The sequence below is a fragment of the Martes martes genome (genome assembly GCF_963455335.1).
Source record: "Martes martes genome assembly, chromosome: 6".
NCBI lineage: Eukaryota > Metazoa > Chordata > Mammalia > Carnivora > Mustelidae > Martes > Martes martes.
Window position 1 is genome coordinate 133,179,124 of NC_137893.1, and position 72,089 is coordinate 133,251,212.

General features: G+C 41.8%; 1 protein-coding gene across 1 annotated transcript; it reads left to right on the forward strand.

Annotated features, from left to right (window-relative positions):
* Positions 1 to 10,637: 10,637 nt before the first annotated feature.
* On the forward strand, positions 10,638 to 46,387 carry TMEM170B (transmembrane protein 170B). Its single transcript, XM_080806118.1, has 3 exons — positions 10,638 to 10,994; positions 28,092 to 28,262; positions 38,731 to 46,387. The coding sequence occupies exons 1-3, from the start codon at positions 10,676 to 10,678 to the stop codon at positions 38,859 to 38,861; spliced, it is 621 nt and encodes a 206-aa protein (XP_080662244.1). The 5' UTR covers positions 10,638 to 10,675; the 3' UTR covers positions 38,862 to 46,387.
* The last annotated feature ends 25,702 nt before the right edge of the window (positions 46,388 to 72,089 follow it).

Below are 72,089 nucleotides of genomic sequence, written 5' to 3' on the forward strand. Positions count from 1 at the left end.
TTAAGGGTCTGCCTTCAGCTCAAGTCATGATCCCCAAGTCCTGGGATCGAACCCCATGTCAGGCTCCCTGCTTAGCAGGGAGTCTGCTTCCCCCTCTCCCTCTGCCCCTCCACCTGATTTGTGTGCAGTCTTTCTCAAATAAACAAATGAAATCTTAAAAAAAAAAAAAAAAGAGGAGATGAGGAGAAACAGAGGTAGATGCTTTCCCATCCAGACTATTCCTTGCAAGTCCTTTTTGTATATTCTTTAGAAGAACTATTGTTCAGAAAATTGACACTTCTGTATAGTTTTATAAAAATCCATTAATATTTAAATAAAACAATAATAAAAGCTAGCTTTAATTAAATGTTTATAGCTCCCAGATTCCATTCTGAGTACTTGTCTGACCCTCACATTAGCTCTAGGAAATGTTAAAAGAAAATACATAATATACAAATGAATAATAGAAACATATATATATACACACACATACATATATGTATGTATATATATATGAGGAAATTAGAGATTAGACAGGTTAAGTAATTTGCCTAACATTAAGTGTTCATATCTGGAGGAACAGTTAAACTAGGATTAGACTGATGTAGTTTAGCAGTAGAAGTAAAGAGTAGAAAAAATATATAATCTACTATAATCTGATGGGGATGAGGAGGAAAAACAGATGTGAGGAAGTGGAAGAAAGCAATTTTAGGATTGCTTAGAGTGGGTCAGGAGTCACATTCTAAACAGAGGATGATATGTCTATTAGCGGTGGTGATGGAGATTATAATAAGAAATAAAAACAGAATCTACTCTTTTAAATGATAAGAAATGCATAAAGGACGTACAAACCACATTAATTAAATACCTCTTTTAAAAAAGCAACACAAACAGAATAATATAACTATGATACAACTAATACCACATACCTATTATATCAGCAAATGGAAATGGTTTCAAATTTTCCATAAAATAGTCTAATGGTGCATCACAAAGTCAAATTCAACAACAGAACTGCTAGAACAAACTTATTCAGAAACGTTGAAAAAGAATGGACAAAATTATGCTTGGCAAATACAAACAAGAATATTTCCTTTAAAGTCATGATCTTAACATTAGACGAGATTAAATTAATGTTGAAAGCCTCTATAATACAAATGACATTTTATTATTATTATTATTATTATTATTATTATTGTTTAAGATTTTGTTTATTTGACAGAGGAGCACAGGCAGGCAGAGCAACAAACAGAGAGGAAGGGAGAAGCAGACTCCCCACTGAGCAGAGAGCCCAATGTGGGGCTCAATCCCAGGACCCTGGGACCATGACCTGCCTTCAGCTGAAGGCAGACACTTAACCAACTGAGCCACCCAGGTGCCCCAAATGAAGACATTTTAAACAGCAAGGCATTAACCTTAAAAAATAAAACCAGTTATTTTACCAGGCAAAAATGGGTTTATTTGGGAATAGCAGAGAATTGCAATCCTGGACAAGCAAACTAAGGCAAAAACCAAAGGCAAGTCCACTGAACAAAGCAGAGGAGTGCTCTTTACAGAGGTGAGGGGGAAGTTGGGAGGCTGATACAAACAAAAGTCCGCTGGAGTGAACTGGGAGTTAGAAGCATAGTGGCCCCTCATTGGCTGAGGTGCGACCAGCTCTCATTGGCTGGGCTGCTGCTGGGAAAGGAGGAAAACTTTTCTTCCTCCTGCTGGGGTAGTAAAGTTGTATCCATGAATAAGGTCTGTCTCTTCCTGTCAGATTTGCAACGATAACAAGTGGTAGGGCCCGAGAGCTCCTGTCGCCCAACCTCCGGACTCCGTTTTTAGTGAGGTTTCCCTTTCTTAGTTTTCACAAAAGTAAAAGTCATAAATAAACTCTAATATACTAGAAAATCTGCTCGCTGAAAAGTATACAGTCAAAATTCATAAAACCCAAACTACAGAAATAGGAGAAATAGACAGACATATTGAAAGGGTCCTATTCAAAGTCCCCTCCCCAGCCAAGCTTACAGACAAATCTCACAGGTGTCTGTAGTTGGCCTCAACTCTTAAATTTCTAGGTCATGGTGCTCCACATTCTCAGAAAGTAGACCACAACTACCAAACATATTCTTCTCCAGCTGGACCACAACCCTGGACAAGCCCTGGACAGAGCCCTTTGTGAAACCTGTCACCTCCTGCTCTACCAGGCCAAGGGTTGACCTCCACCCCCCATATGCTCCCCCATAGGCACAGCTACAACCCTCTCACATCCTTAAATTCCCTAACTTGGGGTTGTCAGCTCTCTTAATATCTGGCCGCTCTCTTCCCTTGGAGAATGAATAAGCTCTGTTCTGCTTGTTGCTCTATTCTTGGTGCCATTCTTTGCCGCCCACATCACTGGCCACCCTAACACGTATATTGTTTGTAGGAGACTGACCTCACACAGCCTGTTTGGGACTGTATTATTTGTTCAAATTATTTGTTGCCTCCATGCACCCATGCTTCCCTTCCTTCCTTCTTTTCCTTCTTTTTCCTATCCCTTTTGGTCTTTTTTTTTTTTTTTTTAAGATTTTATTTATTTATTTGACAGACAGAGATCACAAGTAGGCAGAGAGGCAGGCAGAGAGAGAGGAGGAAGCAGGCTCCCTCCTGAGCAGAGAGCCCGATTCGGGGCTCGATCCAGGACCCTGGGATCAAGACCTGAACCGAAGGCAGAGGCTTTAACACATTGAGCCACCCAGGCACCCCTCCCTTTTGGTCTTAATCATGTAACCTGCTTTGGCCAAAAGAACGTGAGTCTATGTGACAGGGATCATATCTGTTCGTAAACTTTGAATGCACCGGTTTAGTTTGGCGCTCCTCTCTTGTTCTTGCCAGCACTGGGACCGGGGGTGAGGTGGGCAAGGTAGGATTATGCAAGTGCAGGATCAGATTCTGCTTTTATTTAAAACTTTTGATATTGTGATCATCGTGGATTTTTGTATTAATATTGAATTTTGAAACTATTGCATGAGAACATTATTTATATCGATTGCTGAGTTTTTGGAGTCCTTTTGAAATTTGCAGGCAAGGCCGGAGCTTTTGCTGTGACCCTACTTCCAGCCCTAGACCATGAGGACAGCATGAACCTTCAGACAGTACCTGATGTGAATAGACATGGACCTGGACTGAGCCCGAGCAAGCGGATACCAGGAGAACAAAAACTTATCTGTAGTCCTCATGCTCCAAGCAAGAAATGAGATGTGTTGTTTAAACCAATGAAATTTTGAGTTTCTTCGTTGTGTAGCACGAGCTAGTGAAACCTAACGTACAGCCTATGGAGATCTAGCAGGTAAAAATAAGTAAGATTTGGAAGATTGTTGGTAACAGAGTAAATACGGTAGATCTTCATGGATATGGCAATTTCCTAAAAATAGACTACACATTTTTTCTTTGTGTATTCTCACTTACCAAAGTTAACCGTTTACTGGGCCACAAAGAAAATGTTAATAAATCTCCCAAAGTAGGAATCGTATAGATAACACTCTTTGGCCAGACTGTAATTGCATGATGAATGGCTAATCCATAGAAACCTCCTCTCCCAAAAGCCAAATATTAAATTATCTCTTTGAAATAATTTTAAAGTAGAAATCAAAACTACAATGGCAGAATTTCTGGAAGGTAATAATAGAAAATGTTAATGGAACAGTATGCTTCAAAAGCTCCAGGACATGGGGTGCTTGGGTGGCTCAGTGGGTTAAAGCCTCTGCCTTCGGCTCAGGTCATGATCCTAGGACTGTGGGATTGAGCCCCACATCGGGCTCTCTGCTCAGTAGGGAGCCTGCTTCCCTTCTTCTCTCCCTGCTTGCCTCTCTGCCTACTTGTGATCTCTGTTTGTCAAATAAATAAATAAAATCTTTAAAAAAAAAAAAAAAGCTCTAGGACAGAAGTACCGCTCAGTGAACACTCAAACTTATGTACTTATTAAGAAACAAGAACAGAAGTAAATGAATCAAACAGCTAAAGTAAAACTAATAGAAAATAACAAAATGATACAAAGGAAAGCAGAAGAAAACTGATCATGAAAGAAGTAAAAAAGTGAATGAATAAATAGACCCATGGAGAACTGATAAATATCTCTAAGACCTGGTTAATTGGGAGAGATATAAAATCATCAGCAAATATAATTAAGATAAAATGAAGGAATATGTAGATTCACAAACTCAGCAATGTGTTGGAGAAGTTAAAAGAATTACAAGAGGCATTGGTTAACAATGAAAATTATTTTTTAGGGGTGCCTGGGTGGCTCAGTCAGTTAAGCGTCTGCCTTCGGCTCAGGTCATGATCCCAGGGTCCTGGTATCCAGCCCCACATTGGGCTCTCTGTTCAGTGGGAAGCCTGCTTCTCCCTCTCCCACTCCCCTTAGTTGTGTTCCCTCTCTCTCTGTGTCTCCTTCTCTCTGTCAAATAAATAAATAAAATCTTTTAAAAAAAAAGAAAATTATTTTTTAAAATGGTGGAAAACATTATAAAAAGGAATCAAGAAGAGAAAAACATATCCACATGGATTGATTGCCCAGGGGGGAAAATAGTAAATACAAAAAGCTGATGAAGAACTGCTTCCCCAAAGCATCAACAGCAGTTTAACAGTAGAATTCCTCCAAACCTTTAAGGAAGAGAGGAAACCCAAATGAGAACAATCCCTAATTATTTTATATAAAGCCAATACAAATTAATTAGGAAAAAGCCCCTAAATTAAACATGTTTTTAGGGGCGCCTGGGTGGCTCAGTTGGTTAAGCGACTGCCTTCGGCTCAGGTCATGATCGCGGAGTCTCCGGATCAAATCCCACATCGGACTCCCAGCTCCATGGGGAGTCTGCCTCTCTCTGACCTTCTCCCCCCTTCATGTTCTCTCTCACATTCTCTCTCAAATAAACATGTTTTTAAACAGAGAACTGCAGATCAATCTCACTTGTAATATTAATGGCACAACTCTTTTTGTTCAATTTTTAAAGTGTTTTATTTTTTAATTTTTTAGAGACAGGGAAAGAAAGAGCACAGGAGTGGGGGTTGAGGAGCAGAGGGAGAGGGAAAGAATCCTAGCTCCACACCCAGCACAGAGTCAGATGTGGGCCCAGATCTCATGACCCTATGACCATGACCTCGGCCAAAATCAAGAGTCGGATGCTTACCCAACTGAGCTACACAGGTGCTGTCACCCCCTCTTTTTTTGAGGATTTTGTTTTTAAGTAATCTCTACCCCTAATGTGGGACTTGAACTTACAACCCGTAATCCAGAGTCGCTTGGTCTACTGATCACCCTCGATGGCACAATTTTAGTAAAAACTTAAGATGCAGAATTGAGTATCATATTAAAAGAATGAGAGATCATGACCAAGTAGCATTAATCGTAAGAATTCAAAGAGAATGCATTAGGAAATGTATTAATACAATTCACCATGTGTGGAGAACCAAAGGAAGAATCACATGGTCTTATCTGCAGATATTAAACAGACATTTTCAATAACTTTTCAAAATTAAAATTCTTAAAATAAGGGGAAGGTTTCTCAATTTCCCCTAAACTTATTTATAAATTTAACATGATTCCACTAAAAATATAACCAGTAGTAGTTTTAGAATTAAGAAGCTGATTTTAAAGTTCCTCTGGGATAATACGCATTCAAGATTAATTTTGAAAAAATTGAAAATGAAGAATAAGCAAGACAGAATTTAGATATTAAAGCATATTTTACAGTTAAAATAAAAACAGTGTAATACTGATACATGAATAGATAGATGGAACAGAAATGAAAGCCTGAAAATAGATCCAAGTATATAAGGAATTTTGTACATGAAGTAGCTGGTATTTTAGGTGGTTAGATATTTTAAGCATTTAGGTGAGAAAATGATGGATTATTCAATAAATGTTTTAGGACAACTGAGTGGCCATCTTAAAAAAAAATTGGATCTCTGCCAATCTCCTTACATTTAAAAAATTAAAAAGTGGACCAAAGTTGTAAACAAAAACTCTCATCAAATATTCAGGAAACATATACGAGACTTTAAAAATCAAACCTGAGAGAAAGGAAGACTTTCTAAAGCATGGATGAAGACTCAGATACCATAAAAGGAAAGCCTGACAACGTAAATATCAGAAATTCTGTATGACAAAAGAATTTTATTAAAGTAAAAAGGCAATGGACAAAGGTTATGGATATGATAAATGCAATGCATGTCACAAATGGTGCGTTGTTAAATATCTAAAAGGTCCTACACGTTATTTTTAAAAGATAAAATACCCCAAGGAAAAAATGGGTAAAATTCCCTAGAAAAGGTAATCCAAATGTTCCTATACACATGAAAAAATGTAACTTCAGTCGAGATCAGAAAAACATTAATTAAGATATGGTGAAATATGACTTTCTCCATTTTATTCTTGGCATATAATGTTTGCTGATGTTTAGCTCAACAGTGAAATAATTTAAGAACTGAATGCAGTGAGAATTAGGTATCACAAATCTATAGGTGCTGTTCAGTCAACAGACTATTTTATGTTTTATATTTGGCCTTCCATCTATAATATGAGCAGGGTGGATGCAGGGTAATTTGTAAACATTGGTTTTAGGGTGAAAACGAAGTCTTGTATGCTGCTAATGCAGGATTTTGTGTGCATGTGATTTTAGCAATATTTTTCTTCTTATGCTCACATTTAGCCTTCAGTATATGAATTTTTAGAGTCCAAACATCATTATGTATTCTCTCTTTTTAAGACTTGGGATGATAAATAAGGTGGTTTGAATACACAGGTATAGGGAAGGCACAAAAATGAGATGGAAAATGGAGCTGCAGGCGCTGGCGGTTATCTGTCTGTCCTCCCATCTCAAACATGGCCTTGACTCTTGATGACTGGATGGATGGCCCACTGCCAATGTGGAGAAACTCTTTCTTTTCTGGGCAGCTCCATAATGGTAGTTTGGCATCCTAAGTGTGCCATATTGGGGAGATACAATAGGACATACCTTTGTATTTTCCGGTCACAGAAATTTCAACTTTTTAAATTCCCAAAGTGGGCAAAATGGAATGATTCTAATTGTGGTAGCTAGGCCATATTTAGGGTGTGAATTTCCACAGTGTCATCTTGCAACATTGTTTTTAGAATTACAGCTTTTAGAGAAGGAAATACTATTTACCTTGTTTCTCTGATTTACTGTGCTAGAAATGTCTCTTGACTTAATAGGTGTTCTGAGAAACACTGCAACATGTAAATTTCGGTGCTGTAGCATATATATATATATATATATATATATATATATATATATATAACACGGCTCTTTCTTCTTTCTTCTGTCATTTCTTTCAACTGAATTTTATTTTCTTCAGAAAACAACCAACAATGATCTCACTGTGTGTGTGTGTGTGTGTGCGCAAAGATTTGGACAGCTTTTTGTATGGGTTTTGAAAACAAAATAGTTTAAAAGTGTTGTGAAATTTTAACTCATCCTTGTGAAAATTAAATCTATAGTATTTGACACAAGGCCTGACATAAGGAAGGAGGTTACGTTCATTATTACTATTTCTCAAAGGACATCAAATATTTGAAGACAGACATAATATTATTATTCCCATTTTAAAGCTAGTAAGTGTTGCAGGCGGTATTCAAACCGTATTTTTCAGATAATCAATCTATTAAACCCATTCCACCACTCAGGGTTTAGAACCACTACGATGTGCAAGAAGATGAAATTAGATTGTCTACACAATGTGACATTATGCTGTAGTACTGTAGACCAAGAGAGGAAGATAATAAAGTGAAGGAAAAAATTCTCAATTGTCAATGTTTTTCTCAAAGGATCAGTATCATTTTATATTCCAGTTGATTTTGAAAGATTTCTTCCGGGCCCTCTCTGGACAATTAATAAGATGCCTAAGACTTAGGGGTGTCCCTTCACTTGCAAGCAAAAAATAAACCAGGAACTGTTTGTAGATTGGGCACAAGGGCACAAGATTGAAAGACACCTCAAGGATTCATTTGAGGCATTCCCTGACTTCTGCAGTGTGACTAAGCCATTCCGTGATTGCTACATTAATTCAGTATCAAAAATCTGCAAGGAAAGAAGTTATGCATGCGACTTCTTTTTGCATTAACTCAGTTTGGAGTTTCATAACTCTGGCTATTGGGAAAATGTTCAGTTCTCTTAAGACTATAGGCTTCCACATGGTGGGTATCATTAGCTTTATCAAAGCAAAGACAAATTACATGCAATACATTAGCCTAGAGAATAGGGACCTTATTCATCTTCAAAACCTATAGATGAGGCCTCACATAGAACATTATGGATAGTAGGAGCCAAATAAATACTTAGTAAAGAGAACTGAAAAGAAGGGAGAAAATTGTCAGGTTATCGAAGTGCAGATCAACTTGAGGCTTCATTGCTGTGTTTTACTTTCTCATTTCCTGAAGTTGTTTAGATTTAGTTTAAAAAAATATGCAAAACAAGAAAAATGCCAACTTTTCTATGAAGTTCATTCAATTATTCATTCAGCTAATATTTATTGAATATCACGTGCTAGGCACTGCCCCAACTCCTGAATGTTTTAAATATATGCTACCATGTTTAAATAGTGTGTAACCAGAAGAACCCCAATTGATTCTATGTAAACTGACTAAGAGTTCTTGATGTGAGAGTTTAATGCAACTGTTCCTATAAACCCTTCATCATGGGATGTGCTCACGTACTCTAATACCACTAACCAAATAATACCAAGTCTCTTCATGCTGCCATAAGGTAACCTGCACTTCCCCATTCAGAATCTTAAATTATGGAGTTAATTACTGAGGTGAGAAAGATAGTGTCATTTGCAGGAAAGAATTCATAGACGAGGAATTCAGAAACTGGGCTTTCGAGCGGTGTCACCTCTGTTCAATCACTTAATTCTGCAGGATTAGTTTTCTACCTGTAAAATAAAATGAATTAGAAAATTACTAATGCCTCTTTTAAGTCTGATAGCATATAATCTTAAATTAATTAAGATCTAATACTTCTAAACTGTAGGAAGAAGATAAACTCTACATTGTGAGTTTTGGCTCAATTCCTATTAATGTCGCAAAAATTTCCCTTTCCTGTGTTGTAATATCAAACAGATAATACATACATATACACAACAGACAATTACATACATGTAAAATTATTTTTAAAGTGGTCACCAAGACCACTGTCTTACAGGTGATTCAATCCCTCTGTGCTTTGGCCAAATATACTCGGTGATTTAGCTAACACATGAACTTCTTTACTTCTCTTTGTCAATTTTCTTTTCCAGAAAGCAGAGCAGTTGAAAAAGGCCGGAGAGGAGGAGGGGGCTGCCTAATGTATATTTATGTTATCGCCAAAATTTAGCTTTTATTTTTCAAGTTAAAAGGTTTCATCCTTCAAGGAGGAGTTAACAAATGAATTTGCCGTAGTTGTAAATGAGACAGCTCCTCGGGCTCAGGTCGGACACAGAGAAAGGCAGCAAGCCATGGGAAGAGAGTATAGTTTCAGTCGTAGGGGTTAAAAAAAAAAACAACAACAACGAGACTCTGACAATTTAGATAAAAAGAATATTGCAACGAAAAGAGAGCGAGACTAGAGGACAGCATTCAGGAGTAGGACACCTCCAGATCGCTGGGTCAATAGGTGATTTCAGATACTAGCGCCACGGGAGGCCCAAATTCTTGAAGCGGGAAGGACTGGGTGAATGATACAGCGGGTCTATTTCTGTTTTAGCGGCTTAGAAATACATTCTGCAGGTAGTGACCTAGCCAGATCAGCTGACTTACTTAAGAAAAAAAAAAAAAAACACGCAAATTTTAATACATCTAAAACGTTGAGATATTTACCCTTAAAAGGAAAAAAAAAAAAACTTGTACGCAAACATCTTTATTAAAAACATTTTGAGGCCAAAAAGCTGTAATGCCACAGAACCCATCGCACGTGCTTGAGCACCCCGGCTCCCCACAAGGTGGGTCAGGGCTGCCCCTCACGCTTCGGGTCCAGCCTCTCCGCCCCCAGCTCCGCCCCGGGGCAAGACTCCAGCTCACACCAGGCGCGCGCCCGGGGTCTGGGGGCGGGGAGGGAGTGGAGGTGGTTCCCTCTGAGCACCCAATCAGCGGCGGGGCCTGGCGGTGGCGCTAGTGACGTAGGCCGCGCTTCCCTCCGCCCCACTGCGGGCCGACGCTCGGCGCAGTCAGCCACCCGAGCTCGCGCGCGCGGGGAGGGGGAGGAGGAGGGCTTTGGGGGCCGGCAGGCAGTCGGAGGGCGGCGGGTCGAGGGGAGGGGGAGAGTGAGCATGCGCAGCGGCTCCGGGGACGGCGGGGGAGGTGGGGACCTGTGCGCGCGCGCACGAGCGGCCCGCCGGCGGCCGCGGGTGGAGGGGGCGGTTCCTCGAGTGTCCGCGGCCGGAGGGTGGGCAGGCTGGCGGCAGGTGCCGCTGCGGCCGCCGCCGCAGCCTCCTCCGGGTCCCGGGTCTCCTCGTCCTCCGGCGGTGATGAGCTGGGCCCCGTCGGGGGCTGCACCTGCCGTCTGCCCATCACCCCGGGCCTCCCTGCGTGACCTCGGCCTCCTCGCGTGCCCGGCCCCCGCGGCGCGGGGCTGCCCCTGAGAGGGAGCGGCAGCGGCCTCTTCCGCCCCGAGTCCTCGCTCGGGGGCCGCGCGGGGAGAGCGCCCGGCCCCCTCCCCTCCCCCGTCCGCCGTCCTCAATGTCTCCCCGGCGGGGAGGGGGCTGCCTGGGAGACGCGCTGAGCTGCCCCCCCCGGAGGCCCGTCGGCGGCAGCAGCAGCGCCCGGCCCGGCGCCCCGCAGCCTTCCCCGGCGGCGGCGGCGGCCTGGAGGAGCCCTGCACCCGCCGCCGCCCCCGGAGCCTCGCAGCCGCCGCCGCCACCCGGCGCCCGAGGAGAGGGCGGCGGGCGCCCCCCGGGGAAGATGAAGGCGGAGGGGGGCGACCACTCCATGATCAACCTGTCGGTGCAGCAGGTCCTGAGCCTCTGGGCCCACGGGACGGTGCTGAGGAACCTCACGGGTAATTGATGCGCCCGGGGTGGGGACGGGGATGCGGTGCCGCCCCCTGCCTCCCTTCTCCCTCCCGAGGAGGGGCCGCGCTCCTGCCGCCCCACCCCCGTGCGCGCCGGCGGGCTGGCAGGCGGTCCCACGTCCTGGCCTGGAAGGTGTTAACTGGGGGGCACTCCACGCGGGTCCCCGGGGCCAGACGCTCGACCCACTCCGAGGGGCCTGATCGCGGTTGGAAAATCCACGACCCCCTCCTCCTACCCGGCGCGGGGAGTGCTGCCGACGGTGCTGCCTTGTGTAGTACGCGCGGAATAGCGTTAGTGCTGAGACTCGGGCGCAGTTAGCGTTGGTTTCCCCCCCCCCACCCCCCGCCCGGCAAGCGCGCACACACACCCCGCTTCTTGCTGCTAAAATCCTCTTCTTTCTGGCAAATCTCAAACCGGGTGCAGGACTTAAATTCTCTGTTCACCATGATCATTTTGCTTCACCTGTTAAATTGTTGTTGCCCTAGATGACTGATGAAGTAGGTTATAGGGGGTCAGGGGCTTGGGCCAAGATCTAGTGCATTTCAAGCATTTCAGCTTAACCATTTTCTCCCTCTTGTCTCTCTGGCCTCAAGCTGCCGCTTCTGTGACATTTGATTTTTTTTTTTTTTTTTTTTTTTTTTTTTGCATTTCCCTTCATTCGTCAAGGCTGTCAAGAGGGAATTGGACTTAACTACATTATAATAATTAACCTCAATTTTGGTTGTAAAAGTTAGCAGTAATACTCATTTTTTATCGAATTTGTAGGTTTGGTTTGTGAAGAAACTTCTGCATTAATGTGGAAATTCTTACACACTGATTTCTGAATTTAAAAAATACTCTTTAAGATTAGTGGTTAGAAGAAAGAGATTCACTTGTAATTTGGTGTCTCCTCGGTCTCTGCTTCCCAGGGAAAAAACTTAAAAACATACTCAGGATTTAATTCTTGCAAATGTATAAAGCTAAATTTGGTAGGAACATTTAAAATACTTTATGTCAAACTTGTTAAGTGTGAGGAGTATTTTACAAATATAACCTGTCCTGACATTATATACACATGTGTATTTTATACATGATAAATATAGAATATCATTTATAATATAGTAACATATGTATATATTTATTATAAAATCTGGCATGATATGGAATTCAGATATCTGTAGAGAAAAATTTTATGGAATTTTATACCATAGAATGAATTTAAAGACACTGATTTTCTTGAATGCGGCAACTATAAAATTAACATAGATTCTGGATTGATTCATGGTGTCCTCACTTTTAGTCCATGGTTTTTTAACTTGATGCAAACTGACCTTACATGATGGTTGAGGGTCAGGAACATATTTTTATTTCTAAAAAAAATACACTGACAGGAAGACCATTTCATGATTGAATTGAATTTGGAGATAGTCTACGTTATCTTACTGCTGGCTTTGCTTGTATTTATCTACTGTTCATATTTCAAATGTTGTATCAATAGTGTTTGTAAGATTGAAGTGAAAAGTAAGAACTTAAATATATATTTGTATTTGATAAGGACTGGCTTAGCTCATCATTTATTTAGAGAAAATTAGTTTGGGGAGCTATCGAGTAGTATAAATGTAACTTACCACTTGGCTAGATTTAACAGTATTTCTAAAATACTGACGTTAGGATTCCAATCATTATAGTGGCTTCCAGTTCTATGAGTCAACCAGTAGGTTGATAATAGTTTCAACCCAGGGTTAGCTCTCATTATCGCTTAATATAATCTTAATAATCGTCAATTGCTCATTAGACTTCGCCATTTCGTAAAGGATATGCTGAACATCCAAAACTAGTTCCTCAGGTGGGACTGAGGAACACGGGGTCCGCTTCTAGGAAATATCGAGCCTGACTATGCAAAATGCTGTTTGTCTCGGTAGAAACAGAGGAAGATGTAGGTTAGAAATACGCTTCACCAGCAGTTGAGTGGACCACATGTTAGGAATCCACTTCTAAAAAAAAGTGGATTCTGGAAGTGGTAACATTTGATGTGATGTGATTCACTGTGGCCCTCTCATGCTGGTGACCTTAGTAATCCCATATGTAGCTTGGTCATTAGTCAAGAGATGCTTGCCATAGTGCCATTTAGGATTTGGTCTATTCGAAATAAACACATACGTCCTGAGACAAGACTCGACCGCCACTTACTTTGTGAGTGCCTGCTATGTAGCAGACACTTTACATATATTATTTCTGACCTTAAGAATAAATTTCCAAAGTAGAATTGCAGAGAAGAGAGGTGAAGTTGCCCCAAATCATATCACCAGTAAATGGCCGAGCAGGACTTTCAACCCCAGTCTTTGCCCGCAAATGTACTCTTTCCCCTTTCCCACCTGCATCCGCTCCTCCTCTTTCTTTTGGCAGAATGAGTTACTTACCTCACCCTGCTGCTTCTGCTCCATGTACATGCTTTTATTATTATACTGTTCAATTATAATTTTTATTTGTCTCTTCCAGACTGAGCTTTTTTTGGGGGGGGGGTGTCATTGTCATAATCATGGAATTCTAGAGTGTTAGCATTAGTCTACCTGCACATATCTCAATATTTGTTTATTGAATTGCATTTCTAAAATAACACTTAACAATTGCATTAAACATTCTACTTGCATTAGTTGGCGTGAATATACTGTTAACTAGGGGATGAGTTGTTTAAGCAAATTTTATGGCTAGATGTCGAACCTTTAAACTACTTAATCCTAAAACTACTTAAAATACTTATTAAATATACTTTTCTGTGCTTGTTATCATGCCTTCATGTATTTGATCTTTTTGATAATCTTGAAAGAGATTATTGTTTATCTTTATGGATTCAGACATGGAAGTTGAGAGTAACTTGCTCAGCTCTGATACTAATAAGTGAAAATTTATTACCTTTTTTTCAGACTATGATAACACATTAACTCAGAAGACATGTTTGTCATCACGATAAACTTAGAAATGAAACAGGTAGAAAGGAGCATAGTGTAGAACCAAATTAATTTGGATTTAAGAAATGACTGTGTGAAGGATTACAGAAATCTGGTTAATAAGAACTCTGGTTAATTAAGCAAAATGAGAGTGTGTTCTCATCTCTATTTTTTCTTTACACTGACATAAATAACAGGTGTTATTTATTCTTCTCTTTGTATTTTATCCTAAACAAAGGTGAAATAGGGAAGTTTTTATATTGACTTTTTTTTTCCTTAGACAGTTATCTTTAGGAAACAGTCTTGTGTATGTATTACTTCCATAGAAATGCATTTTCAAAAAAATGAAAATAAGAGCTAGAAATTAGAACAGGCTTTAGAACTAGAACTTACATAGTTTGACTGCTTCATTTTAGAAATACTGATGTATCACATCATTAAAGTAACATGGCTGGGATCAGTTACTCAGGGACAGAGGCAGGCCTAGAAATGATGTTCACTGATGCTTAGTTCTGTGCCTTTCATTTTGTTCCACATAGATTTTTTAACTCAGGCATGTCTGGTGATAAATCTTAAGAGACTTAAGAATAGCCTAGCATTATTTGCCCTGATAAGCCTAATAATGTGAATGGAACTAATTTTTGTCCAGCAAACAAAAGATACTGGAAAATGTTAAGATATTGAATAATATTTCTTTCCCAAAATTTTAAGTTGCGATTGCCTGTGTAAAAGTTAGTGATCCATATTTATTATATATGTAGCTTTAGAAATCCTACCAAATTTGCTCTGCTATTTATTTTTTCTCCTTCCTGAAGACACTAGTGTAGGGATTCCATGTAGAACGGATTAGTACCTGCAAATTCCATCTCTTCTGTTAATCACCATTGCTAAAGTTCTCTTCTCTATCCATCACTACCCAAAGTGTGTAGTTCACAGGATTCCAAAATTTTTAACGGTGTGTAGGTTATATGCTTCTTCAGCTTACTAAAGTAGAGAGAAATGCCTTCTTTATGAAATAGTTTTTCTTTCTTTCCATATGTTCTAAGTCCCCTTTCCCCAATCTAAAATTATAGTCAGTATGCATGTACTCTTTCAGTTTTATGGGTAATTTGACTTAAAAAAATAATCTACAGTGTAATACATTCCTTTGCTTTACTTTTATTTTCTTCAACTACTTTGGCTCCCAATTTTGTGTTCTGACCCAAATTTAGTTGCTAAGAATTTAGAGAAGAATTTTTTACTTAGAAAAACTCAGGATCCCTAAACCCGTGTGTAAACACAGAGTGAGGCTGGTACTGGGAAAAGATAATTGGTCCCTGGGAAAAAAGGCACAGGCTGGCCTCAGGCTCATCTCCTTTCACAGTGCCTGTTGCAAATGTGGGGCAGGTGCCCCTCTTCTGTTGGTACAGACATCGAGAAGCTGGGAATTCAGACTTGAATGAAGTCAGGTAAAATATATATGTGCTTATTTTCCTGTTATACATACACACTATTCTAGTTCCCTTTTAGACTTTATAGTAGCTGAGCTACTTTAGTGTTAGTATTGACTGTCAGCGAAAAAAGAAAGAAAGAAAGGTAGGGGGTGGGTGGGAAGTTTTTATCCATTGTGTGTAGTTGGAATTGTCCATACTCACACAGGGATAGCCAGCACCTTCCTTCAGTATGCTCCCAAGAAAGTGTGCAGCTTTCTGGGGTACCCTGCTCCCTAGCTTCCAGTGAATTAAGTTCTTCTTTCTAAATGCTCTATTATAGGAGGTTTTTCTGCAATACAAGTGAAAAATTCCTTACTCTTTTGTGGTACAGAGCCCATTAACTAGCGCTGCTATGATTTGTAATTTATAGGCTTTCACTTTTTGGAAGTTTTACCTGTATGTCTTACTGAGAATGAAGCTACTGTAGTTTTTCAAAAACCAGAATTGTCATCTATGGGTTCTTACTTTCTTAGTCTCCATGTCATTATCTTTGAATCAGGCATCCATATGATTCATCCATATCCTCTGGCAATAGCAAGTCTGAGGTCTAGATGACATTTCTTAAAGCAATTTCTGGGTAAGTCTTCAGACTCTGTGAGCTGTAATTTTGATGCTTTAATAGACTCTTAATATAAACTTACCTTTGCTTTGTTTGGTGATTGAAAGGAAGGACCAGAAAAGTAAGGTAGTTCAGGAAGAGGAGTCAAAATAACTAGAGGTATTTGTCTTGTAGAGAGAAAGCCTAAACTGCAGAGGAAGGGTGAGTCCGGGGTGGGTTGCAGGCAGTGAAACCAGGAAAGGAAATTGGGATTAAGAATAGTTAGGTGTAAACTGCAAAACTCCTGGAGAAAACAGAGGCAGTAATCTTTTTGACATTAGCCATGGCAGCATTTTTCTAGATCTGTCTCCTTGGGCAAGGGAAACAAGGGAAACAAAAGCAAAATTAAACTATAGCAAAGTAAAGCTTCTGCGCAGGGAGGGAAACCCATCAACAAAACAAAAAGGCAATATACTGAGTGGGAGAAGATATTTGCAACTGATATATCTGTTAAGGGATTAATATCCAAACTATCAAAGGAATATAAATAATGCCAAAAAATGAATGATCTAATTAAAAATGGGCAGAGCACCTAAATAGTCATTTTTCCAAGGAACACCTTTGGATGGCCAACAGACACATGGAAAGATACTCAGCGTCACTCATCATAAGGGAAGTGTAAATCAAAACTATAATGACGTATCACCTATGTCTGTCAGGCCAGCTAGAATCAAAGTGACAAGAAATAACAAGTGTTGGTGAGGATGGGAATAAAAAGGAACCCTCATGCACAGTTGGTGGGGATGCAGACTGGTGCAGCCACTATGGAAAACGGTGTGAAGATTCCTCAAAAAATTAAAAATAGAACTGTCATATGATCTAGTGATTCTACTACTGGGTATTTACCCAAAGAGAATAAAAACACTAATCCCAAGGCATACATGCAGCCCTATTGTTATTGCAACATTATTTACAATATCCAAGGTGTGGAAGCTACCCAAGTGTCCACTGGTAGATCAATGGATAGAGAAGATGTGGTATATATGTACAATGTAATATTAGCTATTAAAAAAGAAAGATTTGTGACAAAATGGATAGACCTGGAGGAAATTACAATGAGTGAAATAAGCCAGACAGATAAGTCAGAGAAAGACAGATACCATGTGATGGTACTTACATGTGGAATCTAAAACCAAAACAAACCAACAAATAAAAAGCAGAAACAGACCCATAAATACAAAGAACCACCTGATGGTTGCCAGAGGGGAGGGAGATGGAGGGGCGGGCAAAATAGGTAAAGGGGATTGAGAAATACAGACCTCTGGTTATCGAATGAATAGGTCACCCAGATAAAAGATGCAGGATAGGGATTATAGCCAATGGTGTTGTAATAGCATTGTATGGAGACAGACAGTACTGCCATAGTGAGCAGAGTGCATAGTGCAGCGTATAGACTTGTCCAATCACTGTGTTGTGTACCTGCAACTAACATTGTGTGTCAACTCTTCCTCAACTAAAAAAAAAAAAAAAAAAAAAAAAAAAATCAGCTGTAAGAAGAGAGTCCCGAGACTATATAGCATGTTGAATTTACCACAGTATCAGATGAAAAATTCTAATAAATACCAAAGCTCTAAAATAGTGATGTTCATTGAATATTTACTACATACTGGACACAATGCAAAGCATTTGGTGTGCTTCTTTTTTCCTATGATGGAAGTGACCATGTAATACACTGCTTTATTAAATGTATGTGGTTATATCAGGTATGATAGACTAATTGTGCTTTTCGTGACAAAGTATTTTAGCAGTAAAAGTATAATATAAGAAAAAGTAAAATATAAATAAAAAGTGTAATATAAAAAAGTATGATATAAAAAAAAGTAAAAGTAGTGTAAACAGTGGCAGTGGAAACATTTGAAAAAAGGTCTCATTAGATTATCCAATTCCAGTAACCTTAGCTGAGGAGATTTTTCACCAAACCTTGTATGAGTAGGAAGAACCAGACTTTTACCTGGGTCCAGTTGCCTGTTCTTACAAATCTTGGGATATAATCTAGAAGGACTTTTTGTAAGAGTGAAGTGGTATAATAGGAGATTTCGAAAAGCAGGAGGCACCTGTATACTACTCTCAAGATATCAATGTCTAGGGACGCCTGGGTGGCTCAGTTGGTTAAGCCGCTGCCTTCGGCTCAGGTCATGATCCCAGCGTCCTGGGATCGAGTCCCACATCTGGCTCCTTGCTCAGCAGGGAGCCTGCTTCTCTCACTGCCTCTGCCTGCCTCTCTGCCTGCTTGTGTGTACTCTCTCTCTGACAAATAAATAAATAAAATCTTTTAAAAAAACAAAACAAAACAAAACAAAAAGATATCAATGTCTAGCTATGATGTTTCTGTCAGTGTTGTGGACTGGATTTTCATGATGAAATTTATCCCCTCTCCCATTCCCTGCCACGAATTACTTTAATCCAACATAGTTTCTGAACTTCGCTGTTTATCAGCATCACCTGGGTTGGGTTAAAGGTACAGATCCAGGGTTCCAGTCCCTATTTATGGAGGACTTTTGAGAATGGGGTCTATGAAGCTACATTTTTAGCTAGTTCTGGGTGATTTTGTTATTGAGAGCTCGAGGTTTGGGAACACCCAATTTTTAAAAATAAAGTTTTTGGTGATCAATCTGTAGCTATGTTGTGATATATAAAGCAAATTAATATGGAGAATTTGGTATAACTAAAGACTTATTAAATTTTCAATATAAACAACTCATTTCCAGGAGGCTGCTCAAACCCAGTTTTTAAAAAGTGACTATCTTTTAATATTAATTATTAATATTATTTTTAATATTTTAATCTATTTAATATTTTAGTAATGTTTCTTTATATGAACCATTAGCTATAGAGAATAATTCCTATTAAATGATCATATTTTGAAAATTCAAGATGGCTTAGCTACATTAGATCTGAAGTATATGGGAGAGTTTAACATTAGCAATATTTATGTAAACACTTAGATAATGTGCAGTTATTGGAATTCTTCCTTCCGGAATAATCTGGGTTCTGTTGGATTTTTGTATGCAAATAAAGAGTCTAAAGAAGCAGTAGGATCCTTACATTTATGGATCAAGAAACTGAGTTTTATGCTTGACTGCGACTAACTGGTTTTTGCATGTTGAACAAGCCACATGTTTCCCAGGCTCAGGTTCGTTGTGTGTAATACAATCTGATGCCAGCCGTTCTCATGCTGATGTTATGGGAAAGCTGAATTAGAAAGTCGGGAGAGAAAAGTTTAGTTGGGGGCACCAGGGTGGCTCAGTCCTTAAGTGTGTGCCTTCAGCTCAGGGCATCATCCCAGGGTCCTGGGATGGAGCCCCACATTGCGCTCCTTGCTCGGCAGGGGGCCTGCTTCTCCCTCTCCCACTCACCCTGCTTGTGTTCCTTCTCTCTCTGTCAAATAAATAAAATAAAATCTTAGAAAAGAAAAAAAGTTTAACTATGAGTTAAGGAAAACGCTTACCATTTGCATATAAACTTGTTTCTTTAATCTTTAAAATTAAGAAATTTTTCTTTTTTAAGTGGTGCTTCCCCAGATTTTTAATAGGCTGATTTGTAAGGTGAAGCTTAGGACCTAGAAAAATCCATACTCTCTGAACACCAATTAACAGCTCTTAGGATTGGACCTTCTTGAAGTTTGGTTTAGGAAACTCTGGATTCAGTATCTGAAATAATGTCTTCGTTTAATTTCGTTTTGTTTATCCGTGTGTGGTGTAACCGCTTCCTCCGGATTATTGTCAGTGATATCCAAGGTGTGACGCTCTGACCAGGTGTGCACATTACTTGCTAAATTTTCTTGGTTGTGCTTTTATTTTCTGATCTGTCATTCATCTGGTCCTGTATTTAGATTTAACTTTAGGAGTTTATTACATCGAGAATTTCATTATACGTTATGCTCATTGATGTAAAAAGTTTAATTTTCAGTGTTCAGTGTCAGTATCCCTTGGAAATACTGTGTCATGAGATTGTGAAACATTTTATCAATTGCTGACAAGATTTTTTTAGATCAGTGACTGATTCAAACAAACATGTTGTTACTGACTTTTTTTTAGTATGACATGTATAATTTAAGATACTTGAGGGCATACAAGTAATAACAATTGAAATCATTGTATAATGCTATAATTTCATAATAGATTCAGATTTTGACATTTAATTCTTATGCTTTTGTAACTGAGTAGCTAATCAATTACAAGGAAGAACAAGTTGAGTGACATCTTTTAGGAAGACAGTACTATGGCTTGAATATAGAGCAATTTTTGAACATTTTAAGTAGCCTTAACCTGATTGCTTTAAAGCAGTGATATTTTGATTGTTTTAAATTAAAAAACTTGCTTTTTAAAGAAATTTCTTTTACTATTCAATGATAAGTACTGTAATTTACAGTTTGAAATTATATAATTAGCTGGCAAAAGTGTAATTTAGTGAAACTGGGTAATAAGTGTTGCCATAAGCTTTGAGAAAACCAATGAATTAAGGCAAACCTTGAAAGTGTCACCATTGAATTTAAAAACTAGTGTTTTTTTCTCTCTTTAAGAAGGAGTAGCTATTAAATATTTACTGTAGCTTCAACTTCTATGTTAATTGGGGTTTCAAGTGGACAAATACAGCGACTTATTTTTAAGTCCAGTTAGTATGTTAAGAATGATTAAAAATAAGGAAAAATGTCCTTTATGTTTACCTTCATTTTAACTTTCTTTTTTGTTCATTTCTTTGTGTAGAGTTAAGCTTCCATCTATTATCCTATTCCTTCTGTCTGAAGAGCTTCCTTTAATATGTCTTTTAGGTCCACTGGCAATTAATTCTCCCAACTTTTCTTCTTTTTGAAAAAAGTCTTCATTTCACCTTCAGTTTTGAAAGCTATTTCTCCGAAATACAGATTCCTGCCTTTCCAGGTTTTTTGTTTTGTTTTGGTTTGTTTTCCCCTTTCAGTCTTTAAAAAAAAGTCACTCTATTGTCTTCTGGTTTGATAGTTTCTGATGAGAAGTTTGCTATACTTTTTATCTTTGTTCTCCTATATGTAAACTGTTCCCCCCACTACTTTCAATATTTTCCCTTTATCTTTGATTTTTCATCACTTCACTATGATGTATCTAGGTAGTGTGTGGCTTATTTTTATTTTATTGTGTTTTGGTTATTTTGGCAAGTCTTTATCTTGCTTGAGATTTTCTGGGAGTCTTAGATTTGTGGTGTGATATCTTTCATTATTTTTAGAATTTTTCAACTCTCTCTTCAAATATTTTTCTTCTCCATTCTCTTTTTCTTCTCCCTCTATGACTCCAATTACATGGGTGTTAAACCACTTGAAATTGTTGCATAGCTCTTAGATGGATGATTCCTTTTTTCCCTTAACCTCCTTTCCCTTATTCTCCTCCTCTTGTTCTATTCTTTTTTCTCTCATATTTTAGTTTGAGTAATTTCTTTTGGTCCATCTTTAAGGTGACTGATTCTTTGCTTAACTGTGTCAGGTCTATTGGGGAGACCATTAACAGAATTTTTTATCTCATATTATGGTTTTTGTTGTTGACTTTTAAAAAAATTTCAAGCATTTCCATTTGACTTTTACTTGGAATTTCCACTTTTCTGCTAAAATTCCCCATCTGTTCATGTGAGTTTTCTACCTTTCCCATGAAAGCCTTTAACATGTAAATTATAGTAACTGTAAAGTCCCTTTCTGCTTGTTGTAAAGTCTGGGTCATTCCCCAATTTGGTTCTATTGATTGCTTTATTTCTTGACAGTGGATTGTTTTCTTTACCCTCATGCCATCTCCAATATGTGTATTATTTGGTTAAATTAAATTTATTTTAAAAAATTCATATGTGACAGTGACTTCTCTTGGGACCTTCCTTGACATTGTCCTTCTTGTTCAAGCTTCTCTTCCGCATAACATCAGCTACCCACTGTGCTCTGAAGAACCTGAGTTATTAGAATATATGCCATTGAAGTATCATTAACTAAACACTCAACGTGTCAGCTCTTGCTAATATATGAAAGTACTGTATTAAATGAATTAAAGTACCACAGTAAATATTTTCAGCTATGCAGGCCATATGATCTCTGTCATAACTACTCAGTTTTGCTTTTATAGCATGAAAGTAGCCATAGAGAGTCTGGATGAGTCTGACTATGTTTCAGTAAAGTTTTATGGACACTGAAATTCAAACTCTGTGTAATTTTGAGGTGTGAAATAGAGTTCTTTTGATTTTTCAACCACTTGAAAATGTAGGAACAATTCTTAGCTCACAGACTTTACAGAAACAGGTGGTGGGCCAGCTACAGCTCATGGACCCTACTTTGCTGACCTCTGATCTAGGGGACTTTTTCAAATTATATTATAATTTGAAAATTATAATTTTCAAATTATAACTTTTTCAAATTTCAAAACCTCTGATCTAGGGGACTTTTTCAAATTATAAGTGCATCATCTTTCTGAGAGTCTAACAAGCCACCTAGGTGAGATGCATCCCCAAACTAAGAAGTCACTGATGTTGGAAACTAAGGGGAGTTTCCACACTTTTAGATTTGCTGGAGTGAGAACAAAGCTTGAGATAATCTAATGTGAACACAGACTATCTAAACATACAGTGTGGACCATTTCTATAAAGAAGGTAGAAATCATGAACAGCTTCGATGTGTGGTCTTACTGGCATAGTATTTTCAGCTGGAGACTTCGAGTATGTCGAGCACACAGTAAGAGTTCAGTATCTGTTAATGATTTTAGTAGAAAGGTGAGATAGTCTCTAGAGGATTAAAAAGACATTTAGTGTTTGTCTAATGAGATGGTTTTGTTGTTTTTATGACTTTGGGATTTTTTCCTAAGTATCTCTTCTGTAACTTTAGCATGGAGTAGTAATTCTGATTTCTATTGCATGTTGTGATTATTTGGTAGAGTTGAGGAAAGTGTTGTTCTTTAGGTCTTACCTCCAGAGATTGCTTTAGTTAAGGGTAATTCTTGTGAGCAGCTCGGGTTGAGGAACTTTGGCCTAGTAGAGCACCTTCATCAATGAATTTTAGAATGAAAAACTACTCTTTTGAAGACAGTATGTTTGCAGCAAAATTTAAAAATATACACATTTCAGGCAGGTGCTGAAAAATATAAAGAATATATAAAATAATATCACCCATCTCTTATCTTTAAAAGATAGCCATTGCCAAGTTTTCTCTTTGTGCTTTTTTTTCTGTACCTAAACACATTTTTTAGCAAATAGGATTGTACAGTATGTACCATTCTTTGACTTTTTACTCAGTTAATACATTTTAGACATCTAGAGAAAACCATTTGTCATAAATAATTTTGTCCAAGGATTAAAAACAAAAGCACAGAAGATAATTTTTGAGCAACTTGGCAACGGGAGCTGATGAGAGATACAGATTGGGAGCAGGGCTATTCTAGGATTGTTTGGAGGCCGGGACACATCACAGTTCTCTGTGCAACAATCCAAGCAAAATTTGTTTACGGTGAAGATTCCATAATCTTTGAATAGGGAGAAATAACCAGAGGAGATGCACCCAAGAAGAAGGAATATTTCCTTCCAGTGAATTAAGGTGAGTCTATGGATGGTAGGCTTCAGAATTTTCTGTTTTGTGCATTGTATTTTTAAAATTTTGTGTTGCATCTTGTTTAGCATGCGCCAAGTCTCCCTCTGGCCTATCCTCCTCTCACCGTTGCTCAATTGCTGGAGGCTTGGATTAGGTGGGCTGTTGGCAGACAGGAACACTGGGCCTGTGGATGTCCGCATCAGCTGTATGGCCGAGGCAGTTGAAGAGAAGGTGGTGGTATTCCATGCCTGTCCTCTTAGCAATCTGTCCTTCCTCTAAGGCTCTTGGACATCTGGTCTTGCTCTGCTCTTAGGATCTTGTAGTTCTCTTCACCTCAACTAACCCAGTAGGTTTCCTATGTTTGCCACTAGTGAGCAGGGCCTAAGACAGACTTGCTTATGCAGAGGAGATCAAGTTCTTCAGAAGCTCTGTCCACAGACCATGTTGTGTGCATCCGTCAGGTAATTCACAAGCATAGTGATAACGTGAAGTCTAAGTTAGCTATAGATATTCTCAGCAGAGTTCAGTTTTTCCAAGATAAATAATAACGATTTTTTAACAAAGACAGAAATATGAAAATAAATTTAAGTTTAGGGAGTTTATGCTCAGTCTGCTTAAGGGATAACCCTTGCCTGGTCACTAGAGGACTCTTCGAGGTTCTATTTTAGTTGTATAATTCTTTGATATCTTGGGGCTTCATAAAACACTAAACTTAAAATTTACATTTCCAAATCATCAGGCCGATTTATTGTTGAGGCACTATATAGTCAATAGGCAAACATTATTTATAATGTCAAATAATCGCTCACTCATAGTCTTAAATATAGTTAAGAATTCTTTCACCCTATTTGTATTTCAAGGACAACGAAGAAAAGTGCTTTCTGGGGTAGATCTGGTAAGCTACCAGAGTTGGCTTGGGATACGAGGCAGATGATTGTTTTCTTTCTTTCTTTTTTTTTTTTTTTAAGATTTTATTTATTTGTTTGACAGAGATCACAAGTAGGCAGAGAGAGAGGGGGAAGCAGGCTCTCCGAGGAGCAGAGAGCCTGATGTGGGGCTCGATCCCAGGACCCTGAGATCACGGCCTGAGCTGAAGGCAGAGGCTTAACCCCCTGAGCCACCCAGGTGCCCCAATTGTTTTCTTTCTTTCTTTCTTTCTTTTTTTTTTTTTTAAGATTTCATTTATTTACTTTACAGACAGAGATCACAAGTAGGCAGAGAGGCAGGCAGAGAGAGAGAGGAGGAAGCAGGCTCCCCGCGGAGCAGAGAGCCCGATGTGGGGCTCGATCCCAGGACGCTGGGATCATGACCTGAGCCGAAGGCAGAGGCTTTAACCCACTGAGCCACCCAGGCGCCCCCCCCCCCAATTTTTTTCTTTCTTAAGAGTATGTGCCTGTTGCTATAGAACCCTTCTTGTCTCAGAGCTCCCCTGATGAAAATGCCTTCATATTATTATTCCCTTGTATTTCCAGTTTTTCAGGTTCACTTTGAAAAATTACATCTTTTAAGATAGAAATATCTTCTGAGCAGGTTAAGCCTTTTTGTCTTTAATGCATTTATTATAAATCGAAGCTATTTGTTTGGGAGTGACAGCATGAAAACACTATTTTCCCGAAAGCTGGAAAGGCAGGCTTTGTCTGCTTTTCCGTAATGACCAGCATCTGTCTCTTACGCCACTGAGAAGCATGCATGGTCCTTCAGCACACTTTGGAAAATCTATCTGATGACTCTTCCTTCAAATTATTTCACATTAACTGAGTCCAATCTAAGTGTTACTCCTAAGAATTTGGCATGCTGAAATGATTCTGTTTTTTAATCTGTTTTCTGTGTATCCTCCCTTTAAAAAAGAAAAGAGCTTTTTACTTTGAGAGGATTGTAGATTCACATGCATTTGCAAGAAATAACATGGAGAGAACCCCCTTACCCTTTACCTGGTTTACCCGATGAGACCATCTTGGAAAACCACAGTATAATATCAAAACCTTGATACTGACCTTATTCAGACTTCACCAGTATTACTTGGATAGGTGTACTCATTTATGTGTGTGTGTATTTATTTCTGTACAGAGCGACAAAACTGTACACTTGTATAAAACCACTGCAGTCAAACTATAGAATAGTTCCATTGCCTAAGACCCCTAGTATTTACCTTGTTCTATCCACAGCTTCTTTCCTTCATGAGTTTTTTTTTTTTTTTAAGAATTTATTTATTTATTTATTTATTTATTTATTTATTAGAGAGCGGGAGAGTGCAGGGGCGGGGGGAACAGAGGGAGGAGGACAAGCAGACTCCCCTCTGAGTGCGGAGCCAGATGCAGGGACCCATCCCAGGACCCTGAGATCATGACCCGAGCCAGAATCATGAGTCAGGTGCCTAACCAACTGAGCCACCCAGGTGCCCCACTTCACAGGTCTTTAATTTGTTTTTCATTTATGGTCATGACTTAAAATAATTATCTCTTTTTTTCTTTAAATTTTATTTTATGTTTTTCAGTGTTCCAAGATTCATTGTTCGTGCACCACACCCAGTGGTCCATGCAATACGTACCCTCCATGATACCCACCACCAGGCCCTCCCAACCCCCTACCCCTCGCCCCTACAAAACCCTGTTTGTTTCTCAACCGTGAGAGACTGTGGACTCAGAAAATAATTATCTTTGAAAATTATATCCATACTTTGAAAAGTTTATTTTTAGTGTGGTTAAAAAAAAACCGCATAAAATTTCCCATCGTAACTATTTTAAGTGTGTAGTTCAGTAGCATTTAGTACCTTCACACTGTTGTATAACGGATCTCCACATCTTTCTCGTCTTGCAGAACTGCAGTTCTGTACCCGTTTCCCTCTCCCCAAGCCTCGGGCAATCATCATTCCGTTTCGTCTCTGAACTACACTGCTTTTGATACACCTCGTGTGAATGGAATCACACAGTATGTGTGTTTTTCTGTGATTGGCTGACTTTACTCGGTATGAAGTCCTCAAGGTTGAGCCCTGTCGTGGCATGTCCCAAGGTTTCTTTCCTTTTTGAAGCTGAATAATATTCTATTGTATGTGCCATCCCCGTGGGTGGACGCTCGAGCCGCTTCCGTTTCTTGGCTGCTGTGAATGATGCTGCTATGAGCACGGCTGTGCAGATCGCTCTTTGGGATCCTGCCTTTAATTCTTTGGCTCTATACACAGAAGCGAAATTGCTGGATCACATGGTAGTTCTTTTTCCAAGTTCTTGAGGAACTACTCTACTTCTCCTTGGCAGCCGCACCATTCTACATTCCCACCGACAGCATATACCTGATAAATCTGTTTTTATTCATCCATTTTTGTTCTCTCTGTTTCATGACTGTTTCATCGACCTTTCTCGTACCCGTGACGGGGAGCGAACGCTAGCGCAGATAGATATTTTGCGTTACAGAATGTTGGCCCACCAAGGATGATCCTCAAGGTGACATCCCACCGTTTTGGTGTCAGCTCTTCCAGCTCTAAGTGACAGAACTTGTTTACATAAAAAGGAATTTTATGACAAGGGAACTAGGGTGTTACGTGGAAACTAAGGGTGGTGATGTGGCAGGCCTTAGGAATCCCTGGGATGAGGGATTTGGTTGTCGCTTGTCTTTGGTGGGTATAGTGTTCTTTTGTCCTGTCCTGTGGCTCTCATCACGTGATGAAGAAATGGCCCTTCAGAAATCCCTCAGCCACCCTAAGACTGAGGTGCTCCCTTGGGCCCAGTCCGGAATTCCCAGGGGAATTCAGTGCAGCTGGGATCAGTTGTCTCCCCTGACGTACCTCACCACGGGCTTGGGCGGGGAGATGGAGTCAATGCCAGGACCTGCCTGGCCAAGCCTCCGGGAGCTGCATGGGTTGACTGGGAGGGCGCAGGAAGCCAGAAAGAAAGGGAACGAGCCCGAGAGAGGCAGAATGGAAGGTGCGCTCATCCGCCGTAACCTAAACCACAGTGGACAGTAATTAAGGACGCTCTGAGGAAGGAACAATGGAGCTTGGAAAGGTCTGGGTAAGGACTATTAAAATGATGCAAGACAAAGAAATTAAAAAAAAAAAAATTTCTGAGTGTTGCTTTAGTATATAAAGTTGGGAGCCAAGAGGGGAATTGCCTGAAATGCCTAAAATCATAAAAGATGAAATTGTTGATTTCTGGAACAATTTGAATTACGAGGTAGATTTCAAAAATGTCAACACTGTTATTGAGTGTAGAAAATAGAAAATCCTATCTCAAACAGCAGTTAATTAATTTATTGCACGAGATTTGCAAATATGTTAGGGGCTTGTTAGACACGTTGATGGGTTATAGCTATATGATGGAGACAGAGCCAGTCAGAGTGTCTTCGCCTTAATGTTTTGAAGGCTGAACTCTTACCCCCTCGAGCATCAGTGATGATGATCATCGTAAATGTTTAGTTAGTGTTGCTACGTGTGAGGCACAGTACTGGGCACTTTTATATCCGTTCTCTCATTTACCCTTCCTCCAAACCCTGGCTGCGCCCCTGTTCGTTAACCCGGATTGTCTAGGTTGTTTCCAACAGAATTATTAACCCTCTGCTCTTCTTTTCAGAGATGTGGTACTGGATCTTCCTGTGGGCTCTCTTCTCGTCCCTGTTTGTCCACGGTGCTGCGGGCGTGTTGATGTTTGTGATGCTGCAGAGACACAGGCAGGGGAGAGTGATCTCACTCATCGCTGTCAGCGTCGGATTTCTGGCTTCTGTCACCGGCGCAATGATTACTAGTAAGCTGGTTTTGTTTTGCTTAAGGACCTGACCGAGCATGCACTTTATTCTTACGATGAAGGGGACGTTCGTGTCTTCTCCCACGGAAGGTATTTTCAGCACTGATCACACTTCACCTGGGAGGGAAAGATCAGTTCATGGGCTCATTGAATGGAGAGTTTTTGTACTTCTCTGTGAAGACTCGCTATGCAAGATTCTGTGGGAAATAGAACAACTTGTAAAAATTGACAAGGGACACAGAAATTCAGGGGGAAGTTTATTTTCTAGTGGACTTAGTTTTTGCTTTAAAGGAGCTCCCGATCCAGTCAGGGAGAGAGACAGGCACACCGATTTGACAGTGATCATTGTCATTAAAAAAGTGAAAATAGAGCCCGGAGGTCCTCGATGTGAGCTGCCGAGGACTACAAGGTAAAACCGCACTTTCTTCTTAAATACAATTAGTTATGACAAATCTCCCCTGACCTAGTGGGGATTGGCCGCGTGCGAGTGTCCGAGTGTCCTCGAGCCCTGCACAGCTGTCCTCCTGTGCTGCCCGAAGTGCCTCAGCATCCTCCCCTCTGCGGGGGGCCCCGCCTCTGCCTGGAGTTCAGAGAGGCTGTCCCAGTTCCTGCTGTGCTGGTTGAGCCAGGACTTCGATGCAGCCTGTTGAGACCAGAGGGTGCTGCCGCTGCTTCCTTGATGCGGCTCTGCCTGCACGGGGCTGCTTCTCCGTGCTGCTGGAGACTTCTACCATCGCCAGGGCACCGTAGAGGCTTACATGGCCCTGCACTTGCGGCCTGCTCCCTGGTGTCGGGGGCAGCTCACTGCTGCACAAGAAGAACATCTTCCTTTCTGGTTGGTTTCTAGCCCCCCAGATGAGAGTCCGTCCTTTTCTTCTCTAGTTCAAAGGCCTCCTTTGTCACCTTTTCCCAGAGGGATTTGCATACCTTGCCCTGTTCCCATGTCCTGGTGTCTGTCCTGTGGCACTGATAGGACATTCATAAAACAGTTGTGGGACAAAGTATAACTATGATTTGTACTGGGATTTAAGGGAATGCAGAGGTTAATTTGGAGGGAACTGGTGTAGTAAACTGTTCCCCCCAAGAACATGTATTAGATTTCCATGTAGTCATCTGTTTCTTCATCCTTTCTTCCCTCACCATTTGGTTTTTCGGTGTTACTCTGTATTAGGTTTCCGTTGCTGCCGCAGGCAACCTGTAACCTGATCATACGGTACCGCGTCCATTCTGCTGTAGCTGGGGTGTAGGGCAAGCACTCAGGTTTAGCTAAAGTACAGGACATGCAGAGTGAAGCTGGAGATTCACCTGGAAAGACAGTGGAACCAGATCCTAGAGGGTCGTGGAAGGCGAGCCAGAAAATTTGGGCTTTTTTCCTGCAGGCCATGGGAAACAAGTAAGATCGTTTTGAATGGGGTTGGCAAGGGACAAAGCAGTCCGATGGAAAAATTTGTTTTAATAGCTGAATATAGTTATACATAAAGAACCAAGAGACAACTCTGAAGGGGCAGGGGCCTCATCTGTCTTCACCACCGCTGCCTTCCTAGCAATGAAACAGTGCCGGGATCATACCAGATCCTCAGAAAGTGCTGGTCGGAGGGATGGGTTCAGGAGGGGAGGAGGTACAGGGGAAAGAAAGGAAGAAACAGGGGAGGGAAGAAAGGAGAAACAGGGGGAAGGAAGAGGAAGTAAGAGAACTTACCTGTGATCTGAACTTGAGGCTGGGATCTGAACGAGAGTTGTAGCTGTGCTTGGATGTGACGTGTAAGGACTATGGCGAAAGGAAACAGCCCAAATTAGTTTTACTCACTGTGGTGGCATACACAGAGGCTTGGAAGGGACTGCAGTGTTTTTGGTGGGCGCCACTGCTGTGATTGTGAACCCACGAACAGAGTTGGGAAGAAGGAACATTGTGCTCAGCAATTGTGAGCCGCGTGCGGATATGTGTATCTATTGGCATAAATTACGGTAAAAGCTCGGAGAGCAGGAGAAATGTCACTCTCCTTCAGTTTATCTCTAATGATGCATTTGTATGTTTATTACCTAGTTTCAATTCAGCCAAGAATGAAATATGCCAGTGATTTTAGAAACTGCCGTGTTATATTTTAAATCCTTAAAAAGATAAGTCTGACATAATTTCAAGTAAAAATGTGTATCCAGGTTAGCAATAAAGCATTTAAATTTCTTCTGGCTAGTCTTTTGACCTGCAGACACTTGAATTAAGAAAACTAGCCGAAGTGAAACTATTTTAGCTATATTTATTTTCTTAATGCAATTTGTGAGTGTCCATATTCTCACAACTGTGTATTCAAGTCTGTAAATGATTACTTCAGATCTCTTCTGAATAAGATACTGATTGAATATAGATATGTATCTATTATATTTTGCTCCTCCTTAGGTTTTATTTCCAATACAGTGATTTTTCATTTTAGTTGGTATTGATGGTTAATAACAAAATTGGGAAAAACCGGGTGTCTGTATATTGCCATCAGCCGACATTATATAGCTGACTAATTTTAGCAAATCTGAAGGTATAAAATGACATCTCTTTGTTGGGTTAATTTGCATTTCTCTGATCACTAAGGAGTTTGAACATCTCTTCCTATGCTTATTATATATTTAGATTTCTTTTTCTGCAAATTGCTTCTTTAAGTTATGTGCTTGCTTTTCTTGCTTCCTTCTCGTTAAATTACAGGGGTTTCTTATACATTAGAGGTATTGGTCTCTTGTTGGTTTTGGACTTTGCAAATAACTTCTCCATCTTTTATCAGTCACCATCATCTATGATGGTAGATGATCTATTCTATGATACTATGATCTATTGAGCAGGAAGCCTGAATTTCTGTGTTATCAGCTCAAAGAGTTTTTTGCCTTATGACTTATAATTTAAGAAGTTCTTCCCCCCACCAAGGTCAAAAGATATGCTGATATATTTTCTAAGGTTAATTTTATTGTTTTACCTTTAATACTGGGGTCTTTAATACCTACAGAACAGGGGTCAGCCAACCTTTTCTTAAAGGGAGTATGTAAACTTTGCAAGCCCGGTGGTCTCTGTCAGAGCTCTTTGGCTCTGCCACTGTAGTGTGAAAGCAGATACAGAAGTGTGTAAATGAATAGGCATGTTTTTTTCTAATAAAACTTTACAAAAACAGGGGTCTGGCATTCAGGAATAATTTCATAAATTCCTGACTTGTGCCCTGGTTTAGAGTCTAACTTCGTATTTGGTATTAGATAGGATTCCAGGTGTATTTATTTTTCTTCCCACATAATAAGTCCGTTTTGACCACACCATCCATTAAAAATACCCATCATTTCCTCATCGATTCACCTTGTCTGCATATTATGCTCAAGCACGAGGATCTGTCTCCGAATCCTGTTCCGATCTGTTAGTCTTTTTATGTGTTCTTGCAGCAAAGTCACATTTTTTTTTCCCTGTGGTTTTGTGGTATTTCTTGATACCTGATCAGGCTAGATCCCTCTCATTTCTTTCTTTAAGTTAACATGGCTGTTTTAGGACTTTTATTCTTTCACATAGATTTTAGAATATGTCTACTCAATTTCTCAAAAAGTATAACTGTAAAATTTTTATTGGGATTTAATTTAATGGAGAGGTTAACTTGGGAAGACCTGGCATAGTAAACTGTTCTACCCAAGAACATGTATTAGATTTCCATGTATTCGGATCACCCTCTGTGTCTTTCATTAGAGTTTAAAAATGTCTTTCTCAACAAGAGGGTTGCACGTTTTTGGTTAATTCTTAAACTCTTACATCGTGGTTGCTATGCATGGTATCTTTCAGTGACATTAGTTAGTGTTATTGGTATAGAGAAACGCTGTTCGATTTTCTGAGTGGAGTCTACGAAAGATAAAGCAAAACACTGGTTCTTTGGAAAGATACTAAGATGAATAGATCACTGGTAAACTAATTTTTATTTTTATTTTTATTTTATTTTTTTATAAAGATTTTGTTTATTTATTTGACAGAGAGGGATCACAAGTAGGCAGAGAGGCAGGCAGAGCGAGAAGGGGAAGCAGGCTCCCCGCCAAGCAGAGAGCCCGATGCGGGGCTCGATCCCAGCACCCTGAGATCATGACCTGAGCCGAAGGTAGAGGCTTTAACCCACTGAGCCACCCAGGTGCCCCTGGTAAACTAATTTTTAAAAAAAGTTAAGGCAGAAAAATAAAGTATACAACAAAATAGAATAAATAACTAGAGACCCAATGATAGAGATAGAATAAAGAATTATAAAAATAACAGTTTTGCAAACAGGGATCTATTCCTAAGTATAAAATGTCAAAATTGGCATAAGAAGAAACTAAATGAGAATAGGACAGTAGGTATATTTAAACAATTGAAATGCTGAAGACCCTCCCCTCCCAAAGGAATTCCAGGGTCAGATGAGTTCTACCAAAATTTTGAAGGGACAGTTTAGTTCCTATTTTATCCAAAATTTTGAGTAAAGAGTAAAAGCCATGCACAGCTCATTTGCTGAGGCCAAAGTAATCTTGTTAAGCAAAATAAAGACTGTGCAGGAGGAGAAAAGTATAGGCTCATTTACCTTTTGACTGTTACCCTAGGAATGCAAAAATAATTCAGGATCAGACATGACTATGGCTGTGTGCCAATAAAACGCTATTTATGGGAACTGAAATTTAAATTTTGTACAACTTTCATGTATCATGAAGTATTTTTCTTTTGATTTTTAAAAAATCATTTAAAAATGTAAAAACCATTCTTCACTCCTGCACCACGTCCATGTGATGTGGTATGCAAAGTGGACCTGTGAACCACAGCTCGCCAGCCCCTCATTGGACCACACAGGCTGGTGGAACCAACACTGTTAAAACCAAACCTGCCCTAGCCTTCACGTTTACTTTCTCTCAGGAAATTCGGAGGGCAAGTCAGGTTACTTTCTTTGGCGTGTCGCTGTATATTGACATCTTTCTTCTGCTGGTGGCTCTTCTAGTCTCTCTTGACCTTGTAGGTTCATGTCTTTCACTAACCTTCGTGTCAGCTCAGCAGTATTGCTTTCCGCACTTCATCTTTACTGTGCAAGCTTTTGCTAGTCCCTAGGTCCTCAGGAGCTCTTTCCTTATTTCTAAGTGATTCTTTCTGCCATGGTTGGTAGGGGCAGTTCCAGACATGCATCATTTATTTCAAGCATCCTGTTCTGCTTGGGTCTCCTTTATTCTTTTTTTTTTTTTTTTTAAGAATTTATTTATTTATTTGACAGACAGAGATCACAAGTAGGCAGAGAGGCAGGCAGAGAGAGAGGAAGGGAAGCAGGCTCACCGCTGAGCAGAGAGCCCGATGCGGGGCTCGATCCCAGGACCCTGGGACCATGACCTGAGCTGAAGGCAGAGACTTTAACCCACTAAGCCACCCAGGCGCCCCGGGTCTTCTTTATTCTTGCATAACTTAGCCTTGTACTTCACCAAAAAAATAAAGACCATGATATTTGTGGTCTTTCATCTGGCTACTGTGTAGCAGAATACACTGTAGAGAGGGTGAAAACTAAAACAAAAATTGGAGGGATGACATTTGTGAACATACATAAATATAAAAGGATTAATATCCAAACTATATTTTAAAAACCCTATGAATCAAATAAGAAGAAAACTCAATAGAAAAAAGGATGGAAGATTTGACAAGCATTTAGTAAAAGTAGAAAAGCCTCCTGGCCTCTAATATGTGAAGAAAAGTTCAGTCACATTAATTTTTGGGGAAATACAAATTTATCACAGAGATGACATCTCTTATGGAATTGACAAAAACTTAAAAAAAGGTTACCAACTGCTTCTGAAGATATGAAGTAACTGAAATATAAATTGGTACAACTACTTTGGAAGATAGTTTGGCATTCCTTACTGAAGTTGAAAATGCCCATAATATAAGGCTAAGCAATTCTACTTTTACCCATGTATTGAGGAGAAATTTTTGACTGTGTATGTGGGCCAGGGGTCTTGCACAAGGATCTTCACAGAATCAGTGTTTGTCATTGTTAAGGATTGGAAACAAATTTATTGGCAGTAGAGTGAACAAATTGTATTATATTCATGCTTAGAATTCTATGCAATGGTGAAAATACATGAATTATAGCTACACACTACAATGTGGGTAGCTTTCAGACCTATGATATTGAGGCTCAAATTCTTACAGCATCAATTCACATAAAATTATTATTTTTTTAAAAACCAAATAATATGTATTTTTAGGATACAAGAAGGTGGTAAAGCTGACAAAAAGTGAGGGAATGATAAAAAACAAATTCAAGGAGGGAATGGGACATAAACTGAGCAGAGTCCATGGGAATTTCAGAGGAAATAATGATGTTCTTATCTTCACTTGGGTGATAGTACTTGGGAATTTTTATTTTATAATCTATGCACACACACATATTTCAAAGATTTATATATTTGAGAGAGAGTGGGGGAGGGGCAGAGGGAGAGAGAACCCCAACAGGCTCCACCCTGAGGTCACAACCCTAAGGTCATGACCAGAGCTGAGACCAAGAGTCGGACACATAACCGACTGAGCCACGCAGGCAGCCCTACATATATTTTTATAAATACTCTTTCATAGCTGCTCAATATTCACTAGCAATATTTCCAAATTCATTTATTAGACACATAAAATTGTTTTCTTGTAGATCTTTTAGATTGAGAATGCCACTGGTACACTCTTTTCTGACCAGTGTGTCTGGGTGTGAAATCCTACAACACAGTGGGGATTTCTGTAAATCTGTTTCTTCTGGAGGAAAATTGTAACTTCCGAATTGTTTCCTGACTGATTATCCACTGGAAAGAAAATGGTGGTTTATTTTCTGTATAACACTATATAGGCTTGAAGAGCTTGTCCTCTGTTCCTTGAAAGATTTTAAAGAAGAATGGTTTATTTAGCAGTTTTGTTTGTTTTTCCTCGAACAGCACGGCCTTCCAGCATGAAATCCATTTTAATCACCAGAGCAGCCAAATACTCAGTAAAGGAGTCAGCTTGTTTGGGAAAGGAGATGCCAGTGAAAGGTTCTCAGTACTCATTTTCTATTCCTTAAATCTTTTTTTTTTTTTTTTTTTTTTTTTTAATTCCCTTCTCTCTTTGTCTCTTTGGGTGTGTTTCCATGGCTCCTGACCTCCAGTTAAAATCTAACCCCCTACGGAGATGCCCCAAATGTGTTTTCCTGGGCCCTCTACCTCCAGCCAGAGGACCCCATCCTGAACTTCAGGAGCCACAGAAATAATAAATATAAGCACCGCCTGTTTTAGTTACGTAGGAAACACTTGACATTGAACATGTATACAGTTTTTCTTATTCTGTAAGATTTGCTACCTAGCTTAAAGTGTAATTTATTCCTTACTATTTTATATCAAGAATTCAGTGAACTTTGTCATTACCTACAAATATTTTAGTTTGGAAAATAGGATTGAAAGATATTCTGACCTTGAGGATGAAAGTTTCTTAGATTTATAGAGAAGTATAGGCAAGTTGGCTTGGAAATTGTTAGATTTTTAAAATGAGTTTTAATTTCATAAGTAATATATGACTGCATATTCTCCTTGTAAAACGCAAAACATTATGGATGAGGCAAGGGTCTCTTTGGACTAGCACTCCCAAACTAGCACTCTTCTCAGTTGTAATCCCTATTTTTAGTTTGGCTTTTATCCTCCCAGATTGTATGTGTATATGAATATTACATTTATTCATACTTACATGTATAAACGTTTACCTACAGGCACACCTGCATACAGATGCATGTACTAGTAGAGAATAGATATAGTTTTAGGTTTCATTTTCTTTGTTCATAAATGATATGTCTTAGGTTCTTTTCATATCAGTTCATAAGTCTTTTTATTTTTCTTTTGAAATTGTATGGGTTTCATCGTGTGGGCTTGATCTAGTTTACCCATTCCAGACTGAAGGATATTGGGTCCTTGCTTTTGATTTTGTGGTGTTTGTTTGTTTTTGTTTTTGCTACTACAAAATGTACTGCCTTGGTTATCCTCTGTGTGTTTGTATGTATGTGTGTGTCTGTGCTGTGGGCATGAATCAAGTATTTTTCTAGTCTGTCCTTTTAGGGTTTTTCTCTTTTTTTTATATAGTTTTAAGCTATTTTCTTTTCCTAAGATCATAGATACATTCTCTTCTGTTTTAAAGTTTACATTTATAAGTTTGTTTTTAATATTTTGTTCTTTAACTCATCTGAAATTTATTCTGGGGAGAGGTGTGAAGGAGGGATCTAGATTTTTTCCTTCCAGTGGCTGCTAGTTGTTCCAACACCATTTACCGAATGCTAAGTCACTGGAAATACGTTTTTCATTTTCTACTATGACAACCATTAGCCAAAACTCAGAGTGCATACTAGGCCCAGTCACTCTTTATCTTCATGCCTGCCCATTTTACAGTTGAGGAAATGAGGCACAGAGAAGTTGAGGGATCGCCCCATGTAGCATATCTGATAGCTAGTGGATTTCAGAGTTTGATCCTTGAGTCTGGCTCCAAAACTCATGCTCTTCACCTCACATGAGCATGAGATGTTTGACTTGACGCATTTGCTTACCGTTTCCTAGGAAGCCTGAGCTAGTGAGTGCTTAGATTTTCACTTCTTGGATCATTTTTGAAAACTTAGTGCTGGAGGGATGGAGGCCAAATTGAAGAGCGTCATGGAAATCTAGGGTAAATCCACAGAAAAACAGTATTTCTTCAGGTTTATTTTAATATTTTTATTTTAATATAATTTTGATTATATTAAAAATTAATATATAATATATTACTAATATATATAAATATATATTATATAATATATTATTAATAATATAATTATTAAAGCATAAATCTTTAAAATATATTTTTTTCTTTTTCAAAGATCTATTAGGGAGAGAGAGAGTGCATGAGGGAGGAAGGAACAGAAGGAGCCTGGTGCAGGTTCAATCCCAGGACCCTGAGATCATGACCTGAGGCAAAATCAAGAGTCATATGCTTAACCCCTTAGGCACCCACATGCCCCAGATCTTTAACATTTTTAAAAGAATGTGTTCTCTAATTCTAAAATTTGAGGACATCACCAGTTACACTAGTGAAGCTTATTACTTGATGAGGTAAATGTTAGTGCCACTAGTTTTACTTAATGTTGAGATGTTTATCAGAATTTATGATTTTCTGAATTCCTTGTTTTCTTTTTTACTTAGTACATATGTGAAATGATAGAATGATTTGGGGATTTATAGCCAGATTAACTTGTATTGAAATTCCAGCTCTTGTCCTCACTGTACTTCCTTGGGCTAGTCATTTAACCTCTCTGAACCTCTGTTTTTCATCTTTACATTAGGTGATAATATTCTGGCCTGGGATGATATTTAAACAAGATAGTATTTGTAAAGATAGTATTTGTAAAGTTGCTATCAAGATACATAACAGGTAGTAAAAAGGCAGTACAGTTTAATTTCCTTCTTAAAAAATGCACATATGAAGTCCTTGGCTTAGATCAGTAACTTCTCTTTCCAGTTTATATCTCTTTAAAGGAATATAGTTACTTTTATTTGGGAGATTTTAAGAGAACGACAGAGTTAATTCTTAGCTAATTTTTTATGAAAAGATTTCTATCTCAAAGAATTGTTGTGTCAGTATCTCTGAATCATTTACTTCTGGTCTTGCTTTTTGTTTGGCCATTCTAGGATAGATCTTTTTTTCTAGGGGAAAGTTTGAAGGCCATCTCAATCTCTAAATTAAATACCCTACTTACTCTAAATTAAATGCTTGGAAGGCATACTCTAAATTAAATGTTTCATTATATGTAGTATATTAATAAAGTGAAGTGTTGAATCAGACAGGCTCTGAGACTCCTGGAACTCCGGGATTCCCGCGTTCTTGGAAGTGTGCATGATCTAAACATTTTTCCCAGGACAGACGTCAGATTCATCTTCCATTTTTATTAGATGTCGTGATACTAGTCTCTAAATAACTTTATTATGTTTGTATGCTTTATTACAAAATAAAAACTATGGTAGCCGTCAACTCTTTGATATTTCATATCACATTTAAGAATTTTTAAAAAATTTCTTGAGTAATTTAGGAACTGCATTAAATTGTGCAGTTTTCTGTATTTTCATTTATGATTATCAGCCTATTGAGTTGTATGTTTATAAAAAGAGTGATGATTGGCCAATTCAACACCCAGGTGAGAGATTACAGTAACAGATTACTCATGTTTATGAACATGTTTGGTGTCAAGTAAACAGCACGTGTGGTAAATACGTATTTTGCAGCTGAGTAGAAATCCTGTCTTTCCTGGAAGCGATGTGGTCGAGTGTGACTTTTACGGATCACACGGAAACTTCCGTGGACAGTTTAGAAGCCGAGCGTGTAGGTGACTGACTCTGGTGTGCTGAGATGGAGAACGATCTGACGTGCCCACGGCGCAGGGTGTCAGGAGGGGAATGAACGTGTTCTTGTCTTTCTCTGCCCCTTGTCATCCAGGCGCAGCCGTCGCGGGCATCTACCGAGTGGCAGGGAAGAACATGGCCCCCCTGGAGGCGCTGGTGTGGGGCGTGGGACAGACTGTATTGACATTAATCATCTCCTTCTCAAGGATCCTCGCCACACTCTGAGCTTTCGGTGGGAATGTCTAACTTCACAGAAGGAAACAGATGTACAGATTCTCAGAACACGGCGTTGTGAAGGAGCGGGAATGAAATTGAGCAAGGAGAACGTGGAAGGAGCCGGTCGCTGCAGAAGGCCTTGAGCTGTGTGCGAAGATCGCCCTCTGGTGTCCAAGTGATTGCACTACCGCACCGCACCTTAACGTGCCTCCGTCCCAGGCCAGGCGCATCCTGGAAGCCGTGAGCAGAAGCACCTTGTTCAGCTGCCAATCAGGTTAACACTGGTGTTGACTCATCGTTCTTTAACAGTGTTGTGTTGAGTTACAGGGACGTTTTGAGGAATTGATATATGTGCCAAACTCTTATCTCTCTCTCTCTTTTTTTTTAACATTGATCATGTGACAATTTGCAAGTGTAGATGTAGATGAGTGCTGTGAACCACATTTGACATGAATTCAGGTAATGTAGTGAGATTTTGTTTCGTGACGCTAAATCCCGTATGAGTGCTGAACACCGAATCCTTTAGTATGAGGCAGACTTTTTGGTTTTTAATGTTGAACGTTTCTGGGATTTAGGGCTTTAATATGTTTAGGCATTATTGTTGTTTAATTTACGTGGAAAATAATACTTAATGGAAAACTAGCTAAACTCTTGTAAGGACTCAAAGTAGACCCATAGGGTGCATCCTTCCCACTCACTTAAATAACACTCTTTTAATAGTTTCCCTCCTACGTAACTATTCTATTGATATGAATTCAAAAACTTTATGGGTCACACACATTGACTGTAGTTTGTGTGTCATAAAAATATAATTTGAAAATTTTCTTATAAACTTTGTAAGAAAAGAAGTCTGAAATGCATGTTGCATTCTTTGACCCTTCTAAAGAAAGTTTTTGCCATGTATCTCATGGAGAAAACATCTTTATAACTCGTATCTCAGTGGGATTATATTACTTGTTGCATATATCTTGATTTTTGACAAAACAAACAATCTTGCATTCTGGAGTATTACCTATATTTAAAGAATGGCCTAAATTAGGCTGTGAAAACAAAGAGCCTCATTTGTAGATAAGTGACAAGTTATATAAGAAGAGTAATAAACTATCTTACATTGGGCATGTGGTAACATAATTTCGCTAAGTAAAAATTGGGGAATATAATTAAGTAATTTAAAAATTTGGCACTTAATCTTAGCATATCAGTACAGTACTGAACATATATTAGAGTGGTTCTGTCATCCAGTTCTCGATTTGCGCTATTAAGTTTCCTAGAATCAGTGACGACATTTAATAGAATGGAAAAGTCCTTAGTAATACAACATTTTAAGAGGTTTTGGCAAGATGGAGTTGTTTTTAAGAGTGCAAGGAGTAAGGGGGACAGAACCTGGTTGAATTTGTCTCCAACTGATTGTTTTCAATTCCAGGTCCTCTGATAAATGTGCTAACTCAGAAACCCACTGCAGAAAATGTGAAGTTAAGGGCAATCCAAAAAACAATCTGCATACTCTAGCCTCACTGTTTTATACCCCGATTTGGTAAAAAGTGCATTTCTATTAGGTCCCATTCAAATTTAAGATCCTCATTACCCACACCACTTCTTTTCCACCGAAAACCAGAATATCTTTCAATGACTTCACAATAGGGAGTTGGGGAGGGGATACTTTTACCAGTATGGAAGCCAGTTTGGGGGGTTTACTAATGCTGTGGCTTGGAAATCTGTGTTTGTTTTTTTTTTTAAACCAATAAGCAACTATGCATCCCTAGAGATCTTTGAAGTAAACCTTAGACTTGATTCTTTTTATTATGTACCAGCCTAAAAATTATTTTCATGTGTTCTTTATACTCCTGATGTTTTCCCAAATTAAACTTAGGCATAAATTTTCCAAGTCAGTTTGATTTCTCCTTTTCTTTCAGACTTGAATTGTGTTCTTCCTTTGCTTTGGCTCTTCTATTGGTAATTTCAAGTGTTTATATTTGGAGAGGAGTTACCAATCACGTGTTCACATTGTTTCAGATCGACGATAGGAATTTTTATTTTAACATTTGGTTGTTTCATGATTTAAGAAAGTTACCTTGGTAAGGGAATACGAGCACATGGTTTAGAATCCAAAATTAGCCAGAAAATAACACAGACACATTAAATCCATCAGTGTGTGGACCAAAGGGATTCTAACTCCTGTTTTTACTCTAGAATGGAAGTATAATTGAATGGTTCTTAATTAGTCTATGGAATGTCCTGCAGCTCTCCCCATCAGGTTGCTTTACATTATGAATTGTATCTGTGTGTGTGCTCTTAACCATTGGAGGAATTGCTGGTTTCTTTGCTGTTTTCAGTTCTTTCCATTGGGATTTTGTGCAGATGTCACTCTCTTGATGTTTTCAAATGCAGTTGAATAGTGTGAGTTGATGAAATTGTCTTAATAGCTATTTCTATGCCGAGATTTTTTTTTTAAATCAGTGGTTTTCCTACAGGGACAACAAATGCTTAATGATATATGTCCACACACACATATATATCATTATATACATATATGTAAAGCTGCTATATATGAATATAGTCTAATTGGAAAGCTTTTGTTCAGTGAACACTTTCCCGTTCTAGTAGAGAATTTTATATATTTGTTCAGTTGAGTGATCTTTTAAATAAGCAAGGATGTTTGAGATTTTTGAATTTGGAGAAATTTTTCTTGGGTTATTAGTGCTGGAGACCCTTTTTTGTGATATTACAAAAGCCCTTATTGATGTATTTGGGTTACACCATCTTAAAATTTATATATGATTTAGCAGTAAACTTTCTTTGTGATAAATGCAGGAAGGAAGGGGGAAATCTTTTAGAGTTTATAGTCCTTTATTTAAAAAAAAATATGTTTACTAAAATACTACTGATGGTGAAATCAGTTCCCCAAAGAAGAGATCTATGCCAACATCTCCAAACTAATTATTACTTAACATACTGGTTAGAACTGTCCATAGATCAGAATCGATCAGGGGGGCCCATTGAAGCTACAAATAATACGCAAAGCTTTTAAAGGAAGGCGGTGCAGGTGGCCCCACGGGATGACTCCACTGGTTGCCTAGAATAAGGACATTTCTAAATGGTGGCTGTATTCAATGCCCACAGCTTAATCACTCTTCCTTTACATCTTACTGTATACTAAGCAGTCTTAGTCTGTTACCTGAGGTGCTTTTTTAGTATTCGCAACGTATATTTGCACAGCCCAAAAAAGCATAAGGGTTTTGTTTGTACTTTAAGTGAGAAGTAAGGAAATGAGCTGCCCCGTGTATCACGCATCTGTGATATAAGGAGTAGGCGTAAGTTAAAATCAAAGAGAGTGTTGCTGGAAATGCTGTTAAAGAAGGACTAATTAAGACACAGAGGGCGCTGCCGTGTTGCTGTGCCCATGCCCGCACTTCCACGCCAGCTAATTCCGTCTGGTACGCATGGCTCTGTGGCTTTCCAGGTGCTGTCCTGAGTATTTCTATAGTAAATACAAGGATGGGGGTCCCCGCCCTTGAGTCCACCAAGAGCTAGCAAGGTAATTGTAAATCCTAAAAAGGTTGGGACATTTTACTTCCCGATTCTGTTTGAGAGTTTAAGTCCTGTTCCCCCTTTCCCCTGCCCCCAGATTCTGGTTTTCCCAGTTTATCCACTGAATGGACTTTCTGAAAGTGAGATACCATTGCCGTGACAGAGTGGACAGAAGGCTAGACTCTAGCGCACCCCCTCACCTCGAACCCAGGACCGGTCTCTCGTTGAATGCACAGCAGTAATTATTTGGCAGTAGGTGACCAAGGGAATCATTAGAATGGCTTCAATTACGTTTTTAACACCAACTGAATATGTTGTTTTGTAAAATTCATCTATTTTCTTCCATTTCCACATGTTCCCCTACATCTATTTTAAGAAGGAAACTAAAAAAAAAAAAAAGTCTCATAATCTTGCTTCCTTTACCTCCTCTCCAGCTCTTTATTTTGAAAATGAGCAGATTCTCCAAGACCACTTCTGGGAGTTGGAGGGGGTGGAGGTGGCCAGGGCGAGCAGGATTAAATGTGTTTGTTTATTGCTAGCTCAACTAGAAAAAGGGTGAGAGTAGCCAGCACTGAGACCCCCCCTCCCCGGCCCTGGTCTTTGTCTTATCCTGCTTTGCTTCCCTTGGATCATTCAGCCTACGTCCATTGAATATCTACCACATGCAGCTTCATTGTCCTTGTTTCAGGGATGGGACAGGGTGTCCTGGGTGTCTTCCCCTCCTCCACCACCCTGCGCCGCCGGCTTCAGGTGTCCGGTCAGTTCTGCAGGAAATAGATGTGGGCTTTGGTGCCTGCCGTGTCCCTCATCCCACGGACCAAAGGTGCTTATGCCCTACTTGTTTCTAACTGCAGGGGGTTCTGTTATTTTTGATTTATGTCCAGGTTATAATTCATGAAGTCACAAGACACGAAGGGTATTTTCTGAAATATTCTCAAACTACTTCACTCTTCTATTACGTTTTTTTTCTCTCTTGAACGTCTTAATCAGAATCTCCTCAGAGTCCTTACTTGTTTGTAAGATGTGAAGAACATAGAAGGTCATCAAGAAGTTTTGGTAGACCTAAAGGGCAGAGAAGTTGGGCACCACCTGCTGGGTCGCTGTGTAGATTGTTGTTGCTTATTTTAATAATCAGGGATGAGAATCTCAGTGGGGAGAATTGGCTAGTGATCCGATCAGTTGGCTCATAATTTCTCTTAACTCCTGGTCCTTTTTCCAACATCTCGAGGGGAGACTCTTCAGGTGCAAAAGGACATTATTTGATTAAAGATGACAAGGTGTTTCAAGCACGTGGTAGCATTTTGTAGCAGTGGGCAGTTTTTCCTTTAGGCAGGAAGGAGCTGGAGGGGAAGCACCGCAAGCCAGGGCGAACACAGCTGCCCCCCGGTGGTAGGTCTGTAAACTACACTGTGTGAGGATGTCTGCGGTTTATTTGAGAGACTCAACCAAGCATGCGCAATCCCTGTGTGTGTGTGTGTGTGTGTGTGTGTGTGTGTGTGTGTGTGTGTTGATAGGTTTGCTTTTCTCATAGAACGATCTCTGTTCAGTGTAGACAGTACAGTGTTTTTAAGGAGGCTGCTAAGGTAGTTATCTAAAAACATATCTGCGAATTTGTTTGGGGGAGTAGTACTTAATATGTTTCAGTAAATGTGGAGGTTTACCAGTTAATTCTTGATTAAATCGATGAAGCACCCACATTTCTGCATGAGCTGAGCTCTGAACTGTAACTGTCTCCTACCCGGAGGTTAGAGGACTCCTCCTTACATTCATTGCACATATGTTGGACTTACATAATGACCCTTTGGTGATTTCAAGAACGAATTTTCCAGTTTTTTAAAAATCTCCCACTTCCTTCCATACCAATGTCATAAGTTAAAGGTTAAACCCAAGTGCAGTTTGTTGATAGACTCAGAAGTGCGGTTTAGAAGAAAAGGTTCTTAACACCTTACGGTCATGCAGTTATAATCTCACTGAAAAATAAATGCTCCAGGCAAGCCAAGAGAGCATGAACCTCTTCCATATTTTTTGGATTATGTACTGCGTCCTATCAATCTCCCCTCAATGGTAATATGACTGTCCCGTCTTTGGGAATCTATTTAGGTACAGAACTGAAACTGGAAAGCAGTGTAACACTAATATATATAATGAGGCACCATCATCCATAATGACCATAACTGTAACATTTTTCTCCTAATTACATATTGATAATTTCCAAAGTCCATCTCTCATTTTAGAGCCCTGTACGAATGAATGTTAACTTGACAGTACTACTGATTAGGAGAAATTTCTCTTGTTTTTAGACTTAAATATTTGCACATCATCACTAAGTATCTTGGGGGAAGGAACGTTTTAAAGTTTCCTCCATAGAGAGCGAAATAGAGGCCCTTGTTTGAAAAGTAGTTGAAAATGATTTACTTTCAGTACTGGATGAGTTGGTTGTCTAATTGTTGACCTTTCTTGGTGTTTGTGATAGCAGTCGCATTTACGTGGAGAAATTTTTAGTTTCCACCCTCAATACACACACACATGAGCTGTACACATTTTAGATGAACAAATAAAACTCCACAGTATTTTCCATTACAGTCCTATAAATTACTAAAATTTATAGGATTCTGCCATGAAGTATTAACCCCTGACTCTAGACATTTGAGGGCAAGGGGATCAACTTCAAATTAACCAACAACAATGGCTTGATTTAAATAGCAAAAAATATAGTTTACTCGATAGGTATTAAAAATTCACTTTCAAATTGTGTTAGCTCTCAGGTCACTGATAAATCATTTAGTAAAACACAACAGTTTTTAAAAGCTAAATGATGCCTTAGTGCCTTGGAAGTTAAGATACTTTTGCAAAGTGAATTTGGCAGGATTCAGGATTGGCATACTTGTTACTGGAGATTTAGAATTTAGGGATGGTTTTATTGAATTAACTCCTTATGGTGAATAAAAATCAGCCATTTTGCTATTGACTCTGACAGATGACAACTACTTTCCTTACATTTTCATGATGTGGTATTTGTCTATAATTTTTTTCTTTTTACAAGTAAGTTTGAAATGGAGAAAAATGTAGTCAAGACAATTAAGTGTGGGATTTTAAAATTTAGTTTTGTCGTAAACTAGAAATTCTAGCGTGGACAGTGTTAGTTTTATATCGTAGTATTAAAGGGCAGAAAATTTATGTAACATTTAGGAATATGTTTACCATCAGGGATTTCTTTTTACTATAGAAAAACTTAATGTACTGTGAAGTTTAAAGACAGGAAGAATAAATGTTAGACGGGGTCACACACAAAAGCAAAGGCATATGTGATGAACTACCCCATATTATGTGAACACAATCCCCCCCTTCTGTTAAGACTATAAACTACACTGTATGAGTATGTGTACTGCATGTTTACATAATACAGTTTAATTTTGAAGGATTATTTTAAAAACTGTTTATGTATAATACCTAATGAGCTGTAAATATTGTATACTATTGATTTTTAATTTTATATAAGCGATTTTTTTATTTCCCAATTCATGTACAAACCTCATTGTGTATATAGCCTAATTTCCTGGAGAACACAAATTTTGCAGTGAACTTTATTTTAATTGTGGTAAGCATCAAGTTAGCCTTAGGGATGTTGGTCTTTATTTTAAATTATTTTTCACCACTCATTTTCTTCAAAGGGCAGCAATAAACACATGCAAGTTATTTTTGACTTTAGGAAGTTGGTCTGCAAACACAAGATCTAGGTTCCAATTCATTGCTTTAAAGAAAAGATGCACAATTACTATCTACTGTCTGATCACAGGACCATTTCTGAGGTCCGTGTGTCTCTCCTCTTTGTAATATACAGGGTGAACTCTTTACTGACACACACAGGACAACTGTTAAAAGCGAATCCAGCACTTAAACATCATTACACAGAATTTATTGGATTAAAAATTTGTAATATACAGTATTTTAATAAAATTTCTGTATTCAATTTCATGCACTTATATATAAATAAACCTGTCTTTAAAAGCTTTATGGGGTGTTTTGACTCTTGATGACAGCTTCTCAACTCATTCACTGCGGACTGGAATGTTTTCTCTTACCCTTCGGTCGGGTTTTCTCGGCCCGTTTTACATGTGGATTTTGGAGGTAGTCCTGCAAAAGTAAGAAGCCCAAAAGACAAACTTGGTTGAATTTATTGTTTTACCCAGGACCAGTCGTAGGCCACATAAACATCTTCTTCTAAGAATTATTGTTTTACAAGGCACACTCTCACTTTTATTAATAAATGACGACCACTTATGGAGTGTTTATTATCTGTTAGGCACTTTATTCTTTAACACGGTGATCCTTCAAGTTAAGTGGATTACTAAGGTTTGCGAAGGTAATCCTTTGCAGATGAGGCATTGGAGGTTCTGAGAAGGTGAGAACTTCTCAAGGTCACACAGCTAACAGCGCTGTGCTGGGTTTTCTTACTCTCTTACCTGTGTGTTTTCTCCACGATGCTCTGTCGGCTTCCACAGAGCATTCTGGGAGCTCCTACCTGCAGTAAGAAAATCTCATTCTTGACCAAGACCAGATGGCTTCATGGGGATTTGAAAAATTACCAACTCAAGATTTGTATTGTCAAATTTATGAATACTTGGAATTTTTCTTAGGGATTTCAAGGGGCTGGTACTGGATACCCAGTTAGACTCCTCTATTCTTCTGCCTGAGAAAAGACTGGGACTGACAGAGCCAGTCACCGTCATTGTTACAAACCCCGCAGGAATAAAAGCTAGGTAACTGTAAAAACTCTACAAGCAAAACGGAAGTAAACAGGTTTTTTTTTTTTTCATGTTCATGGACATATTAATTACTGAACTGAAATATTTTTTCTCGGTAACTATAATAATTATAAAATTATATTTCTCTTATTTAAAAAGTTCTTGAGCAAAACTTAAATCTTGAGATTAAAAATGCATTTTGATGCACCTGGGTGGCTCAATGGGTTAAACCTCTGCCTTGGGCTCAGATCATGATCTCGGGGTCCTGGAATCGAGCCCCGCATTGGGCTCTCTGCTCAGTGGGGAACCTGCTTCCCCCTCTCTCTCTCTGCCTGCCTCTCTGCCTACTTGTGATCTCTGTCTGTCGAATAAATAAATAAAATCTTCAACCCCCGCCTCATTTTCTATGTTGCTTCTATTATCTTTGACACTTAAAGTAATATTTTTATAATGTTTTTCTAACGGGTAAGCTATCCTTGGGTATTTTGATATTTACTGAGCATTGAGAAAAAATGTCAAATTTCAGACTTAGTGCCACTGGTGCAGAACAAGAGCAGGGGGAAAAGGTTCGGGTGGTAGGCTGAGCTCCGTGACGGAGCATGGGTCCTAGTGAGACTCGTGGAGGAAGAGGAGCTCAGACTTCCTGGATAGGCACCTGGACCGTCCATGTGCTGAAATGGAGCCCGTGTCAATTAGTGAAATAGTACTAAACGTTTCAGGGTACAAGGGGAAGGGTAAACAGGACCTGACACTGATCTTTTAAGGAGTAGAATTTGGGTTCACCTCCAGCTTCTAATGGGAGTCTTACCAGAAGAATTTTGACAGAAGAATCGTTTCCGTTCCATTGTTCTTGTTGACTGCCATTGAGTTCCCATTATTTGTTGTTATCAGACATCTTTCTTTAGGCCAGTTTTACGAATATTCTTCAGGCTCAGAGACTTCTGGGGACTGATTTGCAAAATGCAATCACCATCGGGTGGTTTTCTTGCAGAGCAAGAGTTGTACCACTAGATGGAGCAATGGCTCCATTTTATTTTCCCCGGCTTCCGTCTTGGCCGTTCCCTACCAACAGAGCCTGTACTTTTGGACTCAATTCTGTAGGATACATCTAATGTTCATTTTTTTCTGACAAAAATACACATGAGCAAAGTAAAGTTGAGAAAAATCAAGAGCTATGTATTAGCACTAACAAATTTAACAAAGAACATTAAGATCATGTTCAGGGGTTATTTGCAAATCAGAAAAAATCACATTAACTATATGATTTTGGTAAGTCACTAACCTGGACCTGGATTTACGTATTTTTCTCAAATTTGTTATTCTAACTCCTAGCACATATATTTTTTTTTCATTGAAAAGTTAATGCTTTAGTGACATTTAGTTATATAGTTGGTCAACTTGTTGGATCAAAGGGGATACCCCAACATAATGCCTTGTCATAACATGAGACTTTGTTGTACGTTCCTGCTCTGCCATTTAGTGTGTGGACTTGGCCAAGTTATTTTCCTTCTGTGACCTTCAGTTTTCTCCTCAGTAAACAGGGACGCTATCTCCTGTTGCACGTAATGGGTATTCAGCAAATACTCCATCCCGTTTCCCTCTCGTGTAATGTGGCCACCTGGAAGGGTGATGTCCTTCTAGACTTTGCCCTCAGTTGTGGTAGTTAAGCTCAGATACCTCCATTTCCAAGTCAGAGCCGGATCCCGTTTCCACACAGCGCACAGTGTATTTTTAGAGACGATTCGTTCCAGGTTCAAACTGTCCCACTGAACCGTGCGCTGCTCTGGCAACAGTCCGCTGAGGGAATTTCTCAGAGACATACCTCAGTAGACAAGAGCCTGGTTAGAAAAAAAGAATGGATAAACTTGCTCAGCAAGCGAATTCCTTGCATTCTGCCAACCAAATACGTACAAGATGAGGAAGCCACAGCAGCCAACATCGATTCAATCCCCCGATGACGGTCGTGACTCGCCTGTCAGCTGTACACAGAGTCATCAGTCACCTCAGGTCCTGCTTCAAGTGAGCTTCTCGGCTTTGTTTATTGTTCTGCGGAGACAGGGAACTGCTGGGCTTCTCAGCTCCCAAGTTTCTGACCTTAAAAGCACAGGGGGAGACAAACATGCCTGTGCACTCAGGGTCTTAAAGAAATCGAGACCCAACTTGAGCAACCAGAGAAGGCACCAAACTGATCTTCACAAAGCGAACCCCGGTTCAAATCCCTTCACAAAGGGAACCCCGGTTCCCTTTGTGTTGTTTCGGGGGGAGCTGGTGTTGGTGGGTGAGCCCAGCTTGTGATACAAGACACTGGAAAACAGGAGGAGGGATGGAGACGGTTGGGAGATGTAGGGCTGAGGGAACAGCGGGTTTGAGAGACTTAGGATTTCTGGAAGCCCCATGGTGTGGACTGATGGGGAAGGGATCAGATCTGGGTCTTCTCCCTGGTTCTGACCCCTTGTGCCCATGAGACCTCACGTTAGAGTAATCTCTCTGTGCCAGTTTCTTCTGGAAAACAGGTGGTCTCTTTCTGTCTTCTCTTAAATGTGGGTTGAAACTTTCCATGGGACAACATCAGTACAGATCCGTCATTCAGGGATCTTACTGGACCCAGACTGGTTTGGCATCCTGGACCTGACATTTGCCACATCTGTTACAGTTCTAAGCTTTGGCCCACCTTTCGATTTCTTATCTGAAGCTCGCTTAGCTTGGAGACTTTTTGCAAGGCGAAGCAGAAGGGATGAAATTTTCAAAACGAAGGTATAACTTTTTTATTTTTTAAACAGGTCTTTGGAGGAAATGTGTAAAGCCTGAATGGATAGTCCTTGTAATAATGTTGAGAGTCAACTTTTTTACTCCCGAACCATTTTTCACATCTATAATCTCATTTTATTCTCACAATTTGTTCTTATTTGAAGAAAAGAGAAAATGTTTTTTTCTTTCTTTTTTTTTAAATCAAAGCCATTTACCTGGTTAAATACAGGTTATTATGATCAGATGATGATAAGAAGAACAGACCGGAAATGGCCACAGCAACCTAGTTGCCTGGACTCAGGTAACTCTCCGATGCCTGAAGAGATCCCCTTGGAAACTGGTTATTTCCTGCATAACCCATGACTAAATCATTCTTCCACAAAACGTTGGCCCAAGACATTTTCAGAAAGGATGCAGAGGCCCAGATGGGTCCTACTGAGAATTTATTAAAGAGTCAACCTATGTTCTTCCAACAGAAATATCTTCCTGGGGCGCCTGCGTGGCTCAGTCTGTTAAGTGTCTGGCTTCGGCTCAGGTCGTGATCCGAGGGTCCTGGGATTGAGCCCCACGTGGGGCTCCCTGCTTGGCAGGAAGCCTGCTTCTCCCTCTCTCCCTCTGTTTTTTCCCACCACTCGTGCTCACTGTTTCTCTCTCTGTCTCTCAAATAAATAAGAAGATATTAAATAAAAAAGAAAGAAAGAATTTCCTTGTGATGAACATTTTTAGTCCTAAGACTTCCGTGCCCGTGTTGCCAGAAGAGCCACCATATTTAATTAAGGTTTTCCCACGAGTTAGCTTCACTAAGCGAACAATTCCTTTCATAAATAAAACAGCATGATTGTCAGAGACTCTTGTTTTCACCTTAACTGGCTGAATGCACACTACAAATTATCTGGACAGGAAAACTTGCCAAGTCAAAGCAAAACATTAAGTCTTCCTAGACATTTTTGCGTCCAAAAGAGACCAAAGAAAAAGCTGTAATTTTGGTATCCCGGAGATGGGAAGCAATGTGTTCGGGATATCTGTAAATTAGGGTCTTTGGTATTTCCGTAGCAGACTCGTTGACTACAATAGGCAGAGTGGACAGCACGAGTCAGGACTAAGTGAAAACACATCCACGCTTGACATCAGCAATCTGTTCGTGGTATTCGAGACCGTATTGAGAAAATTATTGAAAGCTGGAACCAAAACCTAGATTATAGCCATGTCCGTAAATAAAGACCAGCTCAACATTATGTCACCCCCCTTCACAATGGAGGAAACAAGAGGCAGAGATAATAAATCGGCGGATAACCCCCAAAGAATTTTTGCCTGACATTGAAACCCACACCGCTTTATCAACATCACTTTGTATCTTAAAGCATTTCTTTCTCAAATGTATATAAACTTGGTCTTCACTCACCATCTCTGGAAGGGGGCAGAGGTAGTTAAGTGTTGAAGGATTTCGAAGGATTTTGTTACATGCAGAATACAAAATTAAGATGGATTGAGCAGATAAGATTCTTTTTTTTTTTTTTTTTTTTTTTTTTGTCAAAACAACCCCAGAAGTTTATGAAAGAAGCCCTCGAAATAGATTCTGACACAAGGGCAAGGTTTCTTCCATAAACTAAAATGAGAACAATCAAGCTAAAAATAAGGACGAATTGTTTTATTTTTGGAAATATCCATTCAGTGTCTCTATTATTAGAAAATATCAGATGTCAACTGGAGAAATGTATCAAATCGTTTGGTAGGGTTCTAGGTTTTTGAGGTGCGCCTTTACGTGTTCTGTAATTATTTTGGCTGTGATTAATCCGGGCTGGAATCATTTTATCTGAAGCTACCAATAACTCGGGCTTTTAATACAGTGAACATTTGGTAAACCAGGCCCAATCTCTCTGAAATTTCCCAGTCTCACTGCTTTCTGAGCCATGGAGAAACACGGGTTTCACATAAATGTAAGTAGGGTTTATTAAGGATATTCCAAAGATCACTCTTGAGGAAAAGAATTCCCAGGACAAATAAGTGATAAAACTTGCCTCCCATCTTCCTAACTTAGACTGTCATGGTTCACCCAAGCCTCCTTAGGATTTTGAAAAGCTTTGAGTTAAGAACCCTATTTGGCTCTGCTTCGTTGCCATGAACCCTCTGAAAAGTTGCCCATGGCGGTAAGACAAATCTCATGGCTGATTTGGGGGTCTTCTGGAAAGCATTTCCAAACGTATTTTTAAATTTCCACCTGGTGTGCCCATCTCAAAGACCCCTGGCTCAATCATACTATACATGAAGTAGGGTTTTAATATCTAAGTTTTAACCCACATTTTTAATCCCAGTGGCCCAGGGCCGCTAGTCTCTGGCTTCTGGTGTATGCGAACTTCAGGCTCCTCACCCTTGGCTTGGCCCGGACCTCTGGCCACAGGTGCATTCCCATGTGGCCCCTCGAGGTCATGCTTGGCAGAGGTATGTCAGGCCTTGTTTGTAACTAGCATGCCCTTCTGGGGCTTCTCAGTCCCACTTTCCCAGGCTGGCATTTGCCATCCGTGACCCAGACTCAAGTTAGTCATGTTCACTGGGATTTTCATGTAGACTCAAAGGTTGCACCTGACATATGTCAAGTGAGAGGTACAGGCTGGATGTCACGGCATTTCCAGGGGCGGGAAGGTCAGAGACAGCTTCCCAAGTGATGTGGCGTCAGGACAGGACACTGAAGAGTGTTTCTCCTGCCTCTGTTGAGGAGGAAAAGGATGGAGCTGGACAGCACAGGGGGAAGGATAACAGGAACCCAGGCGGTGGGGTGGGACGTGCCAGGAGAGCGACAGATGGGAGAGGGGGAAGTGGGAGATGGCAGAAGGGGGCCTTGAAGGTGCATAGACAGAACAACCCTCACCTGGGCTCGTGAACTTGACTTTAATCCTAGAGGCAGAAGGAGCCATTGGATCTTCTGGAGAAAGAAAGGCACACCTCCATCTGAGATGAGAGAGAAGGAGAGCGATGGGGTCCTGGTGCTCCCCGGTCATTCCAGCGCCCCCTCCTCGCTGTTAGAGAGAAGAGCAAGGGCTTCCTTCCAGAATCCTCCTCCTGATCCCACTTATGATCCTGAGAAACGCACGTGGCCTCACAAAAATCTCAGTTTCCCCACGTATGAAATGATTGCAAAACTACCTCGGGGGGACCCAGTTCTCGTGAGCGTGCGAGCTCCACCCTCGACAAGCGGCTGTGCTGTTGGAAGAGGACGCGGCCGCCCACCGTTTGCATCCACGCGGATGGAACCCGAGGGGATTCTGCTGTGCGAATCAGTCAGTGAGAGAAAGACCAGGACCCTCCTACGGTTCCACTCGTATGTGGAGTGTAGGAAACAGCATGGAGGATCACAGGGGAAGGGAGAGAAAACCGAATGGGAAGAAACCAGAGAGGGAGAGAAACCAGGAGAGACTCTGGACTCTGGGAAACAAACTGGGGGTTGCTGGAGGGGACGGGGGTAGGGGAACGGGGCAACGGGTGGTTGGGCATGAAGCAGGGCACGTGATGTGATGAGCCCTGGGTGTTACACGCAACTGATGAATTACTGAACACAGCATCTGAAACGACGACGTACTTACTATAGGTTGGCTGATTGAATTTAAATCATCATCATAATAAAAGACATGGCTGCCGACAGCTGCAAAAGCCATGCCCTCGGCCATCACTCCCCCCTTCTGGATACAGAGACGTCGACCAGTGTGCCGTGGGCTCAGCTGCGCACCCCGGCGGCATCCCGGAGCCCGCATGGCCCGAAGTGCCCAGGACCGACAGGATCCTGCCACCTCCATGCTTCCCTTCTTGAGCTCCTGGGTTCGTCTGTTTGCCAGAAGCTCCTTACTGCTGCTTTCTTCAGCAGCATTAGCCTTAGCCTTCGCTGTCATCGGGAGAAAAGCAGCCACCTGGGCTGGCTCTGGGAGCAGGAGGGCTGAAACCCAATCTGCCCAGATAGTTCCCGTGCAAAGGAGACAGTCAGAGGAAGGTGAAACCCGTTGACCCCAGCCTGGCTCTTTTCACAGAAAGCTGGAAAATCCCAGTTTCCTCGTGGCTTTCCCCTTTCTTCTTTCTGACGTTCCTTAATTGGGGGGAGGGAAGGCCAGATGGGAATTGTCTCGAAGAGCTCTTACCTGGATGCTAGCTGCGGCCCAAGGTGTTGAAAATAAGCAAAAGTACATTGTCATCTATGGGAGTTTATTTAAACTGTAAGACACTTAGTACATGGTTATTATTAGCTTACATTTTATTTTAAGTCCTTATCTTGTCTATGTGTCAGGATTTTACAAAATTGAGTTGAATCCCCCAGTCACCTGGGGGCTCCGTCGGTCAAGCATCCAGCTCTTGGTTTCGGCTCAGATCATGATCTCAAGGTCATGAGATCGAGCCCCACATCAGGCTCCTGCTGAGTGGGGAGTCCCCTTGAGAGTCTCCCTCTCCCTCTGCCCCTCCCCTGCCCACCCACATGCCCTCTCTCTCTCTCTAAAATAAATAGATCATTTTAAAAAATTGATTTTAACCCCTCAACCCAGACTCTCTTTCTGGACTAAAGGCCTTATCTCGTTCTCTCCTCACGTGGTAGCTTTTTAAATAATGTGTCCATTTGGTCTCTTGTCCCTGTCTTTGTGTTTTCCACCTCCTCCAGGCATGACACCCTCCAGGGGCCGCTGGGCCTGGACGTGGTTTCTGGGGAAGAACTTGGGTAGACTCTGAGTTATGGGGATAAAAATGCCGATGGAGAAGGAGGGAAAGGTGGCAGAGAAACAGAGAGAGGGAAGGAAGGAGGGAGAGGCAGAGAGAGAGAGAGAGAGAGACAGATAGAAAGAGGGAGGAGAAGGAGGGAGAGCTAGGGATGGGGGAGAGGGAGAGGGAAGGAGACAGAGGGGGAGAAGGAAGGGGGGAGATGGAGGGAAAAAGAGGAGGATGGAGGGAGGGGAGAGAACTAGGGAATGGAAGAGCTAGAGAGAGAGAGGGAAGGGGAGGGACAGAGAGAGGGAGGAGTAGAGAGATTATTGGAGGAAAGTCTTGAAGGGGAACAGGAAAAAAAGCAAATAGCCTCCAAAAGTTCCCACAGGATGGGAGAGGACGAAAGCCTTGACCTGCTAAGGCTTCTCTTGCAACGACAGGGAAGAAAGAAGAAAGAAGACAGTGTGTGGCTGTGGGAACGTACGTGCCATTGATACCATATCGATATCGCATGATCATGAAATCAGCACGCACCCTCCCGGTGGACGACGGTGCGGGTTTGCTCTTTCTCTTTCCCTCTCTCTTGGTAAGAAGGAAGAGCGCCAGAGCCAAGGTTGGTCACGTGTTGAGTTCAGCTGCTGCGGCTATTGGTTGTGCATTTTCTGGTCTCCTGGGGTCCTGGGGTCGTTTTCATAAAGAACATTGCAAGTCTACATTTCCATTCTTGTACGCCCCAGAAGCCCAAATCCTGCTAAAATGTTGAAGGCTGTATTTTTGCCTCTTCGACTTCCTTACGGATTAATTGCATTTAGAATGAAATATCAGATCTTCCAAATCAACTCGATGCCAGCAGGATGGTCACAATATCTTCCTGGATTTACAAATAGGTATTTAGAGGCCTTCGAATATGAGGCAGTAACCAACGTAAATGTAGTTAGATCAATAAATAATTTATGGTGCGAATCATTTGTTTTTAGTAGAAATTGGTGGGAAGTTTCTCAGGAATGGTCTCTGCAGTGCACCACATGTTTTCCTTTTGTTTTATTACACATAATAAACTGCCTAAAACTGTGCTAAGACTTTTGGGATACATTAGAGCCGTATTTTATGGGCTGGAGATGAAATATATCTTCTCAGTGGCCAGTTTCTTGAATTTGATAACTACACTGTGGTTACAGAGGAGAACCTCTGTTCTCAGGCAAACACTGCTCTACCCTGGGGAAGGGGACATCTCTCAAGGAGTTTAGGGGAAAAAATATGGGGAGGGGGAGTCTGGCTATGTGGACTTAGCAGGATTCTTGCTGAACTTGGACAATGCAGAGACAAACACAGAAGCCCACAGGTCAAAGCCTAGTTTGAAAGAGTTCAGAAGAGCCCGGATTCGAGTTCGGTCGAAGAGAATTTGTATCAAACAGCCAATGGTGGTTTATAGAGAGAATAATGTGAATTGAGTTGAATAGTCAGAATGAGTTATACCTGCAATGAGATCCTTTCATTCTACATGCCCTTTGCTACAAAGACTGTCCTTGACCAAACATTGGTCAGGCTCGTCTGAGCCTTCTTTTCTACTAGGTCTTAAAACTGACCCCCTTCCTGTACTTGGCCTACCCCAGCCTAGACTTAGCAAAGAATCCTGCTAGGTCATCTAGCAAGAGTCCCCTATTTTTGACATGACCTCTGAGTAATGCCCAACCACACTCCCCTCCGACCCCTTACTCCTTTGGGTGTAAACTCTCAGATGTTCTTACCAGGTTCAGAGGTGAGTCTATTCTCCCTTCCCCTACTGCAACAGTCTTGAAAAAAGTATTTCGTACCATTTTAATAAATGTTGGAATCCTTTTCTCTTTAACAGTATGGACTAGGTCCCAGGACTTATTTTTACAGAGATGCTAAGACTGGTCCCAGCTGGGGTAGAAGTGCTTAGGATCCAACAAGGAGAATGCGGGTGGTGTGAAGAGACAGCCACGCAAATAGAAAAATGACGACAGCAAAAGTAACAGGGCTAGCAGTCAGTTGCTGTGAGGATCTAGACTGAACTCTGTGCTAAAGAATGGGTACAACTTTGCCACGTAGAGAAACAGAGGAAGGAGTACTCCAGGAGGAGAGCTTCGAATGGGGACGTTGCATGTCTTGGCTCAAACAACTGATCTACTGGTAGGGATTCCAGACCCCGTCTGGGGGTCCCCCTCAAATCACTCGGTGGTGTACACAGCCCTGCCCCCAGGAAAACGCTCATTTCAATGACCCACATGCAACAACGCCCTGCCTTTGTTATTATAAAGGGATTTATTAAAGAGGAACTTTGGCCCTTTGGTTTGAAATGTCAAAAAAGAAACGTTTCTCTCTTTCTTTTAAAACACAATCTTTCTTTTGGTTCTTCTGAAAGTGACTGAGAAGACCAAAGGGAGTGAAGTAGGGTAGGAAGAAGAAAAAGAGAAAGCTTGGCACCAGAGCCTGGAAAACGAGCCCCTACGTGTGGAAAATGTTTTTGCAGTTTCTCCTAGGCAGGACTCGAGGCAAAGAAATCATGCAGAAAAGCCCATGGAAAATTCAAGCCAAATATTTTTAGCTAGTTGACCTTTTTGTAAGAGTAGTATCTCCTTTAAAAGGAAAAATTATCAAAAGAATGTTATGGTACTAATACTTGGAAGGGAGGCAGGAGCAGGAATAAGCCAGAGGTAAAAATATCCAAGTTGGGGTATACATTTGTGGGCTCTGGGCACACAGTGCCTCATCTTTCTGGGCTGGATGGTCTGGAACTCTTTTCTCTTAAATCCCGTAGAACTACATCCCTTGCCTGTTGGAATGTGTCTCAGGGTCATTTCTCCCTTCTCAAAATGTTCCCTTACAGCTCTCTCCCTCCCCCCCCTTCCTCTCTCCACCACCATTTCCCTCCCTTCTTCCCTCCCTCCCTCCCTATCATTTTTCTTTACGATGCTCAGGAAAAAGCAGCATCTGGGAGGTGGTGAAGCTTCTGGTTAGGAGCCTTGGCTAGAGAGTCTCGATGGTCTGAATTTGAGTCCAGACTCTGCTACTTACTGTATGCTTGATCTTGGGCCAGTTACTTAATTTCTCTGGGCTTCTGTTTCCTTATCTGTATGGTGGGAAGGATCACAGTGGCTACCTCATGGGGTGGTCGGGATGGTTAAAGGAGAGAAGAATACAAGGGAATTCTCAGGAGAACTGGAGGGTCTCCTTAGAAACCTATTGACTGACTCTCCGCTCGAGGGAGGAGGAGTGTAAGATAAGCCACCTGCTGGGGACGCCCCATCCCGCCCTCCTGGGATTTTCATACCTTCCAGTGTCATTCCAGTACTCCCTGACTTGATTCTGTTGTACTTGGCTGGATTGCTGGGACAGAACAAACCCTGAGCTAATTCCACTCCGTGTTCTGCAATCAAGCCAAATTCAAGTAAAATTATAACGCCGACAGGGCTTTGCTTTGGTATTGCTTTGTTTTTGTTCCTCTCTACCTCTTCTTTTCTCTAGGTTTCTCATCTCTGCTTCTTGCCTGCTCCGCTAAAATCCCAAGTACCCAGGGATCCAGACGACTTTACTGCAACAGCCTGCCCAGTTCTGCCTTCTTCCTTGTTTTCCAGAATGGTCTGTCTTAGGGATGGCCTTCCCCTGATCTCATTTCCTGGGGCAGGAAACCCACAGGTGACCCATCCACAGGTGACCACAGGAATGACCTTCTCTCCTGTGCCTCTCTTGTCATTTTGATTTCCGAGGCACGTCTCTACTAATGAAAGAGTGACACGTTTCCAGCCCACCCCTGATGCTACCCATCCTGTAGGGAATTTCCCGTTCTTCCTGGAGGTCAGGGTCACGACTCTAAAGAGACCCACTGCCGGATAGACGGAGCAGGGGGCAGGGCTGAAAGCTAGACAGGTTACACGGCAGAGGGGTGGGAGCGTGGGTGGGTCATCCTGCAGGCAGAGATCTGGTGGTCCCTGGGTGTTCTCTTAGCTTGACTTTGCTGATTGGAACAATTGTTGGAATGGATACAGTCCTTTTCTTTTCTTGGAAAGTCTTGTCGAACTCACTTGGGCGGCTGGAGAGGAGTGGGCTTCCAGGACTTACATGCTGTGATTTCAAGGGCTCTGTGGGGTCTAGACCTACTGTGATATTAACATTCTTTCCTCTTAACCAGAAAGAGATTTCCAAACCTTTCTTTCCAAACCCGGCAAAACCCATGCCCCTCCCACCTGAACCCCACTCAGCCAATGACCTTGGCTCATCCACTGGGCCCCTCCGTTGCCCTCACCTGCCTGCTTTCTTTACTTGTCCATCCCTCCTGCCTCTCCCCTCTCTTCAGGACCCATGTCTTCCTCTGCCTCTCGAAGGCTAATGCCCTAGTCCCTGACCTAGACCTAGAGTCCTCCTGCAAACCCCACTGACTCTGTTCTGTTATCGGCGTCTTCTCTTGTTTGTCTTGGAACGCTCTCCTAACAGAGTATCGTGAATACTCGCACACCTTTGCAGTCTTCTTGAGTGGGAAAAACCCACGTCCCTTCCTCCTTTGAACTCCTGCACATCTTCCTCTCCCTGCTGGAGGCAAAGGTCTTAGACGTGGCAATTCTATTCACAGCCACACTTGCTGGGAGCTCTCATCCTCGCTCTGACTTCTGAGCCCAAAGCACTCCAGGTTACTGTCCCCCTCCCCGAGGCACCAGTGTGTCCCCTTCTTGAAACTTTTTCTTTCCCCACCTCAATGGCACCTTCTCCATTGTGATTTTGTTTTCTAACCCTTGCTATCATTCTGTTTTCTCTACCGTGTCCTCTTCTCCCTTCCCCCTCCTTCCCCCTCCTCTTCCTCAACGCACAGGTTCAGTCCTGACATAGTTTCCACTTTTTCTATGGATACTCTTTTGTCCCTTTTGTTTTTCTTCTGACTTCATCTGTCAATGACATCTAAACAGGCACTTCGCTCTTTTCCAGACTCCAGATTTTCTTTCCCTCCTCTTCTCCCTCTTTCTCTTCACTCCCTCCCGCTCACCGGTCCAGCGGGTAATTATTGAGCATCTTCTGTGGGCCGGGCCCTGTACCAGGACATTGAAATAGAACTTACAATGACGCAGGGCAAGTGCTGTGATGTGGGCGGGGGATGGGGTACAGGACATTTTGGGAGAACCCAGTAGGGACCCCCAGTGGTGTTGGGACCATGAAGAAAGGCTTTCCCTAAGGAAGCAGCATCAAGGAGGAGCAAAGCGACGAGCTAGAGACCTGAAGGGTGGGGACAGTGTGTTGGGGAGTGTCTGCAGGACCAACCAGCGGAGCTCAGGCATTTCTACTGGCTCCTCACCCTTGCTCTGTTCCTGCACTCACAACTCCGCCTGATGAGGTGTCCCCCGGTGACAGATTCTTAAGCCTGGACAGGTTTCGAATTCTTATCCCTTCCCACCCCTTCCATGCTGGTTTCAGGAAAAGTCACATCCGTGTCTTTTCCCCAACTCTCCCGAATGTCATATCCGATGGCTCTTGTCGGCTCACCCTTCACGTTGGTCCCACCTTTGCAACATCTATCTCATCCTTCCCCGTGTTTTCACGCCCATGAAAACATTCATTGTTTTCTTTTTCTTTTCTTTTTAAGATTTTATTTATTTATTTATTTGAGAGGGGGAGAGAGAGAGAGAGTATATAAGTGGTGGTAGGGTGGTGGAGGTGGGGAGGAGATGGACAAGCAAACTGTGCTGAGAGCAGAGCCTGACACGGGGCTCAATCCCATGACTCTGAGATCATGACCTGGACTGAAATCAAGAGTTGGACGCTCAACCGACGGAGCCACCCAGGTGCCCCCGGGATTCCCTGTTCTTCTAGCTCTTCCTTTGTCTCTGAGCCCTCCAGTCTCTTCCTCATTTGATGAACCATGTATTTCTGTTTACAGATATTTCCCAAAATACATTGTTCATCGTATCACCCTCTCCCTCAAAAACTGTCAAATCACTGTAAAATAACTTGTCCGACTCTGATGTCATGCACTTTTACCATTGGACTCAAACAAATATTTCAGCTTTTTCTCTCACCGTTCATCTCCAGCGAATGGTCCAGGTAATGCCATGTGACCGTTGTGATGGGATCAGGCATGCACTCTGCTCTCCCCCCTCCAGGGTTCGCACAGACAATCCCCCCACCTGCGAGACCCTTCTTTTCCATGGTCTTTTTTTTTTTTAATTGTGGCAAAAGACATATATCATGAAACTTATTATTTTAAGCATTTTCAAATGTACAGCTCAGTGGAATGAAGTACATTCACACTGTTGCACAACTGTCACCACCATCCACTCCCAGAACTCTTTTTATCTTCTATAACTAGGACTCCACAGCCCTGGGGCACCTGGGTGGCTCAGTCATTAAGTGTCTGCCTTCAGCTCAGGTCATGATCCCAGAGTCCTGGGATCCAGTCCCGCATCGGGGTCTCTGCTCCGTGGGAAGCCTGCTTCTCCCTCTCCCACTCCCTCTGCTATGTTCCCTCTCTCGCTGTGTCTCTCTCTGTCAAATAAATAAGTAAAATATTAAAAAAACAGAAACAAAAATAAACAAACAAACTCCACAGCCCTTCAACACTTGCTCCGCATTCCCCCCTCTCCCAGCCCCTGGCAACCACCCTTCTACTCTCCATATCTATGAATTTGTCTGCTCTAGGGACCTCACATAAGTGGAATCATACTAAATGTGTCCTTTTGTGACTGGTTTATTTCACTCAGCGTAATGCTGTCAAGGTTCATCCATGTTGTTGTGTGTGTCAGAGTTTCCCTCCTTTTTAGGGTGGAGTGATATTCCATTGTGTGTATAGACCATGTTTTGCTTCTCCATTCATTCACTGATAGATGCTTCGGTTGTTTCCACCTTTTGGCTGTTGTGTCTAATGCTGCTGTGAACATGGGTGTGCAAATGTCTGTTCTAGTCCTTGTTTGCATTCTTTTTGGTCTATAACTGGAAGTGGAACTGCTGGCTCATGTGGCAATTCCGTTTGGAATTTTTCTGATGAACCACCATATGGCTCTTCAAGCCACTGTATTATTTCACCTTCCCAACAACAGTGCGTGATCGTTCCAGTGTCTTCACATCTTGGCTGACACTTGTTCTTTTCTTTCTTTTTCTTCTTTTAACAGTAGCCATCCTAATGGGTACGAGGGGGTTTCACGGTCTCCTTCTGAAACCCTTTTGAATATTCTGAAATTCTTTTAGAATCCGTCGATTATTTTTTAATATGTTTATTACTTAATGATAAAAACAAGACTTATTCCCTTAAAAAAAAAAAAAACAAAACCCAAAACTCAAAAAACCCTATCAGGCATTAGAGGGGGTATAATGCCATGGCTGGACTTCCCCAAACCTTGCCCTACTCCCAGACTTCTTTGATATCTTGTTATCTCCTGTACCAGCTGCACCCCTGGAAGTGGGAATGATGTTCATAGGCATGAGCTTGCCCAGTGGCTTATGGTATGTCCATTCCCACTGGTTCCTCCCTGTGTCTTATTGGTTATTTGATATTCAGAATATCAGTCTTTTTCTGGGAGTCCTTTCTCTTGGATACCTCAAACTCACAATGGAACAAAGAGAGGAGAAGGTCAGGGGCAGCACCCACGGGCTGGGGGACAGAGCCGCCATGAAGGACTTCTCATTTGGCTCACTCAGTAAGAATCCCTTGGAGACCCTGCTCACAAGGCCCAGGTAATATGAAGTCTTTCTTCCCACTGCCCCCTCCAATGGAGGTCACGTCTTCTCTTTTTTGTGCTTTGACAGCACTTTGCTTGGGTCTGCAATTACATACGATTACTAATAAACCTTTGGCTCTTCATGATCGTTATTTACGTGTCTCTCTCCTCATCCCTGGAACTCTGGGCTTTTTCACTCCCTTAAGTGATGGCCAAACTCTCTTGCATGTAACAGGCATAAGATAAATGTTGCCCAATTCAACTGCATCGGGGCTGTTGCTCCAGAAGGCCCTGGTGATTTCATCCCTGGACTCGTTTGAACATGTGGGTAGTATTGAACTAATCCAGGGATGCCCGCGTGAGTTCCAGCAGCAACAGCCAGACAGCTAATGATGTGTTTTTCCCCATCCAGAGATGCTGACTGGGACCTTGGACCTGGACTGTGGTTTAGAAACGACACCTAGGGGGCGCCTGGGTGGCTCCATGGGTTAAGCTTCTGCCTTGGGCTCAGGTCATGATCCCAGGGTCCTGGGATGGAGCCCTGCATTGGGGGGGGGGGGGGTCTCTGCTCAGCAGGGAGCCTGCTTCCCCCCTCACTCTCTGCCTGCCTCTCTGCCTACTTGTGATCTCTCTCTCTGTCAAATAAATAAATAAAATCTTAAAAAAAAAAAAGGGAAACAACACCTAGGGTTACCTCCTGGGGTTTCTTTACTACCAAAGTTGCTTCTCGGGACTGATTGCGCGCTTGGGGTGGGAGTGGACGAGAAGCCTTTCTATCAGGAAAGAAAATGGTGATGGGGCATCCGGTTTCTCTTCTGAGGTCCTTCTCATCCAGCCCCGTTCTCCAGGCCTCACTCATGCGCAAGAACCCTGGTTGAAATCCAAACTCTTGAGATCGCGGCGCCTGACAGTTCACCCACAGTACGGTGCAGGTTGTAAGTAGGTAGGCCTCGAATTCCTAATCTTTGGACAATCCTATGCAGGCAGGAGACATAAAGGTAAGGGACACTCCAGGATCCTACCATGGAGAGCTGGGCCAGAGCACATTTCAGCTCATCAAGATGGCAGAGCCTCAAGTGACAAAGAAAAGGAACCAAATAATCAGGAATTCACCCTCGTGAATGGAGGCCGTGGCCAGACTAATGACCTGTAAGGCATCGTGGTGGCACTGAATGCGTAGGACAGTGTCTGGGGTTGGGCAGACTGTCCATGTCACTACGAGAAAGCTGTCTCCACGAGACAGCTGATGGCATATGAAGATGATGTCACCCAGGAGTAGGGGCCTGTGGGGGAGGGGAGATCAGCACTTTCTCAAGAGTAGCTCTAGTGTGGGTCCCTGACGTGAAGCTTGTGATCGCTGAGGCCTCCATCTCAAAGACAGTCACCCCCAATACACACATGGCCCACTACACACCTCCACGCAGGGCCAGGCCACCCCAGCCACGGAGGTCCCCCTTGCAGAAAGCCCTGAGTGCGAACACAACAGACCATTCCAGGGACCCTGCTTCCCCCTTCCTGCTCTGGTTTTAAGTTCGCCAATAAAAAATGAACCCGAAAAACCCGAGGCACTCCACTTTTGATCTCCCTGAAGCGAAACCCCAGGTCTGTGAGCTCTCTCTCTCTCTCTCTCTGCCCCCACACCCGCATAACCTCACTGTGTGGTCTCGGGCATGCTGCTGCGGACCGTGCAGGACCTGTGAGTAATAAGCCTTGTTTTTTTCAAAGTTCCTCTGTGCGGGTTGCTTAGGCTCAACTTGGAATCACAAGAGCCATGGAGAGCCAGTGGGGCTGCAACACCGGTTCTGGTCAGGGAGACTTTGGAGGGGCGGAGGGGGGAGTTGCCGCAGCGGCGCAGGGTTCTGCGGGGTGAGGACCCCAGGGGACGTGAGCTGATAGCATCTATCCAGGGCCACCGACAGGCTGAGGCTAACCCAGAACTGCCTCTGGAGAGCTCCGATTTGCGTGTGAAATTTAACCCCTAGAAAAGCAGTCCTATCAGGATGACTTCAGGTGACCAGGAAAGTGAGAAACAGAGCGAGGAGGGCTAGGGGAAGGGAACGGAGAAGACAGGTGGCTCCAAGTCTACACTGTGTGTTTCATCTGGGTTTTGTCGGAGTCAGAAAATTGTTCAAAGCAGGCGAGCCCCAGCCTCTTTCTCTATTAGACTCCCTAGACCTTGCCTTTTAAAATCTTATCATGTCTATTTAACAGGTTCTGTGGAAGAATAGAAGAGCATGAAAAAGGCACTCTGCCTCTAAGCCTAAAGCCATTTTTATCAGCTTCCAGAAGCTTCCTTTTTGAATCATCTGTTAATTACTTTTATTTTAGGAGCCTGGAAGAGGTGACTTACTAACTACAGAGGATTCCCTGCAAGCGACAGATTGGAACTTGAAGATCAATGGGGAAGATGCTGAAAGCCACCGCCCCTCCCCCAGGCAGCCCGGAGCAGAACCTTTGGAGCTTTCCCATCAAGAATCTACTCCTGTTCTTGGCCTGGCTACCCCACGGGCGGGGTGCGGGAGGCCTGGGAAAGGAAGAAAACCAGATTGCAACACCACTTGTTTTGTTTCTCCTAACCGCCCCCCCCCTTTCTCCACTTGAGTTTGGGCCCTCAAGGGTACCATTTGTTCTCATACAAAGGCACAAATAGATCTGTTGTGAGTTCCCCGTGTACCTGACTCTGCTACCTGACATCGGGATGGTTTGTTTTCTGGGATGCCTACAGCTGTACACATTCCTTTCTGGGGTGAATGCTTTGTATGGACATAAACAGCCTGCTAAGCTGTGGGGACTAAACCTGTAGCTGATTTTCTTTCTTTGGAGCTACATTCCTGCCGAGATAAATATACAGAAAGACAGACAGATTATAAAGGAGGAAGGCCGCCGTGTCAGCATGAGGGCTCCAAAGAGAACAAAAGGGTTATCGTGTGCGGAGGCCGAAAATAGAATATAAAGGTCTTAGGGCTGGGGAAACAGTGGAGGCCTCCCGGGGAACCACCTGCAAAAAAAGAAGGAAAGAAAGAAAGAAAGAATAAATTCTGAGCCTCCTAGGAAAACAAGCCCTGGGTTGACTTGAGTGAAAGCAAAATTTGATAATCCGTGTTGAGTAATGCCAGAGGAGAGAAGCCACTGCCTTCAAGTTTTGCAAGGAGCAGGGCACCCTGGCCTTGGGCATAGGGCTTCTTCCGAGGCTGCCCCAGTTCGATGCAGTGGGGGGCAGGGTGCGGTGGGAGCCTGGGGCTGGTCTTTGAAATGGGTCCTGCTGACCACTTGGAGAGAGGCAGGAGAGCTGCCAAGGGTGCGTGTTTCTAAATCAATATACGGTGGATTGATTTTACGTTTAAGACCCTTTATAAAAGCAGATGCTCTCCCCCAGCCCCTTCAGGTTTTTGGCAAGCTTGCTAGAATCCAGTGAACCACGTCTCAAGGCTTTCTTTAGCGCTGACTCTGTGCGGGTTCTCTGCTTTTTTGCAGATGAAGCCACTAATGAAAACCATGCAGAACGGAGGTGATTTCTCCTTTTAAGCTCTGTTTCAGTGGGTAGTTAACCTTGGGGCTCACCAACTCTGTGCCTAGGTTCAGCTTCCTCCTCCTCCCAGATCTAGTTGGCCACTTGCCGTCCCGTGACAGAGACAGCGTGCTGAACCGCCCTAGGGACGCGCAGCTGAGCGCAGCTGGTCCTCGAAACAAATCCACAAAAGGAAGGTGCCTTTTGAGAAACCTCAGCCTCCTGATTAACGTCATAATGAAGCCATGATACCTCTTTGACGGTCTTTGGGCTGGCTATGAGCTTCTCCAGACAGAAGCCCTCATCCAGACATTTAAGCCCAGTTCCTCCTCATTGCTGTACCAGGGCTGAGTGCCAGGATCCATGCCCATCCCGGGGGAAAAAGCCTTCAATTCTAGACACCTGTCATCAAAGCTCATCTACCTGCCCTATTTATTCGTTCACGCGCCCATTAATTTTGAGGGTCTAGTGTGTGCCAGTCACTGGTCTGTGCCCTTGAGATACCTGAAAACTGACAAAACTTCCTGCCTTGAAAGGTCACCTTGTGACCTTCAAGGGGGGAGGGTGTGGGAGACAGATGGGAAACAGTAAAGAATAAGTAAATTGTGTGACACGTTAGAAGTATTAGAAACAGAGGGTGCCTGGGTGGTGTAGACGGTGAAACGTCTGACACTTGCTTCTTGGTTTTGGCTCAAGTCATGATCTCTGGGTGGTGAGCTCGAGCCCCACCTTGGGCTCTAAGCTCCTCGGGCAGTCTGACTAAGACCGTCTCTCCCTCCACCCTTCCCCCACCATATGCATGCATGCTCTCTCTCTCTCTCTCTCTCAAATAAACAAATCCTAAAAAAAAAGAGAGAGAGAGAAAGAGAGAGAAGTTATAGAGACAAAACAGAAGCAAAATTGGAGCAGATAAAGGGGGATCTGGTGTGCAGGTAGAATGGGGGAAAGAAAATTGCCAAAATATTTTCAAGGGCAACCTTAATGAACAAGAGAGAAAAATGACAAATGAGAATTTCTGTTCCTTCTTATGGAGAGTTGGTCTTGCCAATAAACAAGCGTTGAGACAGTGATATACATATCATTGTCTGTAGAATTAAATCTTATATTCCAGAGATATTAATATTTATTTAGAAAACACTATTCAGAATATCATTTTATAATTCTATGTATACACATGTACATAATAATACAGGCTGTAATTTAATTAAAAAGTTTATCCTCAAGGAGCTTTGATACCTCTTTCAAGTCAGGGGGGATCTAGATTCCTATATATCTGAAATTTCTAGTTCCCCAAATAGTCTTTGTGTTTATTCAGGAAGAGATTTTGACCTGATCAACTCACTCGGTCAACTTGGTGACATGAACAGCAGAGGCAAACTCCCCGTCTTTTGATCTGATCCTGCTGACCAAGGTCAAAGCTACTTCATGCTGTCCTTCACCCCAAGATGGCTTTTGGGAGCAGAGGGAATTCTAGGCTTTGGGGCTGGCACAGCACCCAGAGACTCATGCTCCTCATGAAGGGAGATGGCCCTGGGGAGGAAGGCCATTGCCCACACATCTTCTTGCACACTACATTCAGCTCTGAGCCCAAGTGAGACCCCAGTTTCTGGTTTCTTTGAAAGTATTTGGTGCACAAATAAGCAAATTGGGGATAAGGAATGTCCAGTCATTGTTTGAGGATTTTCTGGAATTTGGAGCATTGTGATTTTTGTTGTTTAGAAAGGCTTTGGTTGCCTGTTTATCATACAGTGCAGGCTCATGAATAACTTCCTGGGGGACTGGCCCACATTCTTGGTCCCGTTGGCGTCTCTTGCCCAGCAAGGCTCACTCAGGGCGTCTTCCCAACATCCTGTCTGAGAATGACCTTCTTTTCTCCACTTACTAAGCTCCGAGTCCTTATTGAAATGACCTCCTGCACAGGAAGGCCCACTGTGGCGCCTGGCAAGAGAAAACAGTTCTGGTTTCTAGGAAGTTAGATACACACACACGCACACACACGACGTCTCGTTCAGAAAAGGCAAAATGTTTGTGTTCCTCCGCGGGCCTGATACGGAAAACTAGCAGACATTCCAGCAACACAGAGAACAGAGGTGAAGGCAGGTGCAGGGAGGACAGCTGGAAGTCAGAGAACACAACAAGCCTCCTGTCCCCGGGCACCTCAGCCTCAGTGACCCCACCAGGCGGATGTGGCTGCTTAAACAAAGCCAAGAGCGTGTGTGTGTGTATCTGTGGGGACACTCGGGCTGAAAAATGACTCAGTGGGAAGCCTGCAAAGCCCTAAGCATTTCAGAGAAAAATAGCCATGGAATTTATCTTAGCATCTAGGAAGAAGTTTGCTCTTGCCAAATAGGTTCTGCAGTGGTCAGGCTTTTTTCTTCTCAACTTTACCAGGGAGAGTGAGGGGAACCCCGAGGAAAGGGGCGGGCATGTTCTTTAAAGTCATTGTAGTTCGGGGTGTCTGGGTGGCTCCGTGGGTTGAGTGTCGGACTCTTGATTCCAGTTCAAGTCGTGAACTGGGGATTGTGAGATGGAGTCCAATAGAGTCGGGCCCTGGGCTCTGTGTGGGCTCCGTGTGGAGTCTGTCTTCTCCTTCTCCCTCTGCCCCTCGCTCTACTTATGCCCTCTCACTCTTTCTCTCTCTAAAATCAATAAGTAAATCATTAAAAAAAAACCCATAAATTCATTGCAGGTCTTAAATGAGACCTGCTTGAAGGTGAAAAAGAGCTTTAAGGACCCCTCTGTCTCTGGTACAATGATACGATTTTGGAAATAAGAACTTTGTAAAGATCATATACAAGAAACTCATCTTATAAGGACTCTGATGACCAAAGAGGAGTTGTGCCTTGCCCTTGGTCATCTGCTGGGTCATCTGTCCGTCTTAATGCAGAATGGTGATTCCCAACTCAGGGTGTCCAACGTGCTGACTTCCCTTCTCTACGCTGATGAGGAGGGCAGGCATCACAGACATGTAAACTGTGCTGCGATCCGGAGCCCCCTCTCAGGAGGGACCCATACCCTCTGGTTTAACACTCTGCTGTCACCATCTTGAAATTCTTAATAATATTGTCTTTGAACTTGTGTTTTGTAAATGAAGTCCAATGGGATAGCAGAATATGCATATGAGTTGAGTAATTCCACACAGTATGGACCTCCATTGGTTCTGGTTCTTAGTGCCCATTTCTGTGTACCATTTGAGATGTCCCATGAGCACAGAACTCCACAGGATCCAGGATGGGTCCGAGTCTAGGAAAGACTCAAAGCAAATACAAGGAAAGCGTGCCTATGACTAAGGTGGGAGCAGGAAAGAAGGAGGGCCCACTGACAGTCCGAGTGAACACAGAACTCACTCCACTCCAGAAAGAAGGCAGTGGTGTTCTGAGGAGCACAGATGACCACGGAACCCTGCCATGTCCTTCCTTACTGCCTTTGCTTCCCAGTATTAGCCAAGCACTTCGGCTGAAAATGAAGACATAGAAGAAAATGGAAAGATAGAGCCAATGGTACTTCTTTTTCTTTTCAGTTCTTTCTTACTCACCAGTAAGCCAGAGCTATAGGCTGTTGAGAGCATGTGTGTATATCATGAAATGAAATAAAAACAATTGAGTTAGGTTTTTTAAATAGCATTTCCACTGTTTTTGGTAAGAATAAAATGAACTACAAAATATGAATTATATAATTTCAGTGATTCTGCATGAATTACATATTCTTAGATTTGCATTTAAAACTGGCACTGAAAAAAATAAAAATAAAACTGGCATTGCACCTGTAAAGAAAAATGGTAAAATTCATGCTAATAATTTAAATGTTTCATTTTTTCAGAGTCCATAGTCTCTCATGGTTCATCTCCATGAGAGACTATGGACTCTGAAAAACAATCTGAGGGTTTTGAAGGGGCGGGGGGTGGGAGGTTGGGGGAGTCTGGTGGTGGTTATTACGGAGGGCTTGTATTGCATGGAGCACTAGGTGTGGTGCATAAACAATGAATTCTGTTACACTGAAAAGAAATTAAAAAAAAAGAAAAACAATTCCTCATTGACTTTATCAGAGTAGACAATAATTATACGGAGAATATTGAAACACAAACCTTAAAAAAAAAGAGGATTTCTCAAATATTGAAAAATATTAATCATAAGTTAGAATTAAAGGTATAGGTGTTTTCAAATTCATTTTTAAATTTTATTTTATCTATTTTTTAAAAAGATTTTATTATTTTTTTTAGAGAGAGAGAGAGAAAGCATGGGCGGTGGGGAGGAGCAGAGACAGAGACTCTCAAGCTGATTCCTCCCCAGGATTGAGGCCTGACACAGAAATCAGGTCTGATTTCAGACCTGAGCTGAAATCAAATGTTGGATGCCTAACCGACTGAGCCACCTAGGTCCCCCCATATTATAGTAACTTTGACAACATTAATCCCCTTGCTTTTATTTTTTTTTAAGATTTTATTTATTTATTTGACATAGAAAGAGAGACAGCACAAGCAGGAGGAGCAGCAGGGATAGGGAGAAGCAGGATCCCACTGAGCAGGGAGCCTGGCATGGGGCTTGATCCCAGGACCCTGGGATCATGACCTGAGCCAAAGGCAGATGCTTAACCAACAGAGCTCCCCCCAGGTGCCCCAGTCCCCTTATTTTTAAACAATTTTCATTTTGCCCTGGGCCCCACTGAAGAGGGAGCTGGGGTTAAATATAAACGTCTGCAGAAACACCTAATGTGGTCATTAGACTCAACCTCGATCATAGATTTGTCTAGTTCAGGTCTACTAGGGATCATGTCACATTTAGTTAGGATTTCATTTTAGTGATTGTCTGTGTTTTCATTCCCCCAGAAGTGTGCCCTGACATAAAGATTTGAGTTGAGGAGCACCTGGGTGGCTCAGTGGGTTAAGCGTCTGCCTTCAGCTCAGGTCATGATCCCAGAGTCCTGGGATAGAGCCCCATGTCAGACTCTCTGCTCAGCAGGGAGCCTGCTTCGCCCCCTCTCTCTCTCTCTCTCTCTCTCTGCCTGCCTCTCTGCCTGCTTGTGATCTCTGTCTGTCAAATAAATAAATAAAATCTTTTAAAAAAAGAAGATTTGAGTTGAAATAATGTATTTGGAAGATGATCCCTGAAAACCCCCATAGGAGGAGAGAGTGTGGAGGGGAGAGATGGAGAGAAGGAGATAGAGAAGGATGCCAGTTAATGGTGTGTTATCAAACTAGTTACCACTGTGGGGAACTAGAGCTCGATCCTGATGGGACCCCCAGGAGACAGTGGTATCCCACAGTCACCCCAATGAAGACCGAGGAAGCTGGGCTGTTTGTCTTTCAACTTTCCATCTGTCACGAGTGGAAGTCTATTCCTGGGAACATGAATTCTCTGTCGTTCCTGGCTTGTTCTGCTCATGGTTACCATGGCCAGAAACTTAGCCCTAAGGAAGAATGTTGCAGGAATGGGAAGGGTAGACAGAGCATCTACAATTTGTCAAGCAATAGGAGATTCTATACAGATTGGCGCTACCTGTTAAAATGACTAGTGAGACCCCCCCACCCCCCAGCAGAAAAAAGGCATAACACAATGATGAATCTTTGCTTTGCTTGGCTGAGGCTTCATAAAAACACAATCACTGGAGGCCTCGCAGACAGGGGTCTGGATGATGGCATTACATCTGTTTCTGTGCAGAATGTGGGATGAAACTTTCAAGACAACAGAGAAATACAGGGGATCTGAATGGAAGCTTTGGGGGAGCTGTGCAGCGAGCACAGATTTTCTAAGGAGAGCCAACAGTCCATCAGGAGGCCTGGGAAGAGAATCTTACATTCTTGCCAACGGCCAGCTTCGGACCTTATGATGAATGTAAGTCTTTGATGACTTTGGCCTGCTGTTGGTTTCCGAATGCCCCAGCTCTCCAGGGCTCAGAGATACTCAAAGATACACCGGCCCCTGCAAAATCCCACTGGGGCATAAATGAATGATCCTGGCTCAGTATATACCTAGCGCCAACTGCATTGACTTTTGACCTTTTATTCACCCCAGAAACTAATTATGTTTGGTTTCCTTGTCTTTTTAAACATTTCATTGTATTTTAATGGTTTTCTCTTAATTTTATTTCTTTGCTTCAATGATAAGCTCATTCCTGGACGAGTTCTGTGTCTTCCTTTCTTAACTCTCATGGTGCTTACCCTGGCCGGACACACATAGGTGAGTGATAACTGCTTGCTGAGGGACTGTCTCTCTCAGGGCCAGAGAGCCTCCCTCAAGACAGCTGCTAGCAGGTTGGACAGTCCTGGAAGGGTCTGCAGCTTCTGAACTAATGAGTTCAGGACACATGCTGTCAGGGGCTGGGAGGGGTACCCAGAGTTCTGAAATGTTTCCTGGTCTTGGAGGAACACCGA

What these genes read in the sequence shown, in the direction of transcription:
- TMEM170B (XM_080806118.1), top strand. Translation starts at nt 10,676, where the DNA reads ATGTCTCCCCGGCGGGGAGGGGGCTGCCTGGGAGACGCGCTGAGCTGC. An exon ending in GGTGCTGAGGAACCTCACGG is followed by an intron (nt 10,995 to 28,091) that starts GTAATTGATGCG and finishes TCTTCTTTTCAG; the next exon opens with AGATGTGGTACTGGATCTTC. An exon ending in CACCGGCGCAATGATTACTA is followed by an intron (nt 28,263 to 38,730) that starts GTAAGCTGGTTT and finishes CTTGTCATCCAG; the next exon opens with GCGCAGCCGTCGCGGGCATC.